The 51,493-nt window shown below is 33.6% G+C and overlaps 2 protein-coding genes and 1 long non-coding RNA gene across 3 annotated transcripts; all 3 read right to left on the bottom strand.

The window, feature by feature from the left end:
• Positions 1-12,637: 12,637 nt before the first annotated feature.
• On the bottom strand, positions 12,638-13,526 carry LOC114075604. The gene is made up of 2 exons (XR_003575998.1): positions 13,406-13,526; positions 12,638-13,059 (listed from the first exon to the last, which is right to left on the bottom strand). It is a non-coding gene; the product is annotated as an uncharacterized LOC114075604 (long non-coding RNA).
• An 11,669-nt stretch (positions 13,527-25,195) lies between these two features.
• Positions 25,196-27,137, bottom strand: LOC107020230. Its single transcript, XM_015220517.1, has 4 exons — positions 26,239-27,137; positions 25,917-26,193; positions 25,441-25,812; positions 25,196-25,327 (listed from the first exon to the last, which is right to left on the bottom strand). Exons 1-4 carry the CDS (start codon positions 27,135-27,137, stop codon positions 25,196-25,198), a joined length of 1,680 nt encoding a protein of 559 aa, XP_015076003.1.
• A 645-nt stretch (positions 27,138-27,782) lies between these two features.
• Positions 27,783-29,203, bottom strand: LOC107020209. The gene is made up of 2 exons (XM_015220505.1): positions 28,766-29,203; positions 27,783-27,989 (listed from the first exon to the last, which is right to left on the bottom strand). Exons 1-2 carry the CDS (start codon positions 29,201-29,203, stop codon positions 27,783-27,785), a joined length of 645 nt encoding a protein of 214 aa, XP_015075991.1.
• Between the last annotated feature and the right edge of the window lie 22,290 nt (positions 29,204-51,493).

Genomic DNA, 51,493 nt, shown 5'->3' with positions numbered 1-51,493 from the left:
TATTAACATTAACCCACTAACTTTATAATTAAAGCAGGAATAGTCCAAAACGCCCCTTAAATCACTTAACAGAAATCCGACTCAGCCTGGGATTACGCAGTCTATGACGGGCCGTCGTGCCTGCGACGGTCCGTCCTGCTGCTCCGTCACAGAGTTCAGAAACTAGATTTTTACCAAGAGTCTGTGACGGCCCGTCACGCCTGTGACGGTTCGTCCTGCCATTCCGTTACGAAGATCAGAGAGTCGATTTTAGTACCCAAATTTCAGAATTCTAAGTATTTTGGAACGAGACCCCCTCGATGGTCCGTCGTGCCCATGACGGTCCGTCGTGGGTTCCGTCATCTCAGCCAGTTTTTCCAGAAATAAAACCTGCTGCTCAAAACGACTAAACAGGTCGTTACAAGTATTTACAAATTTTTTATTAAAATTTGCTTTTAAGTGTCGAACACAAAATCTATGATATGTGTTAGGTGGACTCAACCAATCATAAGATTGAACGCACTGCAAGATTCCTTGATGACGGTCAGAAATAAGACCAATTCCTTGTCGTTCACAAACTACATGTGTCCATGATAACTTGAGAAACCATGACCAATACTCAAAACTCTCACGTGCAACTAAAGCATATGCAAGTGAAAAAATATTTCCATTCGCATCAATTCCAACCGCAATTAACAGTTTGATATCATACAAACCATAAAGAGGTGTGCCGTCGATAGAAATGACCGGCCTACAACTTTTGAAACCATCAATGATCTGTTTAAAAGCCCAAAAAAGAAATTTAAAAATTTTCTCACCTTGCATTGTTGTAGAATGATGCTCCCACTCAATAATAGCGTCTGGATTGAATAATTGTAGTGCAGCCATGTACCGAGGTAATGCCTTAAATGAACTTTCAAAATCACCATAAACCATTCGAAATGCTTTTCTTCGGCCTTTTTGTGCTTTTCTATAACTAGGAGTATAGTGATGCTTTCCTTTGATAATTTCACGGATCATCTTAATATTTATGTCTGTATTTTGCATAACATATGGTATTAATGAAGTGGCAATCATGTTATCATTCAAATTGAAATGATCCTCCTTATAGTTATCTGTAAGACAAGTATGCGGTTTAACCATTTTTCCAGTCTTCCACATACCGCTTGGAATCTCTCTTAACCGAATTATCCAATCACACCTTAACTCATGGCGCTTGCAAATAACTTTCCAACTTTTACTCTTGGATTGATCACAAAGAAATTCTTTTTTAATAGCAAGACTATATGCTCTTACTACAGATTTCATTTGCATCTTATTCATAAATAACATACCTAGTTGCATATACAAATTAAATTAATCAACATGAAATAAATAAATAAACAACTACAAAATATTTAGTTTTCAACAATCGAACCCGACAAGATATGTTTAGGATTGTTTGAATTTCAAAGTGCCGTTCGAATGGAACTGTCATCTCTCGTGTAGATAAAATCTTCTGCATTTTCTTCAGTGTGATCTAAGTATGGAATCTCTGTAGAATGATAATTAATACTTTGATCTTCAACGGATGCGTTAGGTGCATTATCCACATTATCATCATCATCATCATACATATCATCACTGTCTGTTAATTCATGCTCGGAAGGTTCATCATTGTGCAACTCACCAACTCGTTCATCACCCATAACATTATTATTTACAATTTATGTACAACAATTCACTGCATTTTGAATTTGATCGTACCGATAAAAATAATAATATAAATAATTACATATAAGAAAAATAATTTTAAGAAATAAGAAAACATTACTTTATTTACCTATCAGTTGAATCCGATGAGAAAANTATATATATATATATATATATATATATATATATATTGTTGTTGTTTATGAAATCGCTACGTGAAAAGCGTTATTTGAAAATATTAAAAAAAAGAACTAAAATCGCTACACTAACAACGATTTAATATTTAAAAATAATAATAATTTAAATAAAATCAGTGCCACCATTTAATTAACTTTTTAAAAAAATAAAAAAAATAGGAAAACGCGGCTAGAGCAGCGATTTTATTAATTTTTTTTTAAAAAATTGGAAAATCGCTACATGTGCAGCGATTTTATTTTTTAAAATTAATTTTTTTGTTAAAAAAAAAATTAAAATCGCTGACTTGGAAGTGATTTTCTTAGAAAAGTTTTTTTTTCTTAAAAAATCGTTGCCTAGGCAGCAATTTTTATTTTTTTAATTTTTTTTAAAATTGCTGCCTAGGTAGCGATTTGAATTTTTTTTTAAAAAAAAATCACATTTTGCAAAATCGCTGCAGTAGCAGCGATTTTGCTTTCTTCGGTGGAGTAAATCGTTGTTGTTTCAGCAATTTTGCCGTTTTGATTAATATAAAATTTTATATACCGTTTTGAATTTTTTGTTAATAGTTTATACCCTTTAGGCTCCGGACTCTACATTTAGTAGCAGAAAAGGGTGATAAAATATATCATTTGAACAAAATATAATGTTATATAAAGGGTTGAAGGATGAAGAATTTACATAGATATTATTGGTTTACAATTTTGAATTCCAACCAAACCCATCTAGAGGAAAACAAACTACTATATTTATGTTATTGCTAGAGCTTATCTTATAATTTTCTGCAATATTGGTAACAATCTTCTCTCAAAAAAATAAATTTTATCATTCCCTGGACATATATAAATTTTAAGCTCGGATTCTAAAATTCTAGCTCTATTCCTTATAGTTTAAGCTACATAGTTAAAAGTATTATGTCATCTTATATCTATTTCAATGGCTTGAAGACTAACACATAAAACATATAAATATAGTATACTACTTTCTGTCAACAACATGATTTATCATAATTCGCAAATCAATTATTATTCTCACAATTCCCTTTATTGTTGTTTTCAAGATGATTAGTTAATAATCAAGATTAATTATTTTTATTCTTACGTATTTAATGTAAATTACATTGTTAGAATTCTTTCTTAACACATAATTGAACTCAAACATCCATAATAATATTTGAAAAGAAAAAGTGAAATACGAAGATAATAATAGTGGTATATACCTTGAAAGTTTGAAACTATGAAGTCTGAATTGTAGACTTAAAACTTCAAGTCTGATCCTGATGTTTGAGCTTTAGAATTCAAACTCTAGGCTTGTGTGGGATGAAGTGAAAGACCAGAAACCTTTCAATGTTACAACTTGTCGAACAACTCTGACTCACAAAACTCAGATTGTAAACAAGACTCTTGAATACAATCTTACAATATTTCCTCACAAATTGCAATACTCCCAACAAAATCTCAAAACTCTCTCAAACCTCTTAGTCGTGTTTTGATCTTCTCTCTAGGTAAGTGCACAATTTTTCTCAAGCGAAACTATCGCCCTATTTATAGATCACATCTCCTCAAAGTCTTGTAACTAGACTTGGTATGTCTTCAATTTCTTGTTTAACTCAATTTTGTCTTGCCGCTACACAAACCTTGTTGAACTCAACTTGAATTCTTCATCAGTGCCGCCTCAACTTATTTCCTTAACCAAGTAGGAAATAGTTTTCGCCGTAACTTCAACTCGAACTTGGAATCTCAAAGACGTGTTACTACATGCGACATGTTACTGCCTGTGTCTTTGAAAATAATCAGCTGGACAGCAACAAAAACTCCATTCCTTCTCCTACTTAGATTAGGCAGCAACACAAACTCAAACTGGACAACAACTTCCAGCAACTTGGCTTTGATTTTCTGCCGACTCAACCATTCTTCAACTTTAACTTTTCCGCATCAATACCTTGTTTAATAAGAAAACATAATAAATTTCTGCGTTGTTGAACTTGTACTAAGCCGACAATTCGAACGCGTTTGTAAACCAAACTCTACTTGACTTCTTCATTATACTAAGCCGACGATTCGAACGCGTTTGTAAACCAAACTCTACTTGACTTCTTCATTACTGCCGCCTCAATATTCAAAGTCCCTCACGTAGAACTCCTAGTTGCACTTGACTTGGATACATGTAAACATGTCCAGCAATTTTTTCAACATTCAAAGTCCAGCAATTTTTTCAACGAAATCTTTGTTTAACAAAGCCTTGTTAACATTGAAATCCTTGCTGCACTCAATTTGGATGCAAATATCCTTCCAGCAAATTTTCTTTTTAATTAAGAAAACACACTTTCCTTAATTAGAAAAGAAAATATTATTTTCCTTAAACAGATTTGTTCTTTGGCGTTGTGATTAATGAATCCCATTTAAACTCGTACTTGTTGAAATCATGTATTCATACTACGTAGATTTGAACGCATTTATTACAATTTCAAACACGAGTTAACACGTTTGTTACATGTACATTGTTACAACCTGTTCCTCGCTATTTTGTCATATTCTAAAACAACAAGAATTATAACAAGTTCAGTACTTATATGCATATAAAAAATTAGTAAGAAAAATCTTGTACCATGACATTGTTGGGAAAACGCGGACAAGCACAAAAGGATATACGGTAAAAGTAATGGAAATAAAATGGGAAAATAACGACACCAAGAATTTTACGTGGAAACCCTTCTGAGTAAGGGAAAAAACCACGGACTAAGAGGAGCAATTGATATTACTATAGTAAGGAATTTTACACTGTGTAGTCACGAATACAATACTCAAAGTGACTACTACACACTCAAAAGGAACAACACTCTTTTGGTTTCCGTCTTACTAAAATATCGCTCACACTCTATTTTTCTTCACAGACTATTTTCTTGTATAGTCTATGGAATACCTCACTTTGCTCTCAAAATGGTTTTTCTCTCTAACTTGGTGTATTCTACAAATGAGCAAGAATGCTCTATTTATAGAAGGATAAAACCATGCCTATGTCACTAATGACATATGTAAACATAGCAAAGTCAAAAATGGTTGCAAATCTTACCAATTTGCCAACTACCAAATCTTTTCTTTTCAACTCCAATTACTATTCCTTTTTAACAATTGCTTGTACCAATTGAATAGCTAAAGTTGACTAAAAAAATGGGATGGATTCAACAAATCTCCCCCTCCAGTCCCATTTACTGGAAGAAGGTATCTTCAACTTCTTTAGAGAGAGCTCATACCCACAAGTTCTTTGCATAACTCGAACTTGTCTTTCGGTATCATCTTGGTCAGCATATCTGCAGGATTTTCACTTGTGTGAATCTTTTTGACGTGAAATGATTCATTCTCCACTTTCTCACGAATCCAATGATATCTGACGTCAATGTGTTTTGTTCTTGCATGGTACATGGAGTTCTTGCTCAAGTCTATTGCACTCTGGCTGTCACAATAGACAATATACTCCATCTGATTCAAACCAAGCTCTTGAAGAAATCGCTTTAGCCATATCATCTCCTTGCCGGCTTCAGTAGCCGCAATATACTCAGCTTCAGTTGTAGATAGTGCAACACATTTCTGCAACTTTGACTGCCATGATATAGCTCCCCCTGAAAAAGTAAACAAATATCCAGTAGTGGATTTTCTGTTATCAAGGTCACCTGCCATATCAGAATCTGTATAGCCTTTCAAGATTGGATTTGATGCTCCAAAACACAAGCATTCATCTGAGCTTCCTCTAAGATACCTGAGTATCCATTTCACAGCTTCCCAATGCTCTTTTCCCGGATTTTCGAGAAATCTACTGACAACACCAACTGCGTGAGCAATATCAGGTCTAGTGCACACCATTGCATACATTAGACTTCCGACAACGGAGGAATATGGAACTTTGGCCATGTTCTCTTTTTCCTCCCTAGCTGTAGGACACATCTTCTTGCTCAACTTCATATGACCAGCAAGAGGTATACTCACAGGCTTCGCATTCTTCATATTGAAGCGCTCCAATACGCGTTCAATGTACTTCTTCTGGGACAAATAAATCTTCCTTTTATCTCTAAGACGAGTAATTCTCATGCCCAAAATTTGCTTGGCATGACCCAAGTCTTTCATAGAAAAAGACTTACACAACTCTTTCTTCAGCTCGTCAATCTTGGAAGTATTCTTGCCCACAATCAACATATCATCCACATACAACAAAAGGATGATAAAATCTTTGTCAGAAAATTTTTGTACAAATACGCAATGATCTGAAGAAGTCTTCTTATAGCCTTGCTCCCCCATAACAGATTCAAACTTTTTGTACCACTGTCTGGGAGCTTGTTTTAGGCCATAGAGACTCTTTTTAAGTTTGCATACAAAATTTTCTTTACCATCTACTTTGAAGCCCTCAGGTTGTTCCATATAAATCTCTTCTTCTAGGTCACCGTGAAGGAAAGCCGTCTTCACATCCATCTGCTCAATCTCTAAATTAAGACTAGCAGCCAAACCTAGAACTGTGCGAATCGAGGACATTTTCACAACAGGAGAAAATATTTCGTCAAAGTCAATACCTTTCCTTTGACCGAATCCCTTAACAACCAATCTAGCTTTGTACCTGGGCTTCAAGTTGTGTTCTTCAACTTTAACTTTGAACACCCACTTGTTCTTCAAAGCTCTCATGCCCTTGGGCAATTTTACCAACTCATAAGTGTGGTTCTCATGCAAAGACTTCATCTCGTCTTGCATGGCTTCAATCCATTGATTCTTGTGCTCATATTCCATGGCCTCCTCATAACATTCAGGTTCTCCCCCGTCAGTGAGTAACACATACTCATTGGGTGAATAACGGGAGGAAGGAAACCGCTGTCTTGTGGACCTCCGAAGCGGAATATTTGATTCGTCCACAACTTCATGAGCAACAGGATCATCAATAACAATATCATTGTTATTATCAACATCAACATGTTGATTCGATACATGATTCTGGGCGTCACCATGATTATCAAACCCAACAACATCATGCACACTTGTGTGAGGAACTTCATCATGATGAACTATACCATCAAAATTTGAAGATTCTACCTTCTCCGCTTTGTCAATATCTTCAATTGTTTGATTCTCCATGAAAATAATATCACGGCTTCTCACAAGTTTCTTTTCAATTGGATCATATAGCCTGTAACCAAATTCATCTAGGCCATATCCAATGAAGATGCATTGCCTTGTCTTGGCATCTAACTTTGACCTCTCATCTTTCGGCACATGTACAAAAGCTTTGCAACCAAATACTCTCAAATGGTCATAGGAAACATCCTTTCCATACCAAACACTATTTGGTACATCACTTTGCAAAGCAACAGCAGGAGATAGATTAATAACATGTGCAGCGGTCAATAAAGCCTCACCCCAAAATGAGTTTGGCAACTTTGCTTCAGAAAGCAAACATCTAACTCTTTCCATCAAGGTCCTGTTCATCCTCTCAGCCAAACCATTAAGCTGAGGAGTCTTGGGAGGAGTCTTCTGGTGTCTAATACCTTGATGCTTGCAGTATTCGTCAAATGGTCCACAATATTCACCACCATTATCAGTACGAATACATTTCACTTTCTTTCCAGTTTCTCTTTCAACTGAAGCCTGAAACTGCTTAAAGACACCTAACACTTGGTCTTTAGTCTTCAAGACATAGACCCAAAGTTTTCTCGAGCAATCATCAATGAAAGTGACAAAGTAAAGTGCACCACCCAATGTCTTTGTCTTCATTGGACCACATAAATCAGAGTGCACTAACTCAAGCAACTCTGTCTTTCTCGAAGGAGGGTAGGACTTAAAGGAAACTCTATTTTGTTTACCAGCCAAGCAATGCTCACATTTTTCTAATTTAGCACTTTGGAAATTTGACAATAATTTCTTCTTGGCTAGAACATTAAGTCCTTTCTCGCTAATGTGGCTAAGCCTCTTGTGCCATAATGTTGAAGAGCTATCGCTCTCAACCGCATTCACCATATCAACACAAGCAGAGGCCGTAGTCCAGTATAGACCACGACGTTTGTTACCACGAGCCACAACCAAGGAACCCTTAATGAGCTTCCATTTTCCATCACCGTTGGTACTAACATATCCTTCATCATCTAAAACACCAACAGAAATTAGGTGCAGACGAACATCAGGAGCATGTTTCACATTGTTCAAAACTAGTTTAGTTCCAACACTAGTTTCCAAACAAATTGTACCAATACCAACCACCCTAGAAACAGTCTCATTACCCATACTCAAGGTTCCAAAATCACCAGGAGTGTAGGAAGAGAAAAAATCCTTCCTTGATGTCACATGAGATGCGGCACCAGTGTCCACAACCCAGCTTGACTCATCACAAGCAATATTTATCATGTTTGCATCAAGAACGGTAACAAGATCTTCGGTGGTGACGGTGGCTAGGCAATTTTCATTGCCATCTTCTTTAGTTTCCTCTTTGTTTTTGTTCTCCCTCTTCAACTTCCTGCAGAACTTCTTTGTGTGCCCTTTCATGCCACAATGATAGCACTCAATATCCTTAAGTCTGCCTTTGGATTTGCTCCTATTTTGTTCTCTATGCTGAGAACCACGAGTTTTATTTCTCCCCCTGGGGCCAGTTATCAGGACATCCGACGAAGAGGAACCTTGAGTTTTTCTTCTCATCTCTTCGTTCAAGACACTACTCTTGGCGGAATCCATAGAGATCACACCATCCGGAGCAGAATTTGACAATGACGTTCTAAATGTTTCCCATGAATCTGGTAGGGAACCAAGTAGAAGCAAGCCTTGAATTTCTTCATCAAATTTGATGCCCATAGCAGATAATTGGTTCATTATCCCCTGAAAATTATTCAGATGGTCTGTCATCGGAGAACCATCATGATACTTCAAACTCAACATCTGCTTTATTAAGAACATTTTGTTGTTGCCAGTCTTTCGAGCATACAAACTTTCAAGATGCTCCCATAGGGTTCGAGCATGTGTTTCCCCAGAAATATGGTTCAACACATTATCGTCGACCCATTGCCTAATGAATCCACAGACCTGTCTATGCAACAGATTCCACTCTTCATCTGTTTTATTATCAGGCTTTACAGTGGTAAATACTGGTTTGTAAAAATTCTTAACATAAAGCAGATCTTCCATTTTTCCCTTCCAAATGGCATAATTAACACCATTCAAAGTAACCATTCTACTTGTGTTGGCTTCCATTGTTTTCCCCAAAAAATATTATTATCGCAAATCAAAGTAAATCTTTTCTGATGTGGAAGTTTAGACTGTGCTGCAACCACAGAGCATACTCAGATAAAACCTTGGCTCTGATATCAGTTTGTTGGGAAAACGCAGACAAGCACAAAAGAATATACGGTAAAAGTAATGGAAATAAAATGGGAAAATAACGACACCAAGAATTTTACGTGGAAACCCTTCTGAGTAAGGGAAAAAACCACGGACTAAGAGGAGCAATTGATATTACTATAGTAAGGAATTTTACACTGTGTTGTCACGAATACAATACTCAAAGTGACTACTACACACTCAAAAGGAACAACTCCGTCTTACTAAAATATCGCTCACACTCTATTTTTCTTCACAGACTATTTTCTTGTATAGTCTATGGAATACCTCACTTTGCTCTCAAAATGGTTTTTCTCTCTAACTTGGTGTATTCTACAAATGAGCAAGAATGCTCTATTTATAGAAGGATAAAACCATACCTATGTCACTAATGACATATGTAAACATAGCAAAGTCAAAAATGGTTGCAAATCTTACCAATTTGCCAACTACCAAATCTTTTCTTTTCAACTCCAATTACTATTCATTTTTAAGAATTGCTTGTATCAATTGAATAGCTAAAGTTGACTAAAACAATGGGATGGATTCAACAGACATGACATCATGACATTTTCTTTTGCATATGTTGGTCCTTATTTCGTCTTTCCTCAGGAATAAGCCATAATTACTGAAAGTAACTATGAACTTACTATACAAATCGAATAATTACAGTCTTCAGACTTCACCTCATCGAGTTCGTGTCCGCTTGTTGAAAACGTGAATTTCTTTGTCTATATTGGGATTTGGGACTATTTGTTTCTCTCTTTACCTTGAAATAAACCGGAAGGATAAATACAACATACTAATTTGAAATAAAAAATAGAGAAATTTCTACTATTATAGAAATGTGAGTTAACATATTTATATCTACGTGTTAGTTTAATGGTATAAAATTTAGTGTTTTCATATCCGATGAAACGTGTCAAATCCTAAAATCTCAACAGCCACTGCAGCACTGCAACTCTCTCCCTTATCAGAAGCTTCAAGCGACGGAAGCTGCTTCACCTCATTCTCTGTACTGTTTATTTTCGCTCTTATGATTATATTATTGTCTCATTTGAGGAAATTTTGTCATTATTAACTTATAAGCGACAAATAATAATTTTACCTTAAAAGTATGTAATTTTTATCTTTTGAAAAAAAAATAGGATTATGCAAATGTTTTGGATATAATTATCTGTCAATTAAGTATATTTTTGTGAGAAAAAAAAACATGTTGTTATGTTTCGGAGGGAAGTATTTAAAAACGATTTTAATTTTGGTGTGAATTATTAGAGTTTCATTCCTGAACGGTTTATCGCCTTTAAAAATACTTTTTTATTTAATTGATTGTATTTAAATAAACCTTTGATTTTATAATGTGAGCGAAATAAATACTGAATTTCTAGCAAAGTTTAGTAAATAGTTTTTTTTAAGTTTTTTTTATTTAGAGCAAAATGCTCTTACAAGAGTTTGAATATGTGAATCAAGAGAATATTTAAGTTTATTTATTTAATATAATAAATATTTTTAAGACTGTTAATAATTTAGAGATGAAATTCATTATTTGTCACAGGATTATTTTTTATTTAAAAACAAATATGGTAATTTTAACAACCGCTCACGAAGTTGTCACTATTTCGACCCTCCTTTTACATGAGTTAATATATTTTGTGATCTTTCACGTAAATAGCAGGACAAATTTGTTGTTTAGTTTTCTAGTTGACGTATGTAAACTATATATGTATTGAGTATTTGTTGAATTATTTTTAATTTAATTAATTATTTGAATGACCATTTTGATTAATTTTTTAATATCTTGATTTCCTTAGGAGCTTAATTAGACTCATTAATTAGATTTGGTTTCGATTTGATATCCATATATGAATCTAGCCATTGATTTAAGTCATTTATTTGAATTGTTTTCATTTAATTGAAAAGTGATTAATTTACATTAAACATTAATTAATTTACTTTTTAAGGATTAAAACAGAATGTGACAATCAGGAAAACCATTAGGAAATTATTTTTCTTACTAATTAGGAGTAGTATTTTTAACAAACATGAAGATATGCATCTTAATTACTTCTATATGTAGCTATAAAATTTGGTGGAACTGCCATAATTGGACCCTACAACGGATTTGGTCTTCGAAAGCATTTTGTCATACAAATTGACTTTATATTATTTTGGTACTCCTAAGTTTGTTCGATACTTTTATTTTATCGTTTAAATTAAAGTTTTTATATTAGTTATTTCAACATGCTTAAATTGTGTCTATTAAGAATATTTTGCTGACATATCAAAAGACGTGTTTTTAACCTTTTACCAACGTGGAAATAGCCTAAATTATATATTTTGCTGACTGAAAATATTCTTGTAAGAAAAATAATGTTATATATTTTGTTGGACGTATCATGATTCACGTCCTTAATGAATTAATAGATGCCTTGTTTAGATGGAAAAAAATATATCTAAACACACTGTTGATTAATACTACTAGGGAGAGATAGCCCGTGCAAGCACGGGCCCAACAATAATATTCATTTGTGTATGTATTGTCATGATAGTAGAATGTTTGAGCTAACAATTTGTAATTTGTGGATTCCTATTTGTTAGGTAAATTTTAAATGGCGACTATAGCAAGTTTTTGAAAGTCCTTATAATGCACACATCGTTCGTAATTGAATATTTTCCTTGTAATATTTTCCTTGTGAAATTGAAATTTATTGCATTCTAACGCTATACCAAGAGGTTTCTTTACCGTTAAAGAGAATGAAATCAATGGTCATTATACACCATCAGTGGTGCCATCAGGACTCTTAGTAAGCAATTCTATTTTTCTTTTTCTCCTCATACTTTTCTACTGGAGAATCAAACAAAATTTCAGCACCTACAACACCAGCCAAATCAATAGAATGGTGATCCTTCATACTCATTACTCGACAATCTCATCATTTGCATTACGGTCAATGTGTCAAATAAATAAAGACAATTTTCATCTCTACAACGACAGAAGCTGCAACATCCCTCGAATAGAACAAGAAACACGACATATTTCCAACGAAATCCTACATCCCAAAATTCAGAAAACAATCAGTGCGTTGGGCAACTAATGTTTGTTGTGCAAGTTTTCTACTTTGAGCAATGCATCGTGTAGCCATTGTTCAATTAAGAAAGCTCATAGTATATACACTATTTGCATCCCCACAAATCTCTGTGTGCAAAGCAATATTTTCATAGTAATAAGAAAAATCTCCACCAGTCTAAATCATGCAGAAGGATGAATGGATTGGCAAATTGTAACAAAGAGAGGGAAAACATAAAAATGTAGATTTAATATTTGATTCAGTACGTATTGTGTAACCATTTTATTTAAAATGCATACTGCGTTAAGGATAACAAGAAGTAGTCTTTCGTATTTGTTCAATATAAGCACTTGCTTAGGTAATAGGTAGTTCCTTCAAGGAATGTATTAGGAACCATATAATCATCGCAAATATAACAAATCTAATGATTTAGGTTCAAGACATTGCAAAAGATAATCAATCTCACACTACTGGAAATAAGTCAATCGATCCACGAAAAAAATATATATAGAGATTGCATTTATAGAGAGAGATATGAGGACGAACAAGATGGATAGGTGCTTGAGCGACCACTCAAGAAATGCAAAGATGAGGGATATGGTTAGTGATGACGATATAGCACACATAAAGTTTCTTCTCACTTTTGAATCTCAGGATTGCCACACGAAAGAGGCTGGCCCCTTCAGAAGGTGACATAATTGTACTGCCAGCTCGACAAAGCCTTTTTGGTTCATCTTCGTTTCCTAGTTGCCGAACTAAGGAGGCCTTCCTTTTCGAGTGTCATCAACTTAGATAAATCCGGCCACCTAGTAGTTTAAGAAGAAAAATATAAAAGGTAGTTGGCAAAAGCTACTTTTNCTAGTAGTTTTAGAAGAAAAATATAAAAGGTAGCTGGCAAAAGATACTTTTTGTATTGAAAATCATCACATTCAGTATTAGGTTCGAATGATCAAATGAATTTGAATCATTAAAACTGTGACAACTATATATATATATATATAATGTGGTTATTCTTTTAAATACAAAAACATTTCAACACACCGATAAGACATAAACAAATTACTCCAGCGCAAAGATGTTCTCAAAACCCATAGAAAAGTAGATACCAACCATGCACGCACACAAGGACACGGAGAGAAACAGATTGCATACCTTCATGTAATTACGCACGTGACTCAAGCTTTCAGTCACACTCCACTTCTTGAAGTGTCCAAGAGCCACCTCGAGATGGTACAGTTTTGGAGCCAAGCTCATATCAACTGAACAAACATTCTGCCCAAATCCCAATCTGTTTGACCATGTGAGGACCTTTCTTGGAGTAGTTCCGCAAGTAAATATGATATTTTTCCAAGCTCGGCATGTATTCCCTATAGTTCATTGGTCGTATTGAAATAAATAAAATGAACAACTCAAAAGGAGTTGGTCTAAACATTTTGTTGTGCAAATGTCAGCCAACAAACCAAGCAATAAACATACAATCTATATCTCGACAAATCAATGAAATTCTAACATAGATTGCTTCATCAAACCATAGCTATTGCATTTCACTTTGTTATAAATTTCAGAACGGAAGCTTGGATAAATAGATAGAAAGAAACTACCTAGAAGATTACAATACTCTATATTTGTACTGACTAGCTAATAAGCAGTGTAATACACGAAAAAATTATTGTGTTTCTTCTCCTTTAATTCCCTTTCCGCGCACAATATTTTAAAATAAAAAGCGTAAAAAGACGTATTCATCAACAATGATACACTAATCACTAATCAGTCATCTGAAAATTTCGCAATCAGCAGAACTGAAGATAAATCTTGATTACTCTTTATTAGGGAGCTTGTAAATATATAGTAGATTTTCAAATTGTAGTCTTTTCTCTGATATTTGATCTCGACGATGTGGACTAAGAATGATTATTTAACAACTAGCTCGTTTAGAGAATTGTGTATGTAGTGATAATACAGGGTAAATTTCCAAAGGATTAAGACGAGGTGGAATCAAACAGGCTCAACCGGAAAAGAGCATTCACATTGTATTGGCAAAAGATCTGTTCATCTTAGAATCATAAGCACACAAAGCCATCAGTTTTGGGGAGAAACTTAAGAAGAAAGGTTGAAAACTTAAAAATTTGAGTTGTAGGGTGATCTGATTCTTTTTTCCTTCATTTAAAATATGAAAAACCAATTTTCATGGAAGAAAGCAATATATACTCTTTATAATATCCAGTGGGAAGTGCTGTAGTGTGTTTCTTTTAATAATACTAGGATGAAGCTTTTACTTTTTTTTTATTCTTTTGATTTTTTGTTTTGTGTTCTATAATCTAAGTTCCCATTGCATGAGACTCATTTGAGGAAAGTATTTACAGGTAAGAGCTTTTTCTACTACTTTTTTAGTGTTACTTTTATTGTCATTGTCACTGCCACTGCTACATGGGATTACAATTATCACTTGTTCTCTTTCTTTTTCTCCATGTCCAAGTTCAATTTATAAAGTTTAGCACCATCTAAAAGGAGAAAAAAAAAAGAGATAACAAGAAAATAACTTTAAGTTGATATGCGAATTATTTTTTGATACTTAGTAAATTGTTGAATTTGAGGGATGCTACAAAACAGAAGTTGAAATAACATTACCAAGGACAACGTATACTTGAGGTTTATATTCTAATGTAACCAATGTGATGTTGACCTCTTCAAGTTATAATCGACAAAACTTGCTTAGAGCTTGTTTAATATTATTGCTTGTTCTTTAGATATTATTAATACATAACGGTGGTAATGTCTTATTTTAGTACCTAAACTCTTATATATAAGACATCTTCATTTATTTACTTAAGTGTTGATCCAAATTATTTTTCTTAAGAAGATTTTGTGAGGAATGAATTATTAGACTGTACTAATTATTGAAAAGACGGGTACATCATTGCAAACTTGTAGTTGTCGTGGTATTAGCTTCATTAGTTCTTCTATTTATTAGTTTTTCGATAAGAACTATATGTTGAACTCATTTACTTTTGAACACTTACGGTGTCACCTGCTAAGCTGAACACATTTTTCTTCGCTTTTTCCCTCCCTCAAACTTGACTTCATTTCTCTTATTTTCATCTTTATTTATATGTTGAATGTATTCTTTAGTTTTAACTTGCCCCTTTTATCTTTCGATCAACTTGCTTGTTCTTTTACATATGCTTTCCTCTATATACTAGAATTTCTTTGTATCTTATATTTTTATAAATACCAACTTCCTACCTTGTTTATATAACAGGGCAAGTTGGAGATCACAATTAAGACTGCATCCTGGCTGACCTTCAATTTAATTTATTGCATTGTGTTAATATGTAATATGACATTTATAGAAATCTTTAAATCTGTGGATCTAACTTTAAATACATTGTTCACTTTTCAATTAATATATGTTTTTCAGGACAAAATGTTTGAATTATTTTATTTTATGTTTAGTTGGGGATATTAGGTAGTCGCTGACTTATTTATCGCAGATTTTTTTTTTGTCATAGTGATGAAATATATAATAATTTATTTTAGGATAATTTATTTCGAAATTTAATTATTTTAGATAACTTATTCTCAACAAAACAATTCTAACTAAATCTCCATTATGTTGGGCTCATGTTGGGCCCGTGCTTGCATGGGCTAATCTCTACCTAGTGTGTGTGTATATATATATATATATATATACACACACACACACTCACACACGTCAGGTATGTACAAACTCTTCTATTTCTTATTTTCTAAAACTTCAAAAACTCAGATACAACATTTTTCTTACGTAGTGAAAATGCTTTACCATTTGAAGTATTACACTTAAAAGGGCAAAAATGTTCTTTAAATACTGTTTTATTTAAAAAGAGAAAATGACAGGTGTTTAGAGTCGCCGCTTAATTTTTAAAGTGAAATTCAAAAAATTATTTTTTTTCAAAAGATTAAAACAGTAAATCTAATGAAAATATCAAGATTCATATTAACATTTCGGGAAAGGTTTAAAAGCACCCAAAATATCTACTAACACGCTATTTCCTATAATTAACATATTTGGCTAATTAGTTTAAGAAAAATATGCATACTTAAATAAATAGAGATGGTCAAAATATTTAATTAATCCTGAAATGGTTATTTTCTGGGAATCAAATTGTTGAAACCTGTAGATTAGTTTTAACAAATAAACATAAAATGACAATGGAAAAATCATCACATATAAATACTTAAGAGACAATATTATGGGTTTAAATCTAATTTTAAAAAATTCTTACTTATAACAGTTTAATCATTATTTATTTATGAATAAATTAAATTATACTTTATTAAATAATTAGTCTTTTTATAATTTTATATTATTATATAATTATTTAAATAAAGAATACACCATAATTATCTCATACACAATTATAGGAATTACTCCATTGAAATCGTTTTCAGCATCTAAATAATGATTAGGAGAAATTTTCATCATACAATAAAAAAAAGAAGAAGGATGGATTCACAATTCTAAGAATGAAGATTTTAATATTTTCGACCAAACATATCAAAAAATCTTAGCATACTCCTCGAAAGATCCCTCGATTAGTAGAAGCGATTTCTACTATTGAATTACATGCTCCAATTTAAGTCAAGCATATGAATATGCCTCAAACAAGAGTCATGTTTTTTTAATCTTTTAGTGATTTCATTAGAAAAATTTACTCATTTTATTTTTTAAAATTATTTTTCTTTCAATTTTATTTTAATGATTGTGGTATGTACACATGTTTATTTATTGAATACATCAATAATGAAGTTTTTAATATGAGTTACATTGTTAACAAATTAGTATTTTTATTGTTAACAATATTATATCATGCATATTGTTGGTATGAAACTTGTAAGAAATATGAATAATATCGACATGGAATTGACTTAGATTTTGTAAGCAAGAAAGGAAATAAAAAAAATCAACAAATGTGGGTGTGGGTCAGTCATCAAAATTCTCCAAAAAAGAGCAACAATGGACAAAAATTTGAAAATTCCAAAGTAAAAAATGGGCAAGAAGATTGTGTGGGTAAAAATTTTATTTAAATTATTTTCTCAATTGTTCTATTTTGTTGTTATATTTTATTATTTTTCGAACGAAGTGCAATAATTTGAATAAAATTTATATGAAAATTGTATTATATATTTCATCATATATTTTAAATTGATATCCAATTATCTGAATGAGTATATGTTGGCATGATATTTATATGTTTTCTTGTATCAATATCTATATGTATTGGAATAAAGTTGATATAAATTTGGTGTGATTTTTCTAACATTTGTATAAATTTTGAAATTTTAATGAAGTTGATGAAATGGTACACTGGTTAGTAGGACTTATTTTTTTTCAAATTATTTCTTTATGCATATTATTTTGGCATAAAGTTTATATAATGTTGACATGAAACTGCTATAATTTATGCATCTATATGTATATGTCTTGTCATGAAATTGTTGTAGTAAAATGAAGAAGCAAGAACGATGATGACACAATTAGTGAGAGCGAAGTAATTAGAATTGTTGCTAGCAAATTTGGTGGACCTCGTATAGCAAAAGAACATACTCCGGATACCAGCAATTATCCAACACCATGGGCAGTGGCAGATTGCTAGCAATATCTTTCTCGGTGATTGACATGATAAACAGTTTTGCTGAAGATGCATCCTTGTTTTTGGCAAACAACTTCTTTATTTGGACGGTGAATGTCTTACCTAGCAGTTTGTGTTGCACGGATACGAGTGACAACAGTTGTTCTGAAAGATGGAAGAAACTCACTCATAAACTAAAATATAGTCTTTAACCTTCTAAGAAATCTAAAAGGGAAAACTTTATCTCAGAAAACGAACAAGTAAAGCTAATTAATTGAATTGGATTAAACTATTATATATACTTGAATGTCCTTGCGATAAGTGAATGAGAAAATAGGCAACGGAATGTAGAAGAAACCTTCAATAACAAGCATATAGTCTTTCATTAGATTTTGTCCACTCACATGGATGAAAACTCATCAACTTCTTCACTGTTAGATTAAACATTATCTGCACACTCACCAAGGAGCAAGGAATGAGAGGTTGTAGAGTGTTTTACCTTGATGCAACGTATGTCATGAATTTCTGCTACAGTTAGAGACAATAGTTCTTCTCCAATTTTATCTGAAATCATGGCTGTTGTTGAACCAGTATCATCCTTGATGGTTACTTCAAACTGGCATCTGGGCAAAAGTCAATATGTTTATGTTCAATAATAATTTTTTAAATTGAAAATTGTTATTTAGTTAATCATCTTTTTATAACCTAAAATATATTTGTTGCATACACTTTTACTAATCGTTCATATGCTCATATGTTATGCAATCAAATAATTCTACCAAAACAAAGGTGGTATTTATATAACTTTACAAGAAAGCAAGGACGTTAGCCAGCTAGGAGATGTACGGGTAATATCTGTTTATAGAAAGTGATTTTATACGTCTCAGAGTCTTCTTCTTCTTCAATTATATTTCCTGCTCCCTATAACCCAATTTACTTGTCCATTTTTTCTTCTTATGGTTATCCCTAATTCTTATCCATTTTGACAATCAAGAAATGACAAAAAGAAAATTCAATTATTACTCTCAGTTAATTACTTTGAAAAAGGAAAAACTTCTTGAAAATATTAAATTTTTAATTCATCCATTTCATAATTAATATGGGTAAATAATAAACTCACTATGCCAATAATTATTTTCTTAATATGTGTGTCAATTCAAAAGTAAACAAGTAATTAGAAATAGAAAAAATATCATTTTTCTAACACATTCAACCCTAAAAGAGAATGTGATGCTATTTATAGCACCGATCTACAAAATATCTTCTAACTGAATTCTAACAAACTATATCAGCTCATCACAAAAGTAATTAACTAATGATATGAATCATAAACAACTAAAGAACCAGGTTCATTCTGTATCATAAACTGGATTTGTCAAGTAAAATAATTTCTGCATTAGTAAATTGATCTCCCACTGTTTTGTTTAAAATATTTCTGTTTTGCCACCTTTTGATAATCAATCAAATAAAACATCTTCCTGCATGCTATGATATTTTCTGTTATCTATTCTTAAAAATTTGATCAGTTGTTTTCAGCATGTATAATTTTTTTTTTTTTGCATTGAACAATAAGCTACCTTGCCACTCAAAACAATTAATGTCTTAACATATAACACTAAGGGTCGTTTGATTGACGGATAAGTTATCTTGATATATCTATGATTTTACCTGCTTTAGTAGCTTTCTTCATTTCTCCCGAAATTTAATTTTAAATATTATTGGCTTACTCTTCTCTGGATATTGTATTATAATCTTTGATTATAACGTACAGATATAGTATATGATTTCCCTTTCAAGGGTATGTACCTACACAACAATCTATATGTTGCACCTCCTTAATATGCATATATATAATGTGGTAAAATTATACTCTAACTTGTCAATTCGTCTAAGTGATACCCGGTGGAATAGTCTAGGTTCACGCATACTGAGCTAGACACCAAGGTTGCATAACTCAATTACATTACCACCCTAGTCATCATTACACAGCCATCATAGAAAAGAGAATTAAAAAATTGTCAGGCACCTCTCTCCCAAATATCTCGCTCGCCACTCTCCTCCAATCTCTCGCTCGCTTCCTCACTTTTTTTACAAATACAAGTTTATAAAAATTGTTTCTAATTGTACAAAGCAGAGAAAATTATATAAATACATATATTTTGTTCCCCCTCTCTCCCCTCTTTCAGATCTCGCTCGCCACTCTCCCAGATCTCACTCACCACCCTCGCCTTTCTCACTTATACAAACAGAAGCGAAATATATAAATTGCGTTTCTGTTTGTATAAAGCGTGAGAAAATTGTATATACACGTGCAAGTACATATATTTTCGTCCTATACACTTATAATTATACAATTAAAATACTCTCCTGCCCAGTTTCTTTTGTCTTTCTCTCTTTCTCGTTTTATACAATTTTCAAATTGTATCTAATTTCTCTCTTTCTCGTTTTATACAATTCGATTCAATTGTATATTCATTGTCAAGTCTCTTTTGTATTTCTCTCTTTCTCATTTTATACAAATTCAAATTGTATATTATCGTTCTATACACTTATAATAATACAATTCGTTTTATACACTTCATTTTTATACAGTTTTCTGTCCAAGTGTCTTTCTCTTTCTTGTTTTATACACTTCATTTTATACAATTTGCTTCAACTGTATATGTATAGCGAATTATACAGTTTCAATGTTTGCTATGGAGCGCAATTATGCAAACTTTGCTATAACATACGAATATGAATTTTTTATTTTCTATATATGAAAGTTGCCCTAAATAAAAACAAAAGGATTGTAAAATGTGTCAAGTTTATTAACTTTTCTCTCTGTGCTAATTTAATGAAAATCAAACAATTTAAATTTCACTAATTTCTATATGAAATTTTCAAATTTTTTAATATAAAATTTATATATCTCTAGTTTGACTCATATTTATTGGACAACTAAATGTCATCTTCATTTCATTGAATTTTTCAACCATTTGAAAAATTACTTACCTGTATGCAATTTTAGTAACATTTTGATCCTTATGTCACGGACTTAGAGTATTTACTAAAACTCTGTGCGGCACTTGACAACTTACTCACGAATCTTTACAATCTTGTAAGCTCAAGTAATCCCTTTATGCTAAGATCGCTAAGAGAATGCAAAGAAAGACTTAGAGAATTTTGGAAGAAGGCTTGTATATTACTTGAAAGATTGCTTACAACTTGTTGGATAATTTACAAATGAGACCCCTCCTATTTATACTTCTTCCTAAGGGCTAAAGTGTAACTTATAATTACTTACAAGTCCCTAAGTTATTTACACTTTGGTCCCCTTTCTAGAGAAGTTTACACTTTCTAGGATTTCCAAAGTTTTCCTAGAAAATGTCTAATCTTCCTTCTAGAACTCTGCAAAGCCTTCTAGAAAGATCTGGCGTCTTCTAGAGTTTTTCTATAAACCTCTGCAAAACTCTAGACTTTTCTGCCCCTATACGGATATAAAATCTTACTGAGAATCGGCGGAATGTGACATTCAACCCCACCTATTGATGTGACGATCACGTTGAATCATCGCTGCATTGGCAATTGAGTCTTGTCTTCTCGTATGCGGGACTAACAGTCCATTGACTCAATCAATGCGCTCGCGCAACTCCTTCAATTGCTTCTTTATCCCTTCTAACTCGGCCACAGATCTACCTCCTTCCTAGGAGGCAAGTGCTTCGGCGGATTCTTTGACATCACATTGTCCCCTCTTGGAACCTTCTTCCTGCACGTGGCAAACACTTCTTAGCACCATTGTCTTCTTTCGAACTTGTAATGGTGGCTATAAATGTCGACTTCTCCTTCTTAGGATTTTTCTTGAGTCGCATGGTCGTTAGTTGGGCCTGCCCTTCTATCTTCGGTGCCTTAACCATGGGAACTATGCATGTTCCTCCTTGCTCCATGACCAGAAGTCGTTGGAGGTAAGGATCGATCACTATGTGACACTATTGGAAGAACTCTTGCCCAAGAATAATGTCAAAGAGATCTAAAGGAGCAACAATGAAGTTGGTCTTACCTTGCCACTTGCCTAGAGTGATGCTTACTCCATGTGCGACTCCACTCATGGGAGTCGGTGGTGCATTGACCGTCCTGAGTTGGGCGTTACTTGGACTATAATGCATCCCCAACCTTATCGTTGTCGTCTTGGAAATGATATTGATCTTGCACTTGTGTCTACCATAACACGAGCGGGTCTTCCATTGATCGTGATGTCAACATACTGCGCGCCACATATTATCGGTTTCTCTGTTTCTTGGTGATAGATCCGCATAGTCCTAATAAGCCCAATTGCATCGTTTTCGCGACTTGTTCTTGATCATGTGCTTCCTTCTCTTCCGCTCTCGCAGGATAGCACCAAGACTCTTTAGTTCAGGGCACCTCACATAACCATACGACCCACCGCATATGTAGCAACCACCTCTTTTGGCAACCTCTATCGTTCTCTCCATGTCTCCATGACGTCCAGACTTCTTGTCATTAGACTTGTTGGTATCATGCTTCTTAGGATGTGGCCGCTGCTCCTCGCCTTTGCCACCATCTCCCCCATCATGGTCATGACTACCTCTCATATCCTCTCGTCTAGTTTTGTCGGGCTTCTCGTACCTGAAGTCTTTCAAAGCTTCGGCCTGCGTGATGACTTCATAAATAGTCCTGAACTGTCGGCGTTTCAACTTCGTCCTGGCCCAATTTTGCAGCCTATCCATGTAGTGGAACAACATATCTTCATCAGTGATGTTTGGAATTTAAAGCGCGAGGGTGGTGAGCTCCTGCACATACGCACGTATACTGCAAGTTTGCTTCAGTTCTCTAAACTTGCGCTTCGCCTCAAAGATGACGTAGTTAGGGAAGAAGACTTTCTTAACTCCTTGCAGAATCGCTCCTAAGTGTTGATGGTTCACGTCCCCTTCTCTATTTCAAACTATTTACGCCTTCACCACAACATGTCCATCTCTAAAAGATACAACACGACGGTGTTGATCTTACTCTAGTCACTCTTCAGGCTGTTGCACTTCATTCTCAAAATTCCACAGAAAATTCTCCACCTCTTTGGCGTCACGGACTCCTTTGAACATAGGTTGCTTTGGAGCCTCGACCTTGGCCTCCCTATCTTGGTCAAGCGACGATGATGCTCTTACTTCCACACCATCCTTGAGTGCTTTTATCTCGGCTCATGCTCTCAATTGTGCTCAATGCCTCCATGAGCCGACACTCCATGGAAGTGAGAACCTCCTTCATCTCAAACTCAACCTACTGGCATTCCTCCAACTCTTTATGGATAGATTCAGTCTCTTCGAGCGTGAAGTCTTCAAGGGTTTTAAACTTGCCATCAGCCACATTCATGCGCCGACCTAAAGTCTCCACAGCCTGCCGCGCCACTTCAACCCTTGCGACCCATTCTTCTCTTGGGTGACGTTAATGGCCTCCTAGCCATGTTCATAGTCACTTGCCTTGGTGGTTGAGGATGGATGAGATGTTAGAGCCTGGCATGGTGTAGGATCGGGCAACATTTCTTCATGGCCATTTCTGGGCTTCTTTCCTTATCGATGCTTCTTTCCTCCATCCAAACGGACGTTGGTGGTGCTAGCAGCATTTACGTCTCCTTTGGTAGCCATTCTCTTAGTTCAAATTTTTGCTCTGATACAACATTTTCATGGACTTAGAGTATTTATTAAAACTCCGTGCGGCACTTGAAAACTTACTCACGAATCTTTAACGATCTTATAAGCTCAAGTAAGACCTTTATGCTAAAATCGCTAAGAGAATGCTAAGAAAGACTTAGAAAATTTTGGAAGAAGGTTTTTTATTACTTGGAAGATTGCTTACAACTTGTTGGATAATTTACAAACGAGAGCCCTCCTATTTATACTACTTCTTAGGGGCTAAAGTGTAATTTATAATTACTTACAAGTTCCTAAGTTATTTACACTTTGGTCCTCTTTCTAGAGAATTCTACACTAGGATTTTCCAAAGTTTTCCTAGAAAATATCTAGTCTTCCTTCTAGAACTCTCCAAAACCTTCTAGAAAGATCTAAGGCTTCTAGAGTTTTTTATAAACCTCTCCATAACTCTAGACTTTTCTGCCCCTATCCGGATGCAAAATCTTACTGAGAATTGGCGGGACGTGACACTTAGCTTAGTTATGGTATTGCTTGCTTCTTATTATCTTTTCTTATTTGGAGGGAATCAACTTATGACTTTTATGAAAATTTTATTTTGTGAAGATACAATATTGTACTTTCTTTATTTATGTGACCTTTCTTAAGATATCAACAAAATATCTAGCGTGCACGTACTGTTGTCGCACACGATTGAGGAAGACGACACAACATATTCAAGCACGCGTCTGGGCCATTTTTTTGTCTACTGTCGTGTTCACGCCATTTGAAATTACGAACGTCAGAGAATTTGTCATTTTTGGCATTGTTGATGCCGTTTGAAATCGTCGTTGCTTCTATTGCTTTTGAGCTGCTATTGACGTGAAAGAGGAGAAAAGAACATTGTTGGGTTTCTTTTGAAAATAGAGAAGTGCGTTGGGTCAAGGAAATGGGCCGAAGTATTGAAGTGGGTTGCAGGAAATTGGCAAATAAATGACCCCACTTCTTGGTCTTAAAATTTATTGGAGAAGAAGATTAGATTTGGCTACAATTGCAATAGAAATTAATTAACAATTTAGCCAAACGAATTAAAGAGACAACGGAGAAAAATTAAGTTTTAGAGGATTCGGCTAAAATTCAAATAGAACGAATTAATATAATTAATTTATGAGCTTTTTAATCTTATCGAGTTGAAATAATTAATGTAAGTAGAAACTGATAACTCAAAAATATAAGTATGATTTAAACTAAACTAATTTAATAAAATACTTACTAAAATTAAAATCTTTTTAAGATAATTTTTGAATATTTATAAAATAAACTATTTATATAAAAACATATCTAGCATTAAAAATTATAAAAAGTGTCCAAAATTACTTCAATTATTTGAAAAATATTTTGAGCTTTATAAAAACAAATTATTTCAAATCGTTTGGAATTTAAAAAGTTTGGTGATTAATCTGTATTGCGGAGGTCAAAAATTGGGTGTCAACAACGTAAAGAAGGAGTTGAATGCATTAAAAAGAGTCATTTTTTATGAAAGATGCCACAAAACTACTGTAGTTATTACATATTTGATCTTCTTTCTTTGTTAATAAGATTCAACATTTGATATATACATAAGATAAAAATTTTACCCTAATGTAATTTTTTTTATTCTCTTTCTGAATTTCCACCCATAAAACAAGGCATAAAAACAGGATACATGACTTTCATGTTGATTTATCACCTACAACCTCAAAAGACTGGTAAACAACAGAATCACATCCTTCCTTTGCCTCAATGTATGGGACGGATGGATCTCTATAAATAGGTGAATCATCTTCCCCATGAACACTGATTTCCTGATTGTTGTATTCAAACTTGACAACTTGATGTAGAGTTGATGGGACGGCTCGAGCCATGTGGATCCATGGCCTCCTAGTAGAAAATTATAAGATGTTTCCATATCCATTACTTGGAACACAATCATAAAGACTACTGGCCCAATTGTCATGTTTAACTTGATTTCACCAATGGTATCCCTCCTTGAGCCGTCATAAGCTCGCATAAATATATTACTGGGGCGAATTCTGTCACTGTTAACTTTCAAGCTTTGCAGCGTTGAAAGAGGACATATGTCTACCCCTGACCCTCCATCTATCATGACCCTCATTACATAGTAACCTTCACATGTCACTGTGAGATGCAAAGCTTTGTTGTGTTCAGCTCCCTTCTTGGGAAACTCATCATTAGTGAAAGTGATGGCGTTTGACTCGAAGACGCGCTTGGTCATATTCTCCAACTGATTTACTGTGGTCTCTTTTGGCACATGTGCTTCATTCAAAACCTTATTCAACACAAAATGATGTTCTTCTGAGTACAAAAGTAGAGACACAGTAAAATCTGTACAGGCGTCTTCTTCAATTATTCCACGACAGAGTAATCTAGAACGTTATGCTTTTTTAGAAATTCTATATTTTCTTCTTCAGTAACTGCTTTCTTTAGTGGTACTTGGATATTTTCAGTCATCTTTCCTTTTCTTAATTCTTCTGGAGAATAACATCTTCCAGAGCGTGTCAAACCCCCCGCTTCATCAACTTCTTCGACAATCTCCTTTCCATAAACTACTGCGGTTTTGTTATAGTTCCAAGGGACAGCCTTTGAATCAATTACTGGAAGATGTTGAACGGGCTTAACAAAAATAGGCTCTTTCAACTTGGTCAAGCCACTTTGGTCAGGTTGTGTTAATGAAAAGCCTTTTGATACTTATAACTTTGGCATAGCTGCTCGAACTTCAATCCCCTTTGGAACCCCCGGGACGCACAAGACTTTGGTGTCAAGATTGACACCTTCCACACTCAGAGATGCAACTGGTTCTAAACTCTTCATTGACTTGTCTTTTTCTCCGATCTTCCTAAACAACTTTCCCATTTTGCTGAGGAGTTTGTACTTTTGGTCATCACAAACCATACCCACTAAGTTGTTTTCAGCTGGAAGTGGGTTATAGTTCACATTTGGAGTGTTTTGATCATCTGTCACAACAACAACTCCATGCTCGATCAGCTTCTCTATTGCTCCCTTCAAGGTCCAACAATTATCAGTGTTGTTTCCTGGGACTCCTGAATGGTATTCACATCTTTCATTGGCTTGGAAACTTGGAGCATTTGGATTCAGACGATATGGTGGGATACACTCAATCGCTCCTATCTTTCTTAACTTTTGAAACAAGCTGGAGTACGACTCTCCTAATGGAGTGAATTTCTTTCTCTGTGCTTGATCTTGAGCATAATTCTGCATAAGAGGAGAGTTGTAAGAGACCTGATACGGTGGCCGTTGTGGGCGAAAGTTTCCTTGAGATGGGGCCCGAAAATGTGGGCGCTTGGGAGGATGCACATATGACTGAGCATTTAAGACCGTGTATGGAGATGGAGATACTGGATATTGAGGGGCATAAGGGTAGTAATGCTGAGGATAGCTAAGTTGTCTCTGAACTGATGTGTAAGGGCAATTAGACTTTCTCTGAGCTCCCCTTGACCCTGATGCCAGTGAAATAACTTCCTCTTTCCTTTTACGATTTCCAAAACTTGTTGAACCACCTTGAATGGCCTGTGTGGTAGCTTTGATTGCTGTCTGGCTCACGATCCTTCCTGTTTTGAGACCACTTTCGACCATTTCCCCATTTTGATTGTTGTGTGAAACGGTCTTCCCATTGCGGCTGTGAGGTGGTGGAAGTAGTCAGGATCTTGAGCCTCTATGAAGATATCAACCAATTCTTGCTCATTTAATGGGGGCTTGACTCGGGCTGCTTGTTCCCTTCATTTGATAGCATATTCTCTGAAGCTTTCGCTTGGTTTTTTTCTTGTATTCGACATTGTACTGAAATTGTCTAACAAAATCTTGAGCCATATCATCCCATATGTGCCAGTGAGAAATCTCTTGGTCTATAAACCATTCTGAGGCAACACCAGTCAGGCTCTCACCAAAATAAGCCATGAGGAATTCTTCTTTACCCCCTGCACCCCGAAGTTGATTACAGTATCTCTTAAGGTGGGCTATGGGATCAGCGTGTCCATCATACTTATCAAACTTAGGGGTTTTGAACCCAGGTGGCAGGTGGACATTTAGGAACATACACAAGTCTTTGAATGCGACACTTTTGTGCCCTCCTAACCCTTGCATGCTCTTCATGTGTTGCTCGATGCTTTTCATTTTTTTCAACAGTTCTTCTTGCTCTGAGCCTGGAGTGGGCCTCTCAACATCAATGGGGGAGCCGAATTGAAAAGAGTTAGGGCCCCCAAATGCTATCCCAGGAGTATACTACTGCTGCAGATGAGTGGTGAACTGTCCCTCTTGAGCTGCTCTTTGCATCACAGTCGGTTGTGGGAGTGTATAGACCGGTGTAGCTGTTGTGACAGTGGGATTATTCCTGAATGGCATGCCTTGAGGACGTGTCATTGATGGCCCGACCCCACAATTATCAAATGGACCATACCCTGGAGGGAAGAAAGGTTCTGATATTGGGACCTGAGAAGATGAAGATCGGATACTAGTGATCTCAGGAAAACCAGGAATAGACGTTGGTGGTTCTTGTCCATTGGCCAAGGCTTGCCACAATTATGCCATAATATGTCTCAACGTTCTATTTTCTTCAACAATGACTGTCTCTCTTGTTGGTGAATCAATTGGAGTATCCGCTGGATTCACCATAGTTTCAGTATTGGTTGTCATTGATGTTCTTACCTTAGACCTGGTAAAGTACGGGTGCTCTGCCAGTTAACCACAAACCAACCACCGAAAGCTAACTAGAGTTGATATGAAATGAAAAAACTTGTTAGGGGTTAGACAATTTTATAAATCAATCACACACTTATTAATCACATAGTAACATAGGTTCAGAAGGCCATTGTTTCATATCATCTTTGCTTTGATTATTGTCCTTTTTTTTTTGGAAAAAGAAAAAGTTTTGAAAAAGAAATTCCAATCGGACCCTTTGGAGGTTGCCTACGTATCATGTTACTGCATGAATCGGATCATTACGTAGTTCAAAGATTTAGACAACTAAAAAAGATTAATTTGGAATTCATTCGCCAAAACTTCAAGAAAACAACAAAATCAAAAGGTTTAAACACAACCCAGATCAACATAATATCCTTAAACACCAAATTTTAAACTGAAAACCAAGTCTTTTAACAAACAAAATGAAACGAACAAAAAAAAACAACTAAAACTTCTCTTCAATCTTCATCACTTTCTTGGGGCTTTTTTTTTCCTCCCAAGGTCTCATACAAATTCAGCAACACCTTCGGCAGATGGGAAACAATGGTCCGTTCTTGATCAGCGACTTCTTGATCATTCATACGGCGCTGATTTTTAATAACATAGGAGGTTTGCTCTGCCAGTTGATGAACTTTAAGTCTAGCCCTTCCCATGTTTAGATGACAGTCATTTAACAAAGCCTGATGATCACCCAGATTATTCCTCAAGAGGGACTCTCGCCCTTCTGCTACTTCAAGTTGATGGCGAAGTGTTGCTCTCTCGATGATCAATTTTCTTTGCTCCTCTTCGATATCAACATAATGACTGATTTTTCTCTTACATTCTTCTAACTGATGCATCCAACACGATCTTTCTTTCTCGAATTTTTCCTTATGGCGCTTAAGTTCTCCCTTTTGATAGTGCACGACCTCTTCGGATGCCACTAGGTCTCTCTTCAATCGAGAGATCTCAAGACTCCGCATCTTTTTTATCTATCGTGCCAAGTGGATTCTAATATGCAATTCTTCCTCCAATCGGGCTAATCTTCCCTCTGCATGCTTCGATTTTCCTTCCATATCTTGCAACTCTAACTTGTGATTTTTTCCTCTTTGGACCTGTACTTCTTGCCATGCAATGGTTGCTTTGGCCTTCTCCAACTCTTTTTTCAAATGTCTTATAATATGTTGATCTCTTCTTTTTCTGCTGGATCCTTCAGGAGTGTCACCAAATGTCATTGGATCACGAAACCACGATAGGTACCCAGGAACCACCTTTCCTTTATCTTTTCCACATCCATTTCACTTAGCTCAGAAATAATACTCCCGTACCAAATCTTCATAATCTCTTCGCTATTAAAAGCAAAACCTGGTGGAGTATCATTTGCAAACCTACTCATATCATTATTGGGTGGGAGTTATTGAACTCTGGCTAGTTGCGCATAACCCGAAGTGGGGCATATGGTTTAACACCTCTAAGACCAATCAACAATAGAAATGAGATGCCACTAGACATGCAAATGATATTCTTAGCTGGGAACCAGTAATAATTCCACACTATTTCATTCGATGAGATCACTGAAAGTTTTTCTTCACACACTATGATTCCTTCTGGAAAATCAATTTTGGCTTCCCTTTTCTTATGAGAGAAAACATAGTTGCACCAATCTGGAGTAAACCTAGGCGCACGATCATGGTGATAAAGGTGTTCCAAAAAACATATTTGGAGCAAAATATTACAGCCGTCAAAGTACATTTCCCCACTTAAACATTTAGTCAATGCACGAAAAATATCTGTCAGGATCATAAGAATAATAGTTGGACTTTCCATTGTGGTCAACGCCTTCACCACACCAGCCAGACGAATGTCAATATTCTTGTCCCTTTTGGGGAAAATAATGAGCCCCAAAAATGAGACAATAAAAGCAAAACATCCATTTGCCTTCCAAGCCTCTTCACCCCTTTGATTGCTCAATTGATTTCGATAGTTCTTGAATCCATCCCTTTGGCCGTATCTCTGGTATAGAAAGTCTAATGAGACCCACCCATTTTTCAAACTCTCTTTCTCTACTTGATTAATTTTGAGCAGTTCCAGGAATTTTTTGGCATTAACATGTTTCAGAATTATCGGTCTTTTATTGCGTAGATCAGCACCTCGAACAGTAGACCCCTTCCCCATGAAGCCTGCAATTTCTTCCAAAGTTGGTGTCATCTCACAGTCAGAAAAACAAAATACATTATTTTTGGGATCCCAAAAAGGAACCAATGCCTCGACCACATCCCTTCTAGGGTCAATCTCCATAAGATGCACTAAATGCCCCAAGTGTTACTTTACTCTTTTTTTCTCATAACTTCCCATGTCTGTCCACCATTGCCATAAATCTTTTGGTATAGTATCTATGATCATGAACTCTGGAATCCCTTTGCTTCTAGGCCTTTTTGAACCTTGTCCTTTGGTCGATGGTTCCATTTGTACATTTAAATAGAATCCAATAAAGGTTTTTATGACAAACTCTAACAGGGTGAAGAAAGAAAAGTTAAAAAAATGTTTTTTTTTTAAAATAAAATAAAACACCCATATTATAAACACCGAATCCGAGAAGGGATGCCTATCTTTTTTTTACTGAGAATCAGGTGTGCATAGTTCATAAAAGAAAAACTTCTCTTGGAAAGACTACCCCTTTTATTTGACCTTTTTTTTAAAAAAAAAATTAAACTCACAAAGCTATTTTGAAAATGGTCAACAATGTCAAGGCCTTCTGAACCAACTATTTTTACATAGCATATAAAATGAACATTTTGGTCTAGCATGGATACATATCTTAAATTCGCTAGGTCAAATGTACATGATGAAAGAAAAAAAACAGCGTACCGGAGACATTTTATCTAGGTTTAACATTTATGAAGGTGTCTAGACTGGCTTGCTCGAGCGGACAACTCGAGTCGGGGAGGGTCAGCGTACCGGTAGCAGAGCTATTCCGGCTTAACTGGTTGTCCAACTAGCCTAACATGTGTGACAACCTAGAATCAGGAGCATAACCGCACACGGACTCATCCTAGACAAAAGTCCTATGGAGCGTAACCGCACACACAGTGTATAACAAAATTACAGAGAATCAGAGGGTGTGTGAGAGAAATACTTTATATACAATATAGTATCAAAAAAATGAATTGCTGAAATAACACAATTAGCATCCAAACATAAAATTTATCCAAATAAATAAAATAGCCAAAAAAAAAGTTTATGTACAAAGCTCGAATTCTAAAAGAAGTGGTTCCCAGNATATATATATATAAAGAGAGAGAGAGAGAGAGAGAGAGTCGCCATTTGGAATTGAGTTTTTTAGGTGTTCCAAGTCACTAGATAGTTCTTAGTTTAAAATTAAAAAAAAAACTCTTTTTTTTTGTTTTGGTCTACGAAAAAACAGAGATTGGGTAAGGAATTCTATTGACCGAAGGGAAGGTATGAGGCACCCCCCGAGTCCCGTGGTTCTAGCACGGTCGCTTTATTAACTTATATTTGGCTAAAATGATTTATTTATTTATTTTGGATAAAAGGGGGAAAATTGTATTAATTACTATTTTTTTAAAAAATTTGATTGGCCTAAGAGCGTAACCGCACACAAGACCCTTCTTTTAGAAAAGAATACACACCAAGGATCGTAACCGAACACATGATGGTATTTGAAGTTTTATTTTATTTTTTAAAGAAAAAAATACAATAATTAATTACTCATTTTTTTAAAAAAAAAATAATGATAAAAATGCATGAAAGAAAATGGTGCAACATATAGACCAAGAAATGATTAGTATTTATTTATTTATTATTATTAAAAAATTTCTAGCATTTATATTTATTGTTTTATCAAAAGAAAAAAAAACAAATAAGTTTTACTACTAGACAATGACAACAAAAGAAGAAAAAAAAACATTGTACAAAATTACAATTAAAAACTCTTTTAAACTAAAGATATACTAGTTTTAATTTTATTTAATTTTTACATTGATAAAAATTTAAGAAATGACCAATTTGGTAAAAATTTTTTTTATATAAAATGACTACCTTGACTTATTTGATAGAAGATTGCAAAATAGCAAATTTTCTACTTGTTAGATTAATAAGTCAAATTAGTCAAATTTGTATTTTTACTTTGATAGTCAATTCAAATATTTATTTAAGATATTTTTTTTAAAGATATATATATATATTTTTTTTGCAAAAATAACCAGATTTACATTTTTCTTTTGTTGCAAAAATGACCAGATTGAACCCTTTTGCAAAAATGACTAGTTTTACATTTTTTTATTTTTTTTCTTAAGTTCGTTTTTCAAAAAGAAAGTTACCAAAAACCTAAAAAGTTGCGATTGTTATATTTTTTTTTTATTTTTTTTACCTTATTTTTTTACTTACTAAAGCTAACATTTAAACTAAATATGATTAATAATATGTATGTACATCATAATAAACACAATCATATGAAACACTATAAAATAAACTAATAAAAATATACAAACTAAATAACATAAGGATAAACATAATCATACGAGAATCATAATAAACTTAGCAAAAAAAAACAACAATTTTTTTTGAAAAAATAAAATAAAAAGAACATAAACATTAATTCAAGATTACATTGAAATGTAAAAAGAAATGCCTAGAGTTGATGACAAGCAAATAATAGAAGCAAATTCAATTGAATTTCCAAGACACCCAAGAGAAATATCTTCTTTTTTTTTAAGAAGAAGATTTTTTTTTTTAAGTTTTTTTTTTCTTGCAATTTTTTTTCTATCTTTTTCTCTTTTCTTCCTCCTTTTTTTTTTTTTTGATAAAAGAAGGGGGTTTAAATAGGCGTTCAACATTAAACCTCCCACTTTTCTTGAAAACTAGAGTCAATGCATGCATTAGACTCTTTGTTTTCCCAAGGTGCCACCCAAGATGACCAATGAATTTTTTTTTACTTTTTTAAAGAAAAATCAGATTAATTGAATGATATATTGCCCTTTTAGATGACCCAGTTGCTTTATTCATTAATTGAATATAGTTATATGGGTCATCAGAAAATAATAGGCCCAAATATCATTTAGATGACCCATTTCTTTTATTCATTGTTTGAATAATAGTTAATGGGTCATCTGAAAATAAAAAGCTCAAATGTCATGTAGATGACCCATTTCTTTTATTCATTGTTTGAATAATATCTGATGGACCATCTGAAAAAATTTAAAATAGGCCCAAATGTTGACCCATTTCATCAAGACCCAAACAAATTGACCCACTAACACAAAATCTAAACATCTAAACAATTTTAAAGATCAAACACAACAAAATAATGCAGAAAAAAGTAAAATAATAAAAAATAATAAGCATAAAATGAAATTAAAATAAATAAATAATAATAATACTTCAAGCAAATCATCAACATGATAAACTTAAAGAACATTAATAACACAAATCCGACATCAAATGACTTATATGGTCAAACGAAAAACGATAATGATGAATTTGGATAAAGATTGAGAGGGGGGGAAAGATTGACACAACTTCCAGGTAAATGAAGGTCGCCGGGAAAATTTGTCGGAAAATTTTTTGACGGATTTTAAACTTAAAATTTATATCAAATGATAGCATTTGAAGAGCTCTACACATTTATGTAAAAGGTTTGGGATGGGAATGACCGGAGCTTTATAAATCTAAGGAAAAAACTAAAAATTCATATTTGATTTTCCTTAGATCTACAGAGTTTGGCTATAGATATGAATGAAAGGTTTGTAGATTTAGGTAGAGGAGGGTGAAAGGAAAACATGGTAAAAATTTAAAGATTTTTTCGGCCAAAAAGGTGGTGGCCACCGGGAGGTGGTGGCGGCAGCGGTGGCCGGCCGACGGCATGGTAGTAAGGGGAAGAAGAAAAATATATTAAAAAATCTAAAATAAAAATTTTTTGGAGTTTTGTATTTTTGTTTGGGCCCAATAATAGCCTTTGGATCAAAATATCATGAATGGTTGAGATTCAATCTTGACCATTTCTATTGACCAGGTCAAAATCAATTGGGCCATCAGAATTGATCTAAATCAGCCCAATTTAAATAAAATTGGGTCATTTGAGCCAATAAAATAATAAAAACAAACACCCAAAATACAAATAAAAATAAAATTCCATACTAAAATATTATAGGAGTAAAATAAACACGTCAAATATTAGGTGTCCACACCAGCTGAGCTAGTCAACTCTAGTTCTGGAGTAGTCGACTGCTCTATTATAGTATGATCATCCCTTCCAGGATCAAACTTATCCAATTTTTTCTTACCATTGTTGTGAAGAAGACATTTGCATTCAAAACAGTGAAAATAGCTTATATGACTTCTTACCAGTCCATATCTCATATGGAGTTTAAAATAGATCAATGAGGCATTTGTTAAAAATATCGCAGGTAATACTTACTTCTTCAACCCAGAAATGATCAAGGAGATAACGATCAAGAAGCATGGTTCTGGCAGACGATTTTCCCATTCCACCACCTGTTATGCTAAGGTATCTAGGAGATGAGAAATTTTGGTTGAATCCATTTTTATCATAGAATTTGTCAAATGCTTTATTCTTAAATTCTCCTTAATGATCATTGTCTAAATAAAATATCATGCTTCTCTTTGTACTAGTATCATTAACCTTGAAGGAAGAATGAGTTTTCTTACCACGCAGACAAGTGTCACTTATAAGATTTTTTTCGGATTTTAACTTTGGAAGCCCAATGACTAGTTCAAGTCCAGACAATTTTTTCCAAGGCATGCATGTTGTCATGACCAAGTTCTCTATGCCATAACCAAGATTCATTTGATGCTGCAGTTAGAGATGTAAGTGTTGGAAAGCCAACATTGTTTAGGACATAGAGATTATCAATACAATCTCCGACTATTTTCAAATCATTGGTCATATGTTTGATCATGCAAATTGTAGTATTGAATGAGACTTTGAATCCATCATTACATAGTTAACTGATGCTATGGAAGTTGTGTTTAAGTCCCTTCACCATGTATACTTTTGATGATTAGCCAAGGATAATTAATCCAACTCTTACGTAGATACCCTCCATCATTTTTGTTATGAGTTTTGATTTTTTTTTCTTTTTGCACATATGTCTGGGGTATCCACCCACATCTCCTTTTTGTAGGTTCTTTTGATTTGCTCTGCAAAACAAGTAGATTAATTTATTTTTGGTATCCAAGTATTTTTGGGTCCTAGAGGGTTAGGATAACAACTTTTGATCTCCAAATCAATTTCCCCAAAGTGAATTTCCTGCAGTTACAAGATTTGTGACCAATGTCATCACAATTGTAACAAGAGAAACTAACAAAAGGTTTAGCAGAAATACAAGAAGAATTAGATATAGATATGTTAAAACTATGATTGTGAGATCTTCTCCTGTAATTGAGAGTAGACCTCTTGGATCTAAAAAAGTTATGACTAGAAGATTTGTTGATACGTTCAACTGTATTTTTACTTCCTCCATGTTTTCTTCTAGTAAGTCGACTGCAACCTGTCTTGCCTCGAGAAGATTTTACCAACCTTTCTTTTCCTGAGCAATCTTATTGTATTTATCAAAAACTTTCTACAGTTCGCCAATAACCATATCCAAAGAATCTTGTAAGTAATTACAGTTTAGGCAATTGAAAGATCTTACATCACTTGTTTTACCTAGTGCCATAAAACATATGTTGGCGATTTCATCATGATCATCTTCAGATGTTTCACCTTGGCTCTACGCTTCCACATTTTTTGAATCATCATTTCATTGATTATTTCTCTTTTTTCATTTCTGGGAGTTTTGTTTGATATGTCCTAGTTTTGTACAATAGTAGCAGCGATCATCATTTTCTTGAAGTCATTGTTATTGAATTCCTATTGAGGTCTTTGTCTTCTTTGTCTAAGCTTTTGTTCGACTCCTCTATTTATGAGAGTCATTTCTTCGCTTTGATATTCATCAAATTTCTCTCCAATTTCTGATGTCTTAGCCGTAAATGCCACAATCCTCTTTTTATTATCCTTATTGTTCCTGTTAATATGATTCTGTTTATAGGCCATTAAGTTGCCTCGAAGTTCATCATAAGTCATTTTCTGCAGATCTCCATCTTCAAGAATGACAGCATTAGTTTTCCAAGCCTTGTGAAGACTTCTAACGAGTTTTCTGACTTGTAGTGCATTTGAATACACCATTCCAAGAGTTTTGAGTTCGTAGATAATTTTGCTAAATCTTGAATACATGGATTCAACGTTTTCATCTTCGGCCATTTTGAATAACTCATACTCATTGACAAATGAACATATCTGAGCTTCCTTTACTTTGGTGGTTCCTTCATACGTCACTTTTAGTTTGTCCCATATTTCTATCAGAGTTTTCACAGGTTGATATTTTATCATATCTGCTCCATTCACTGCATAATATAACAAATTTATAGCTCTAGCATTAGTTTTGATTACCTCGTGTTGGTCTTTAGTGATGTCGAATGATTCAGGATCAAATGACTTTTCAGTTAGTCCAGGAATAGGCTTTGGGCTCTTTTTGATGACTACCCATGTTTGATGATCCGTTGAGCATACGAAGATTATGAATTTATTTTTTCACTGAGAGTAATGTTGTCAGTTCATTTGTGTACTATTTTTTTGATCCTTATTTACTTTCACATGTAGTTTAATTTATAAAAGTGATTTAGAATCATACAAATTGAGATAATCAAAACATATTGTTTGCATAATCTAACTTATTCAATGTGAAACAAGATTAAAAAAATGACAAATGTGGATTGACATGAAATAATAAGTGAAAGTACATAAAATGAAAAAGAAATAATATAAAGCAACTAAAATGAGTTACGATAAAAGTAGTTGATATCGTGATTATATGATAAGTTTCATTTAGTGATATTATTCCTTTTAAAATAATAAAATCACAAAGTTTTGCTATCCTTTTGGTCAAGAATTCAAATCCCTTGCACCACCTCAAAAAATTAGCAACGAACAATTTTATAATATATAATAAAATTTTATTAATCTTTTTATTTAATAATATATTAGTGATAAATTTTCACTAGCTATAAATAAAATAACGGAGGATAACAAATGAAGTTCATAACTATTTTGAGTGTCTTTTAATAGTGTAATTGGTCCACATAGATCTTTATTTTATAAAAGAAAAACATTTAATTCGAAATATATAAAAGAAACTCACAAAACTCAAATTTAAAATCCGTTCAATTTTATTTTTTTTGTTTTTATCTCTGACACTTTTTTTTTTTGGAATATAATATAAAAAAAATTGAGTGAACCAAACGAGAGAACAAAGATCTAAAGTGAGTTTGAAGTAAAACTTTATTCTCTCTTTCTTGTTTTTTTTTTTTTTTGTCTTTTTGCATTCTTTCCCCCTTAATTATTTGTATATATATCTTAGGTCTATCTAGATCTCACTAGAAAAATACAAGTATTTGTAAACTTTATACTATTGCTTTTGGATGTTTGAGATATATTATCACTTTTTTGGTTGTTAACGATCCATATATATCTACTAAAAATGGATATATTTGACAAATTATGAGAAACATCGAGGCACCTCTACTATTTTGACTTTCAAGCACCTAAGTAAACAGGAAAATTTATGTATCAATGAAAAAGGTTGTGCTACTAGAATGAATGAAAAATATTTTTTGAATTTTTTTTTAATTTTTGGTTGATTTAAATATTTAAGATATGTTTTAAATCAACTTATTTTTCTCATTTTAAATTACTTTTTAAACCTAGCTCACAGGCTCACGCCACAACTATTCATCCTTACTAAAGTTTCAAGTAGTGATGTATGATTCTTATTATCAAGATGAATTCTAACTCCTGATTCTTTTTAGGATTCTAACTCATGATTCTTGGTTCGAGAATCTACTCTCACTCTCGACGCGAGACTTAAATTTCAAGTTTTGAATAGGATTAGATTGGATCGGGATGGGATCTCAATTTTGACGTGGGGTTTAGGGTTAGGATCGATATCGAATTCTGAATCGGATCTTAGGATCAATTCCTGAGTCAGGTGGCGAGGTGGGGGTTTCGAATTGGGTGTAAGAGTCCTATTTTGGGTCGAGAGTCAAGGTCAGATATCAGGTTTGAATCCGAATAGGTCGTCAAGGTAGGGTGTCAGACGTCAAATTTCCATTCGGAAGTTGGGGTAGCATCTAGATATGATGTCGGTTTCTAAATCTGGTGTCGGGGTCGGATCTTAATCAAAAAGTTGGGTCCCAATTTGAATGTCTGGATTAGGTCTCAAATCAGTCGTCGGGTCCCGTATCGGGGTTAGGTCCTAATCTGAAAGACAAGGTCATCGTAATTATGTTTCAATTCAAAATCAAATCTGGATCAAGAATCGGATTTGGGTGTCAGAATCGGGTTTCAATTCGAAATTCGAGTCTCAAATTGAGTGTCGAAATCAAATCTCGAATTTGTTTTCGATCGAATGTCAGCGTTAGGTGCCGATTTAAATGTTGAGTCTTGCATCTGGATGTAATGACCCGTTAGACTATTTTGAGTACTAGTCCACTTTCTTTCATAAAGGACCCTTTCCGTAAAAAAATTCTTTGGGAACTTTAAATTACTTATTCAACTATAGTTAATTAATTAGGGAGTAAATTTTAATTATTTTATTTTCTTTTAGTAATTCCTTAATGGGCCAAGTCTAATTATTTAATACCTATACTACTTGACTTATTTATTAAAATTAGTTAGCAGGGTTAATTTTTTTTTATCACAATGTGATGAGACGAAAAGAGGAATAGTAAGTTTACAGGAAGCCGCCGATAGAAGACCTAATGGTATGGTGGTGAAAAAAAAATCCTTCAGGTACAAAAAAATAAAAAATTCATCCGTATTTCATATTATATTAGTATATAAGTCGTATTTTCGTTAATTCATGTGATTAACTATTATTTTATTATTGTGTGTGAGGCTTCAATTGGTATGGCGTATTAATTACAGGCAAGTTCAGCTTTTTAAAATGGAAAATTGAGGCTAAATATTAATGGTAGGCAACATAAGTTTGAATTGAGAAATTTAAAGTCAAAAATTGAGGCTAATAATAAAATAATAATTGGCTCATCATTGCTACATATTGTTGAAATGGTGTTATTCAGTGTATAACTTATGGGTGAGGATTTGTTTCCTCTGTTTCAGCGATTCCACCACTGGTTCGTAATAAGTGGTTCTTATATTTATTAGTTCTTATTTTATTATCGTATTATGATTCAAATTTTGATATGTTAAAATAGGTAATTAAATATCGAGTGTATTATATTATGTGAAAGCTATTAGAATTGTAGTATTTGGAGAAATTATGACTTAAATCTAGGCTTGAATTTGAGGAAAATTAGAACTGAAATATTAATTGGAATCCAAATTAAGAACGTGATTATATGTTTGAGTGATTTTTTTGGGTCTAAGATAGACACATAGTAATATGGGTGAGGTTAGTTTTGAATCTTATTTTGATTATTATGTGAATAGATTGCATTGTTATGGAAGCTTAACGAAAAGGGAAGGCTCAAGTCCTGGAGTGAATTCTTGATTTATTAAGGCAAGTGGATTTCTAAACTCTTGTTAACTGTATGAAATGCGTGTATTTCCTTGTGGTATCTGTTTAGGAGTAATGGGATTGGTGATGGGTTGACTTGTCCACATTGATTAATTATAATGATGAAGAAAAGGGGATAACAAAAGGCAATGTGATTAATTGTTTATGTGTGATGTGTTGAGAAAGGGTTGAAGGCTTGTTGAATCATTGTCGATGTGACTTCATGCTTGTGTGGTTGTGGACTGTGCGATGTTATGAAAATGGTCATCTCCTCCTTATTTGTGTGAATTTTTCATCTGCATTATTCTGAGGCATTGGTTGTGACAAGTGTTATGTGCATTGAAAAAGAATGAGTACTTAGAGGATGTACCATTTCGAGGGATGTATCGCGCGCCGCGATGGATACTGTATTTCGAGGGACGTATCGTGCGCCGCGATGGTTACTATTATCGATGGTCGTGTCGTGCGCCGCGACAGATGCATGGACAGATATGTCCCCCATGGGTCCCGGTCTGAGAGACAGTGGATGTGTATCACTAGGTTAGACATGCATCATTATACTTGACAGTGCATTCCATTGCATTGCACATACTTATCATTAGTGTACTTGATATCGTGTTTTGCTGATCTTCTGATTGCCTTTCTGCGGAACTTGTGATTGATCAATATTGAGCTTGTTATTGTGGATATGTAATTTGTTGAAGTATTGTTGTTGAGGATATGTAATTTGTTAAAGTATTGTTGTTGAGGATATGTAATTTGTTTAAGTGTTGTTGTTGAGCTACGTGCTATGTAAACTGTGAGCTATTAGGTTGGGTTGATTTTACTGCAGGTTGTAGTTGTGGAGGTTCGGTTGAGGGTGGTAGGAGTACCCGTATTTCATCCCCTTAGCTTGTGTTTAGAGGTTTACTTGCTGAGTACCGTGTGGTTTGGTACTCACCCCTTGCTTCTACAAATTTTTTTAGGTTATGAGACTGGATTTTTGTTGTACTTGTCATTCTCTTCTTTTCCGAGGCTTCTTGGAGATTTGTGAGGTAGCTGTTTCCATCTCAATAGACTTTCTTCTCCCTAATTATGATCTTGTTCTATTCTAGAAACAAGTTCATTGAGACTTGAGTTTTTCTTTTGAATCAATTATAATACTTTAGAGGCTTGTACACGTGACTACCAGGTTTTGGGGTTTTTATTAAGCTACTTATATTTTATTTTCGCACTTTATTGTAATGGTTGAGTTTTAGGCTGACTTGTCTTGGTGGGATAAGACGAGTGCCATCACGTCTTTTTTTGGGTCGTGACACTGGAGTCGAGATGAATCATTGTGGCCGGGTCTAAAATCACCTTTGCAAAAAAATGATGAAACAAATTCTCATTAAAATATTATAAAACTTTTTACATTTTTATTTTGACAACTTTTTAAGATACTTTAGTTAGAACCGCTAAACATTTTTCAGTAAAAAAGAATTTATTGTGAAAAATAATGATTCTTTTTATTCGTATATTTGACACTAGAGTTGTTAATGCATTTCTTTAAGTTGGCTATACAACTTATAACACCTTTACTCTTTGTTACTTTCTTAATAGCTTTTTTTTGAAAATATCAATAAAATATATTTGACCTCTAAACAGTTTGACCAACACAAACCACTTCAATTAATTTCAATGTTTAATTCACGGGAAATAAAAGTATCTAATAAATTTAAATCTTCTTTATATAAAAAAAAAACCTTTCACTTTCAAATAATTTTCAAACATTTCCTTTTTCAGAACAAGGACAATTTTACCACGTTGGATATTTAATTAGTAAAGCTTAGTCAAATACAACGTGAACTATATTAAGAAAGTTATTGCTTATTAAATCAGAAAAATAATCATCAAGGAAAATAAGGGGGGAAATATTTTAATTATGAAAACGACACAATAAAAGAAAATAGAAAACAAGATAAATAAAAAGTAGGTAAAGAGTTATTTAGCATTTAGGTCGATCACCAAACCTAATTGGATCAAATTCCACATCGGCATCTTCCACTCAATTCACATTCTCTTATAGAGTATTTTGGTTTATCGATTTGATATTTATATTTTTATGAATATCGTGTATATATAATCATATGAACATTTTCTCTCGATTGAATCGAAACCAATCTTTAAGAACTAAAAAATCGATTAATCGAAAAGATTCTTAGTCAAGGGTCCATCGTAGGATCAAAAGTCTCCCTTCATCACCTTATAGGCTAAAGAAATTATCCATCCTTTGTTCCTTGTATTTGCACTCTTTAACAACAATAAAGGGCTTTCACTTTAATTATCATAAAACTAAATGCTACCATATGATTGTATAATGATATTAATTTTCTCTAACTCTCGATTTACAGATCATTCTTTTAATTGAGAATTTCTCTTTTTCTTTTATTTGAATTTCTTAACAATAAATTTAAAATTTATGGATTCTTATCTATTCCATCTCTCGAGTTTCCTAAAGAATCTGAACAACTCAATATTATCAAAAATCATACTTCAAAATAACTCAATGATCAAGATATTGCAAGTATTCCTTTATTTTAGTAGACTCCTGACCACTAATGTCCAATCGAGAAGCACTACATCTTATATATTGCCGTTAAATATGTAAATTTTGTGGCAATTGTCACTCTTTGTATATGTTCCTAAAACTTTTAGCGACATTGGTTCTAATGACACTTAATTAATGCCCATAAAGACTTTAACACTGTATATTAATGTCAATATTTACTGCCGCTAAAAATTATTTTTGTGATAGTAAAGATTCACGGATATAATTAGAACTCTAATTACCTTGTAAGGATTAAAGATGTCCTCTTTGGTGGAATTAACATATACGATTAAAGATTATTTCTTTTTGTCGAGTGTCTATAAAAAATAATCTCTTTGGTTATCTTCTCTAATTATCCTTTTCAAATTTTACTAATGGAATTAGCACGGTATATTATTGTTGTTATAGTGACAGGGGAAAAGATACAAATATGTCACTGAACTTTATGAAAAGACTCATTAATTATGTCATCCGTTAAAAAATTGGCTCATTTATGCCACTTTCGTTTGAGATAAGATTCATTCCCAGACTTTTAACGGATGACATAAATGAGTCTTTTCACAACGTTCGATGACATATTTGAGTTTTTTTCCTTTTAAAAATGATTTAATAATGCTATAGTCATACCATAACTGACCACGTGTAAGAAATCATTTTGCAAAATCGAAACTGTTTTCAGTTAACAAACAATAACAGATGAATCTTTTCTCAATCAAAAACGATATAAATGAGTCAAACTGTCACGACCCAAAAATGGGTGTGATGGCACTCGTCTTATCCCACCAAGACAAGTCAGCCTAAAATCCAGTATCTAACAAAGTGCGGAAGTAAATGACAATCCAACAACAATTTCTATTATGAAACCAAGTCATATTAATTCAATTCCCAAAATCAGGTTGTCACGTGCACAAGCCTCTAATGTAAATATTAGGATTGAAATAAAATAGAAGTCTAAAATGAAGTTGTCTTTCAAGTAAAAACAAAGTCATAAACTGGAGTAGGAAAGTTCGCTGAGATGACAAGCAGCTACCTCACAACCCTCCACAAGATGCCTCGAAAACGAAAAGAATGACAGGTATCACGAAGATCCGGGCTCGTAACCTACAAAAATTTGTAGAAGCCAGGGGTGAGTACCAAACCACGCGGTACCCAACAAGCAAACCTCTAAACACAAGTTAAGTGAACAAAATACGGGTACTCCTTACGCTCTATCTAAACCTCCACGCTACAGCCTAACAGTTTACCAAACACACAACTCAATAACCACACTCTATCAGTTTACACGTTCCCAATAACAACTCAATATTCAACAGTCACAAGCTTCACAGAGAAACAATCACAAGATCAGCAAAACACGTGTTCAAGTTCATCAATAATAAAATGTGCAATGCCATGAGATGCAATGTCAAATATCGTGATGCATGTCTTTCTTAACGATACACACCCGCTGTCTCTCAGTCCAGGACCCATGGGGGACATATCTGTCCATGCACTTGTCGCGGCGCACGACACGACCCTCGATAATAGTAATCATCGCGGCGCGCGATACGTCCCTCGAAATATAATACCATCGCGGCGCACGATACGACCCTCGAAATAGTACATCCTCTTATCATTTAACTCTTATCACAATCATGTCTCAGATACAATGCAATTGACATGCTCAAATGAGAAATGAGGAGATAACCATTTTGATAACAAAGCACAATTTACAGCAAGGAATACAACACTAACAAATAAGCAACAAGTCTCCAAATCATTCTCAACCCCACACAAGGAAATACACGAATTTCATACGCTTAACAAGAGTTTAGAAATCCACTTGCCTTAGTCAATCGAATAATTACTCTTGGACTTGAGCCTTCCCTTTCCGTTGAGCTTCTGAACCAATGGAATCTATTCAAGTATATATTTACAATAAGGTTCGGAATTAACAACACTCACACTTTTATGTGTTTAATCTTGACCTAAAAATTCACCCCAAATTTATAATCAAGTTCGTAATTCTTGATGCCAACTAACATTTCAACTATTATATTTTTCAATTTCCAAGTCTAAGGTTAAGTCCCTCTTTTTTTTTTTTTCAATACCAACTCTAATAATTCACCAACAATTAATTTTCTGTCTTAGTATAACAAAATTTAAATTATAATATGCTAACAATAATAAGGATATTTCTATAAATTTACTCTCCAATACTTCCATCTAGTCAAAGGCTTAATCAGTAGAGGTCACCATCCTGATGCATTCTCAACTTTACAAAATACAAATTTTAACATATATTTTCCTTTCCAATCACTTCCAACAACCCAATTTAATAATATCTTATTTTATAATGTGAACAATAAGAAAAGAAAAATAAATAAAAGAAGAAAAAAAATATTTAAATCGATGATTTTACGAAATGGAAAAAAAACAATTTGCAGATTTAATAATCTGCATCCAAATTTTCCAAACATATATATATTAGATCATATCCTGGCAATCATTCCCAATGATTAGATTATTGTTATTATTTTTTTTATTTTATTTTTTACAACAATTAAAAATATTATAAAATAATTAAAATTGTAAAGATTGATTAATACATTACTCTTTCTCTTTCTACCTATCATAAATGCCTATGCATATATATGATATATAATATATAATGTTGAAAGTAGCAATTCAAAGCAGAATTCATTCAAGCGAACACATATCTGCACTCGTTCAATGTCGCCGCCACAAGTCAGTTCCTCCTTTTCCCTATTTTTTTTTCTGAATTATTTAATTACTAAAAGTGATAGGTTTTACCCACATATTTTATTAAATATAGGCTAAAAGGGTATAGGGTCTTAAATAAATTATCACTTTAGCCCATAAACTATTGATTAATTAACTTAAGTTAAACAAATATTCAAAAATTCTAAAGAGAAGCTTTTGGGTCATTACATTATCCACCACTAAAAGTCATGTTCGTCCTCGAACATAAGGTGAAAGAAAGTACCTGAAGCTTAAAAAAGTTGTGGATATCTAGCACGCATGTCAGACTCAGTCTCCCAAGTTGCCTCTCCCACTGATCGGTGCTTCCATTGCACCTTCACTGAAGCAATCTCTTTGATCCTAAGCTTTCGAATCTGCCTATCCAAAATAGCTATAGGCTCCTCCTCAAATGTTAAGTCTGGACCCAACTCCACAAAATCAAGTGAAAGCACATGAGATTCATCCGGAATATACTTTCGAAGCATAGAGACATGGAAAACAGGATGAACTACTGACAAACTAGGTGACAACGCCAACTTATAAGCCACTTCTCCCACTCGGCTCAAAATCTCAAAAGGTCCAATGAACCTAGGGCTAAGCTTGCCCTTCGCCCTTCTTTCCAAACCTCATCACACCCTTCACGGGTGATACTCGGAGCCAAACATGATCACCCTCAATAAACACCAAAGCTCTAACTCTCCGGTCTGCATAACTCTTCTGTCGACTCTGAGCTGTCAATAATCTATACTGAATCATACGGACTTGCTCCATAGCATCTCTAAGAAAGTCTGTATCCAAAGAGTCCATCTCCCCCGAATCAAACCACCCAATCGGAGACCTACACCGTCTCCCATACAACGCCTCAAATGGGGCCATCTGGATACTAGAGTGATAACTGTTATTATAGGCAAACTCCACTAAGGGTAAATGTTGATCCCATCTAGCACCAAAATCGATCACACACGCTTGAAGCATATCTTCCAATACCTGAATGGTCCGCTCAGATTGACCATCTGTCTGAGGGTGAAATGCTGTACTCATATCTAACTGAGTACCCAGACCATGTTGTAATGCCTTCCAGAAATGAGAAGTAAATAGTGAACCCCGATCTGATATGATAGAAATCGGAACTTCATGTAGTCGCACAATCTGACTGATATATAGCTCGGCTAACTTTTCTGCCGTATACTTCACCCGAACCGGAATGAAGTGGGCAGACTTGGTCAGCCTATCAACAATAACCCAAAGGGAGTCATAACCACCGTTGTGGTAGGTAAACCCACAACAAAGTCCATAGTAATCCGCTCCCACTTCCAAGTAGGAATAGGCATCCTTTGAGATACACCCCCGGGCAGGTGGTACTCACACTTGACCTGCTGGCAAGTCAAACACCTCAAAACAAAGTTTGTAATATCTCTCTTCATCCCACACCACCACGTTTGATTCTCTTTGTTGTCCCTTCCTTTTGCACTTTTGACTTCTTTGAAACTTTGTTTGTTTGAGTTTTTCCCCCTTTTGAATTTTCTCCTTTTTTGTTTGGAGTGTTTTTGAAATTTTGCTTCCTTAAATTGGTGGGGAATTTTGAACCCTTTTTTTTTGTTCTGAAGTCATTCTTGTTTTCTTGACATTCAGGAACTTTGATAACTTTTGTCTTTGACAAATTTGAACTTTGTATCTTCTCTTATAACTTGCATGTCTTCAGTGCGCTCAAGAAAGTCTGGTCAAAAGAGAGATAGTGCGTAAAAGCACTCAGAAAAGGTATAGGTTAAGATGTGGTTGTCCAAAGAAAAAGCTTAAGGCTCAAAGTGGGGACATCTAAGGATTAACATCATTTGGTAGGCTTTGAAAGGCTCAAACGAATCAAAGAAGGCCTACAATCATTTTTCAAATCAAACATTACTCAGAATTTCGCCTCAATAACATTTAGGCCAAGTTCTAGATCAACAATGCAAAATAATTGAATTTGATTCAAAACTCACCACACAATGCACATGAAACAATGAATCTGATTTTGTTCTAATCTTGAATTTATACAAGACAACATTTGCAAGTGTAACAAAGTATGAATGAGAGGTACCAAAAGAATCCATGGTTTTAACAAGAAGTCAATCTTCTTTATTATACAAATTATTTTCACATGCACACTTGAACTGTGTTGGCACTAACCCAGTTAAAAATAATTTCGAAAATATGAAAATTCAAAGAATAAAAATAAATAAATAAAAAATCTTTTGCAGAAAGAATACCGAACCCAATAAGGGCTGCCTATGTATCTCATTGATGAGAATCAGGTCTGCGTAGTTCTTCCAAATATGACATAAAATTCATAAACAACAAATTACTTTTTGAAAGGAAAAATAATGAATAAAAACCAATGAGCCACATTGAAATGCGGGCAACCTGAATTTAACAAAAAATATTTTTTAATTATTTAAAAAAGAAATTACAAGAATGAAAAAAAGTAGTGGATCACATTGAAGGGAGGACCACCCAAATTTAACAAAAGTAACAAAAATAAAATAAGAAAATAATGAGTCGCGTTGAAGGGCGGACTATCCAAACTTAAAAAATGTCAATTAAACTAATTTTTTCAATGGAGTATAATAAAAATCAAAGATATACAATGAATGTGACATCATGTACAAAAAATTAATGCAAAATATGCAAACCAACTCGGAGTGAAGCCTCATAAATTCTGGAGTATGCGTACAATCTTGGTGAAAATTTTGAGGGCATTCCTAAAAATTTTTACCCCAGTTTCAGCTTCGACAAACCTCCGGTATTTAATATTGTAACAACTATCTCCATTATAAAATTTTGGAGACTTCCACAAAATTTTGCCCCAGTTTCTGTTCTTAAAATTTGGAAAACTTACAGGGAAGATTACCGAGCCTTAATGGCGCCTACGTATCCCGTTGAAGCAGGAATCAGGTCAAACGTAGTTCCAACAAATTGTTACTCGGATAGAAAATGGATTGAGATTATGAATGTATTAAAACTAGCTGACCAAGAGTGGTTTTGAATGACTGGGGACCCAAGCGGACAACTTAGACTGGAACTCACGACAATCATTGGACGCATGACGAACCAATAAATTGTCGGTCATTCCGAAAAAGGTTGAGTATAGAAAAATCCGATCTGCGGTTCCGCAAAATCGTTCTTCAATATACTATACATATATGTTGAAAAATATCATGAATGCAATGACAATATACAATGAACATTGAGTACAATATGCAAATAATAAATAAAATCTACAAGATATAAAGAATAACACAATAAAAAAAGAATAATATCCTCAATTTGGAAAAGTGTACCCATAATAGTTAGAACCTCTATATCCCCAGCGGCGTTGCCATTCTGTTGACATCCTTTGAATGGGAGCAACGTCGCGACGGCTCAACTAAAAAAAAGAACTTTCAAAAATTATAAAAGGTTTAAAAAAAAGGTTAAAAGGGGTGAAAAAGGGTAAAAAGATTAAAGGGATTAAAGAGAGTCGCCACCTAATTTTTTGGGAAAACTAGGAAACCGATTAATTAATTAACCTGAAAGAAATGTTTACGAAACCAATTTGATTTTAGGTAAGGGGTTTAAGTTATTCCGAACGGAAGGGGTTAGGCACCCTTCGAAATCCACAACTGTGGTTCCCGACTGAGTTCATTTTTTCAAATTGAGGATGAGAATAGAATAATGTACAAATATAACATGCAATATACACATTAAAATAAAATAATAATTATCGGCCTAAAGTTTGCCTAACGTCAATATTTACATAATAATGAAATAAAAATATAATTCGAGTTTTTTTTCCGAATGACTTCATGGGAGGCAACTCTGTGTACCTGTAAACACACTTAGTAAAAGTGTTAGTAATAAATAAATAAATATGAATTAATCAAATGATAACTTAATAATAAAAATCCATTTTATGAACATGAAAGGCCTTGGAAATCGACGGTAATTTCTTCATCGGCCAATTTTAACAATTTAACAAACAAGTTATATGAACTTAAACTAAAAATTTCCGTCTTTTAATATTTGGGAGGCCTCCAAAACCGACAGAGAGTTTTTCATTGGCCAATTTAACAAATATATTTAATATAACCTGAACATCAACAAAACATAACAAACTTATCCCAAGAGAATATGGAAAACAACAATCAAACTAAAACAACATAATTGACAACAATAACGTAATATATAAAAATTAAAAATAACATTAAAATAGAATAATAACAAAACCTTGAATAGTTAAGATAGCAAATAGTTGACTAACAATTTTAAAATAATAATAATAATAAATAAATAAACGTCAAACCGTAAAATAATGCTAATATTAAAACTACAATAAACACAAATATTAGTTGACTTTTAGAACTACATTAAACTAAAAAAAAAAACAAGCTACATATAATAAACTGAAAACATAAAAGAGCTGAGAATTAAATAAAACGAGGCTAAGAAAAAAAATTTTACCTGGTTCTGGTCAGTGAACCGGAACTACGAGTTTGAAGGAGACGACTCCACCTCCTCAACTCGAAAAACCACAAAAAACACTTTAAAATTTTGAACTATGGAACCAAGAATTCTCAAAATTTTATGGGTACTCTTTGGTCTTCCCCTCCAAAATCTTCCTTTAAAATAGTGAATGAAGTGGGTTTATATAGGAACCCAAAAATCCTCAAAAAGGATGAAATACCGATGTGGGACTGTTGCAAAATTCAAAATTGTTTGAGAAAAGATGTGGGAAAGGCAGATTTTTTTTTTTTGTATTTGACTCAAAATGTATTAATTTTAAAACCATCGGACCAAAATTTGGTGTCAACACATGCTCTTTTCCGTTTATTTTAACTAGCGTAGTTAAGCTTTTTTTTATTAATTTTTGAAAAAATTGAAAAAGACAAAAGGTATTATTAAGCAACTCTTTTTAGACTAAACAATTACAAATACTTTTAAATAGTTAATCCAACCCCTGTTCTTAATTCATTCACTTCATATTTATATTATTTTCTTAATAGATTATTAATTTAAAAGTGAACAAATAATTAAAAACGGAGAGTAAGTAATACTCATTTGTTTTGCTTCAAGTACTCAATCGGAGGAGTCACCTTTTTTGCAAAAAAAAAATATTAAAATCATTACTTATTAATCTGAGATATTTAGTAGCAAAATAATTCATTTTAGTGACAAAAATCTTTTGTTCTTTGAGTGGGTTGTATTAGATCATATAAATCATATCGGATTCAGAATTTTACATCTATGGGTGTTCATTATTTTTGATATAATCTTATGTCAATTAAAGAATGTAAAGGCGAGCTAAAATTCGTCAACATAGGCGTTATTTTATTTTTTAACTCAATATAATAAACAGTCAAAATCTTAGAATTGGTTCAAAAGAGAAAAGCTGGAGAAACAATATACCTTCACATACAATTGTGATTACCTAATAGGCAAACTAGAGAAGGACTTTTTCGCTTTTGAATTGGAGAACTAAAATAAAGGCGCGCTAGAACAAATTATTTTTTTACCCCCCCCCCCCTTCAATTTTCCTAATTAGATTAATGATGAAAAAGAAAAATTTATTAGACATTGAAGGTAATGATTGTTTATATTTTTGGGAGATTTCGTTACATTATATACATGAGCAGTGATTAATTCATAATTTTAAGATTGTGATTACTTTTTAAGCTATCGATCATAAAATATAAATGTATTAATTAAACACTTATTTTAAGAAAAAAATATATATTTAAATAAGATAGTGAAAAAAATAATAAGAAAAAAAGAATAAAAATTATCTTAAGTCAACTATAGAACAATTTGTGAAAAGGTAAAAGAGAAAAGGTAGAAAAAAAATAGTTGTCATTTGTTTATTGGGTGCTCACCTTTTATTTTAAATGTTCCAAAATTTTGCTAAATATATATATAGTTTGATACTAACTTAATGTGTGCTCGAGCACCTGGACGGTCCCATGTGTGTCCGCCCCTGTCAATGCAGAAGAAACATAATTACATATCATCAAAATACTTGCATATTAACATGATAATATAAATTGGGAAAAAAGTTAGAAATATATTCGAACTTTAATCGAAATTGTTGTTACGATATCAAACTTTAAAAAAGACCTTTTACCCCTTGCACTATTTAATAGTGTATTATAAAGGTATATATGTGTCCACGTGGACATAAAAATATTGCATAATTATAAATAGTAATGTGTTCACGTAAGCACATATATACCTTTAAAATATAATATTAAACAATTCAGGGGGTAAAAGCTCCTCCGTAAAATTTGATATCGTAACTGTCACGCCCCTTTTTTTTTCTCAATATTTTTTATTTTTGATTTTATTTGTTTCGAAAGAAA

The sequence above is a fragment of the Solanum pennellii genome, chromosome 1 (assembly GCF_001406875.1).
Source record: "Solanum pennellii chromosome 1, SPENNV200".
NCBI classification, from domain to species: Eukaryota; Viridiplantae; Streptophyta; class Magnoliopsida; order Solanales; family Solanaceae; genus Solanum; species Solanum pennellii.
The sequence above is the reverse complement of the archived record's forward strand: the minus strand, read 5'-3'. Positions and strand labels throughout refer to the sequence as shown.

What these genes read in the sequence shown, in the direction of transcription:
- LOC107020209 (XM_015220505.1), bottom strand. Translation starts at nt 29,203, where the DNA reads ATGCGGAGTCTTGAGATCTCTCGATTGAAGAGAGACCTAGTGGCATCC. An exon ending in TTGTTTCCCATCTGCCGAAG is followed by an intron (nt 27,990 to 28,765) that starts GTGTTGCTGAAT and finishes TCATCTTCTCAG; the next exon opens with GTCCCAATATCAGAACCTTT.
- LOC107020230 (XM_015220517.1), bottom strand. Translation starts at nt 27,137, where the DNA reads ATGGTCGAAAGTGGTCTCAAAACAGGAAGGATCGTGAGCCAGACAGCA. An exon ending in AATTTCTAAAAAAGCATAAC is followed by an intron (nt 25,813 to 25,916) that starts GTTCTAGATTAC and finishes GTGTTGAATAAG; the next exon opens with GTTTTGAATGAAGCACATGT. An exon ending in TCTTTATGATTGTGTTCCAA is followed by an intron (nt 25,328 to 25,440) that starts GTAATGGATATG and finishes TACAACAATCAG; the next exon opens with GAAATCAGTGTTCATGGGGA.